Genomic DNA, 62,355 nt, shown 5'->3' with positions numbered 1-62,355 from the left:
ACAGCTAGGATACATACAGTAAGGAAAACTATAAAATAACAATATTTCCATCAACTAAAATGGATTAGTAGTGCTATTGCCTTCCCACTATTTAATTCTAAGGTCTCATGGAAAAAAAAAAAAAGAAAAAAAGAAGAGGAACAGATGTAAGATTCTGATTACAATAAGAACAAAAACAACGAAAGAATTCATCAAGTTTCTTGACCTTGTCTTTCAGCTAAATCTCTAGCCTATAAGTTTAGAGAAAGTAGCTCAATGTCTAAGGCACCAGGGAAAAAAAGGGGGGATAATAGGAGAAAACAAGAGAACACAAATAACATTGGGGGGGGGGGGGAGAAGGAAGCCTCACTAGAACGCTATTTGATGTTTAGGTTGCTTATAAGAATATTAATCTCAAAAAGATAAAGCTGCTGCAGCTTATATCCATTTTCCATAAGGCTGGTAACGAGTAGTCAGAGCAGTAGAAAAAGGGATGAAGGTTTGCTACTTACCTTATAAGATTGGGGGTAGGTGTGTCTTCTTCAGCAGCTGAAGCTAGTAAGCTTCCCTATCTTGTCTGCTATGGGAGCATTCAAGATAATTTACTTGCACTCTGTAAGATATGTGGACTCTTAAAGGGCTTCATTCTCAAGAAAATGATTTAATGCCTTCATCCTACATTAATGTAAGTGGTTTATGTATCATGTATACACAGCCTACCAAACTTGTGTAGCTAGGAAACATGATATGTGCAGGCTTAAATTCCTTTTAGAGTAATCTACAGTTCCACTAGAAACATTTTAGCAATGTACAAATGTAAAACAACTAAGTTCAGGCTGCCTGAGCACTAAAATGAGAACTGAACAGAATGAATCTACAAGAGGATTGAGAAAAAAGGAAGAAAAAAAAAAAAGGGAAAAGGAAACAGGTGTAGTCACTGAAGCTACTTGGATACAGAGTTCAAGTGCTGAGCACTTAAACAGCTGCAAGCTGCTAGAAAAACACTTTAATCAGTGAGGGGGTGATACCAAGGCCATTAGTGCCCTGACTTACTGATATCACATATTGCATTAGGGGTGTGGAAGTTTCATGTACTGGTCATACTTTCTCCAAAATAGAAATGATCAAATGTAAGCTGACAATTATGAAAGACAGACTCTGAAAACAAGACGTGCTCTCTAAGAGTCTCTCCAACCTCATATCTCACTTCTAGTGCTACAACTACTGGAATGCTGTTAAAGAACTGTGAAGAGTTGAGGAAGCCCCTCTGATGCTGTTAGCAAGGAAAAGATTTGCAACCCTGGGCACTGATTAAGAAGTCACTGACTGACTAACTTCACAATATCAGATTTCATCCCAAGAAATTCTGGTAACTGCTCATCATAGTTGATTTTCATCATTATATTGTAATCTCAGGAGGTGTGTGTGGGGGATATGTCCTTGATGCAGGTTTAACAAGTAAGAAATTTGTTTATAAAAGTTAACGTGGCCTAGTCAGCTCATAGCTGACTTTAGATAAGAAACAGAGAGCTAAAACTTGCTCTACTGTGATCCTTTTCCATGTTTCCTTTCTACTTGCTGGGGATTACCAATGAGAAACAGCAGCTTGTTTACAGCCCTGGTCGCTAGGGGTCTTGTGGAGGCATGGCTCAAACAAAGCCACTGGGAGCCTCCCTCTTTTCCAGGCAACGAAGTCATTCTTCAGTAAATGTGGCCAAAGCAGTCAACAGCTGCTCCCTGTGAGGTTGGCACAGAGCACCTTGGCAGCCAGCAGGAGCAAACAGGGAAGAGCACCACAGGCTGATGAATGGCTGGTTAATTGTTTGTGCAGAATCTCTATTTTTATCTGCAAGCAGACTGAAATCTAACTGAAAAGCCCTGACAGTTCTACTGAGGAGCCCGAATGTAGAAGTAGGAAGTGAACCACAAGCACTCAGGCCTGAAGACCTCAAATGAAGCCACTTAACTTGACTGATAGCTTTGAGAGCTGTCAGGTACCCCGGTGAAGCCCTGTTCTTAGAAGTTATTATTTGAAATTTTCTTTCTTTTTCTTTTACTTAACTCTGTTACCAAGAGTGGAGCAACAGTCATAGGCATGATGCATATGGATGAACAGGACAGAAAGACCTAAATCAGTGGTGATAATTTTCTTTTAAGCAGCACCATTAATTCCTGTTAACTTCTGCATGCTTTGGGAAATGTTTGACTTGAGATAATGAAAAATACACATTAACACAAAATGTTTTACAAAACATTGAATAATTTCCAAAAATAGCTACCTAGAAGTTTGGGGGTTGGGGGAATAGAGCTATCAATAATACTGGAGTTTCCAGATAGATTCTTGTCATATGTAGTTTTCATATCAAGACTCCTTTTCCCTCATCTCATATACAGGCTCTCAGATGAAGCAGAAACTCAGGTGAAAGGGAAAACAAGGTAGAAGTTAAGGGACAAAAAGAAAAGGAAACAACAAAAAAGGGAGAGAATAGTAGGAGAAAAAGGCATTGTGTTTGACACCAGTCTCTTGGTGTCTGTCCAGCTGAACAGACAACTTCATACCAAGGGGTGCTCAGTGCCTTGGCTTTTTCCCTGCCCTAGCCCGAAGTCTGGCAGCCCATACATTCCTTTAGCATCTTTGGATCTTTTTTCAAGAAGGATCCAGATGGCCATATTCATTCAAAGAATGTTATCCTGCCTTTTGTACCATTTGATCAAGATAACAAATCAAGTATTCGAGGTGAAGACATCAGGATATGCTGAATCTGGATATGAGCAAGGCTGCTGTGGCTTTGTGCCTAGGCAGTAGCAAGGCTGAGCACGTATTCACCACACATACATACATACAGGACACACAGATGGTCAGCCACACATAGCACTCATGCAGGCTGCTGCAGTACAGACATCCCAACCCTGTTCTTCTCCTCTGCCTGATGACAAATGATGGGGATGTCTGGGGAGGGGGACAAAGGATTTTATGAAGCAAGGAAGGTGACTGCAGAATCTCTTGTTGGTAGATAATGTTGAATGCGAAAAAGACCGTAGACCAGCCTCCATGCAGACCTCCTTATGGAAGCCAAGATTTAAGCCACTGTAAGCTGCCCACTGCTGATTTTAGTCACTAAATTGCTATCAGCAAGCAAACTTGAAATTCTGAAATGGGTACATGTGCTAAATACTACTTTTCTGAAAGATTGGTCAAGCACTGGAATGGGCTGCCCAAGGAGGTGGTGGAGTCACCGACCCTGGAGGTGTTCAAGGAACGGTTGGATTTTGTATTGAGGGACATGGTTTAGTGAGAGCTATTGGTGATAGGTGGATGGTTGGACTGCGGATGATTTTGAAGGTCTTTTCCAACCTTGGGGATTCTGTGATTCTTTGCCCCATGTATTACCTGCTGTTGTGCCTCATAAGAAAAGCAGTCTGCAAAGTTAAAAAAAAAAAAAAAGGCGAGAATTTAATTCTCTGCAAACATAGAAATCTGCTATGAAATAACAAAATATTTTTGTTACCTGGAGAATAACCCCTGAGAAAGAAATTTCAGCTAACTGGTTACGTGCACTGACATAAATGGGTCCATATTCTCCATTACAGTAAGACAATACAAGCCCACAACAATGAAAAAGTGCATGACCTTTGGGGAAAAAAAGTGAACAATGTGTAAATGAGTGACAGCATTGTGCTCTCAGCATATTTCTATGTTCATTTAGTTTGCTAAGAAACACGTTAAATCTAAAGAGCAAGAACATCTACATATAAGGTCTGACACTCCTGGGCATCTCTTGCAATGTAAGATTATAAAAACTAGATACTAGATACTACATTATGCTTTCACATAATTTGCATGGTTTTCAGCCACTGGAGGGAAACCTTGCACTATTCTGAGTGAGAAAAATCCCCAAACAATTCTAAGGTAGCCAATGATTTTTTATAACATAACAATGAAAACTCTTTTACACTTGAAATAAACACATCGTTCCTAAAGTAATTGTAAGAGATTCTCAAGATAGTATCAGTTTCTCACAACAGGCCATGATGTTAAATGTGAAATTTCAACATCACTGAATAATCTATGAACAGTTGCAATTTGCTGTATGTTACAGTCTACTGAACTCTGATGAAGAGACCAAACAGTTTTCAGATAAACTCAAAGCTCCAAACTTGAGTCAGAAAGATAGTAACAGTGATTTGCAGACAGTTTTTTAAATGGAGCATTGCTTTATTTCTGAACTAGGTGATATTATAGTTGTTTTAATTGGCTCGTGACATGATATCTTCTTCAGCTGGAATCATCACTGCACCTTAAACCAAATCCACAGCAGGGACACTTTGCTACTAGAGCTACAGAGGCTGTAACAGATGTGAGAGCAATAAAATGGATGCAGCTTACAGCAGCAAAACAGACTTTCTAGTTACCAATAAACAATGCTTCCTTTGAAAGACTGGCAGTGAGCAGTTTTATTTTGAAAGCAGTCTTATTTTGAAAGCTGGGCCTTAAGCTCTTCATTAGTTAAGGATTTTTTAAAATCCCACTGCAAGTTCCTGTAGTTCAAAATTCTTGTGCATGCACTCCCCTACCCAGACACAATGCATCTCACGCTGGCAGCCACTACCTGGGAAACTGGGAGCATAAAACTCTCTGTAAAGAGAATTCTGTAAATATGAGGTTGGTTCAGTTGATGTGGGTCATATAATACCTGATCCTTTTAGTATTTTTCCAATAAAGTTTGTCCAGTGCTCAGTTCTGAGGAATATTAAGAGCTATGGAAAAAAATAGTTGTGTATGAACATATGCTAACAGCATTATCCAGTGTGTTTGTAGCTGTCAGATCTCATATCCTGCACTGCCATGGGTGGTTTTTTTTTCTCCTGTCAGTCCACTTGAATACTTTGGCTCCTATCCTGAGGCAGCAAGGATATGAACTAGTCCATGTCTAACAAGATTCCTTTATGCTCTAGTTATCTGCTGGAGATATTCAGGACTGTATCAGGCTTTATGGAGTATCCAATAGTTTGTCTGCGTACTGGGTATGTTAGTTGCAGGAAGCTGCAGATGTAAGATTTGAAGGAACATTCATTTCTGATAACTGCATTTCCAAATATTCTTTTGCAGGGTAGAAGTCAGCAGAGAAACTAAAGTGAAGGTTTCCAATTACCTGTTTATTTTTTTTGTTTTGTTTTAACAGCAAATACTTATTTTTCTGAGGTGATCAAAGATAGAGGCAACCATAGGATTCACACAGGATTCTTTAAGGAGCTGTTGGCTTTGGATTTTGCTTCAAGCATCTTTAAAGAAGTATGAGTGCAACTTGAATTTTGTGTGTCAGTACGTATTTGGCTGTTTGTTTGCCCTAGTTTTCCTCTTTTCTCCCTTTTTCTTTAATAGATGAATAAAATTATATAAAACTGCTGTGAACAATTCTACAATGAAGTAGTATTTGGGACTAAATTTTACACAAAACTATATATTTTTACTAAAAGTGAAATACATTTAAAAAAACACTAGACTACCTTAATTCATGGCATTCTTCACCAAATAAACATTACCTTATCTGAGATCATACAGTGTATAGCAGAGCAGAAAACAGACCTGTTTACACTGTCTGACAGTAATTTCATTCTGTCTATTCTGTGTCAAATTCATGCAGATTCTCTTAAATCTCTAAAGTATTTTCACACTTAGTGAGTAGCAAAAGTTGCCCTGAGTGTCAGACTCTGAAATGCAGAAAATGAAATTGTCCTCCAATATTGTCCTATAATGCAATCAATGGAAAGCCAGAGAGAGAGAGATTTCAGAAAAGAAAAATGTAGAACACATGGCACTACACATTGTTATTTTCCTCTCTGTGGGGCTGTACCATGCCATTAAATCAAATTTGTGAACTGAAAATATAAACAACACCAGTCATCAAAAACAAACTAAATCTTCACAAGAATCTGCCCAATTAATGCAGATATGGCTGGTGTTCTCCATATTAAACAGTTTTACAAACAGAACACAGCTAAACAAACTGCCATTTCAGTCTCATCAGTAGAGTCCCAAGTAGATGGTTAAGTCTGTTGACACCTCTGAAGATCATCTAGTACAGCCCTCTCCTCAAAGTAGAGTAAATGTGTGCCATGACCTGTGTTGCGTTATCCACAGAATTATCTAAGTTACACACTGTTTTCATTGTGAAGCACTTAAGTAGATCCCTTGTAACACGTAATACAGTGATATTTCTCAAAGATTTGTTTGCACGTGCAGCTAGGGATTCCTTATTTGAAATAATTCTAGGCAATTCATATTAAACTTGCTCCTCAAAAGCCACTGACAAAACTTTCAGGTTTTAGCATTCATAAAATCTCTTTAATTTGGAAATTTTATATTGTAATCTGTTCTTCTGGCAGTTCTGTCTGGGTTATTCTGCTTTGCAAGTAAAATATGCTGCAAGTTTTACTAGAATAAAAATCTGATCTTCTAGGGGACCAGACTACAGCACTTCACACAAACCTTGAAGTCTGTTGACTACTTAGAATAAGAAACACTAACAGTGCTGTGTTACATGGCAGATAACTCCAAAGGAAAACATTTTGATAGGATAGAGGGAAATAAACCTTTCTCTTTGCCATCAGAATGCTTCTGCTTTTTTGCTGGCTACCACGTAGCTGAGTACCTAACAGCACAAAAACCAGCAGATCAGTTTGTTCTGAAGAGAACTAATAGATGGATTTTACCCTTCAAGGAAAGAGAACCCCATCGTAAGAGCTATACTAGACATAGTTTGGGGCTTGGAAAATACCATTGCTACCCTAGCTTGGTGATTTCTGAAATGTAACATGAACCCTCATTTAAGTGAACAGAAATACACCCAAAAAACAAATTCCAAAACAATTTTTGTTCCTAATACTTGTAGTGATCCAGACCAGACCATCGTACACCTTTAGTATTAGAAAAATGAGCTGCAGAACTGATGAAAAACTTCAGGATTTATTCCAGTTTATTACATCCCTCTCTTCCTTGTACCTTCCTTTGCTGGGATTATTTTTGGACATAGTTTGATATCTAGTAGGGTTTTAAAAATTGCATCCCTCTGGGAGGGTCACTGGGGCCCCTCAGCTAAGTCACTATTAACCTCTCCTGAAAGCCCAGATCACATATGTGAGTGAAACACTGCTAAAAGATATTAATCTAGACTGAGTGGATATTAATTACATTATTTTGTATTAACTGTACTATATATAATGAATGTTTAAGGTTGACAAAACTATACCAACTGAATAAGTGCTTTAAAAGTTTTGATAGAAGGGTTCAACTGGCTTAGCTTGCTTTTACTTATAAATCAAATGATAATGCAATAAGTCACTTCATATTTCTAATAGAAAGGCAAAGAAAATAAATGGAAGACGTTAATTTCATTAAAAATATGAAAGGTTCATCAGGATCAAGCAATCAATCCGAAGAAAACCAACCATGATTGTCAACAGCCAGACTGTACAAATAACGGGTCTGTGAGTTTGACCGGGAAAGGATCGTGACCGGATCATTAAGAACTTTTACTATGGAAATCACTTTTAAATGAATAGGTCCCGTTTTCGTGACTGAATGAAAACCTATGCACTTTTCAACTCAGATTAGATAATGGAGTACATTCAACCAAAAATGGAGAATTCGTTTTAAGGAACTAGCGAGAAAGGGAACTGAACTGTGTTTAAAGCATTTTGAGAACTCCTTGCCTAGTGGTCACACCTTCATCACCAGGTTATGTCATTCACACACAAAAGGTGATGTTATTGAATTCCCCTTTGTCCCGAAGGACCTGCAACTGTACAGCCAAGAAGAGAATTAGAGCTATTTGTGTAGTGCCCTTTAAGGGTGAAGCATCCTCTATATAGATTTTACTTATTTATTCATTTATTGAGAGGAAGCAGAGGGTGAGAAGTGGGACAAGGAAGGGGATCTGTACTTGACATGGGGTATCTTCATGAGGATATGAGCTCCTAACTCATAGGCAGGTAGTGGTGAGGATACCCTGGTTGCTCAGCAGCGATTTGAAAAAAGAGATTATGAGACTCTTTCAGTGGTTTTGTGAAATCATTTCCTCCTTCTTTTTTATTACAGTATTTGAAAACTAACCAGATAGATAAGAGATTTGAGATGTTTCATGAGATACTCTGTTATGACATTTTGAAAACTTTATCCTTTTCACTGAATCAAAAAATATTTTTCAAATTCAGTCTGAATTCTCAAAGCTGTCAACTCTCAAATTTCTGTCTTCATGCTATTTTTGGCAGCAAGTTCAGTAACTCCTCAACTGTTCCCAATTTTAGTCAACAAAATTCCCCTACAGGGGATTAAAAGTAAAGTTTTGTCTAAATAATACAACTACTTATAAATTACTTATATCCATTATGTACTTAATCATTACCGATTCTATTTAAAAAAAAAAAAGTTCATTTCTAGACCATTTTGTTCCATTTTTTTCCATTTTTCTACTGATCAGGAATTCTAACCTCTTTTTGCATGTAACTGTCATTTTCTTTCCTCTGTCTGTCCTTCCTGCAGTGCAAGGCCCAAATGATTTTCATGTCCTTTGTCCAATATGACTTTTGCGGGTCCATTAGCTTATGGTGATCACTCTTCTAAGAAAATGAATTTATAAACAGAGAAGAGGGCACATGAAGTTTAAAGATCATGAAAACTGACACTTTTACGGAAAGCTGATTATCAAATTAGTTCTATTTTAAGATATGTGCCAGAAAATAGGTTTAGATTTAGGCTGTCTATACTGAGACAATACACCTTTATTTCATGGTGGGCTGCCTCCTTCTGATCTCCTTGAATGGAAATGTCAAGAAAAGCTTCCATATAGCAAGCAAAAACAGAAAGGAATCCACTCAAGAGGAGTATGTGAATTCAATACCACAGCCCAGCCCCAGCCTACAGCTTGGGGAGAGAGCATGAATTGCTTTGTTGAAGCTTTTCAGCTGCGTCTTCTGTAGGTATGCGATGGCACAGCTCAGTGTGTATCCTTCTGTCCTTAAACATCATAGAAAACTAAGACTCTTTTTCAAAGATAACTGATGGGATATATGTAAAACAAGATAATGTTTCACCATGTATGCAGTACAGTGTACTGCACTTGTACCCCAAAGCTATTTTAATAAAAAGAAGCACCTGCAGCAAGTTCAGAAAAGTCTTTATGGTAGTAGTGAAAATGCCATCCCACTTCCTACAGCTCCTTGCCCTTTGCATTTTCTAAATTCCCAGCACTGGCCTGAGCTCAACAGTCAGTTCTATTAATGAAAAGAGACACTGAACAAACATCTGGAAGCAGGGGACCATCAGTGAAATCCGCTGACCAGCAGCCTCCCGCTGCCCAACATCTAGCAAATGGAGTCTGCCCTTCCAGTTGTTTCACTCTGGTCTCACTCTTCTATCTGAGAGTATATTTCACAAAACAAATTTATGAAAGTAATATGTATAAATTAAATGCTTTACAATCCAGACTTCCCTTCTGTAGCTGCCTACAAAGTTCAAGTCAAATCTGTAAGGACATGAAGCCAGCACTGCATTGGTTGGAGCTGAAATTCTATTTCTCAGCAGCCTCTTGCGAGCTCTTCCCAAGCCTTTCATCCCCTTTTCTCTAGGAAGACCATTCATGGTGATAGGGATTTTATCTGTCTTAATATTAGCACAATCTGTAACCCAAACACCATTTTAATCTCATGCACACGCCATGTTCTCCTTCCCTTAGTAACATTTCTAGCTGCAGCCCGTGGAGAACCTCTGCAGGAGCACCCCAGGACAGAGTTGCAGCCTGTTGGGAGCAGCCCATGGCAGGGCAGGAGGGCTAGGGGTGCTGCTGCTTGTGGGGACCTGTGTGGAGCAGTGCCTGAAGGGTGAGCCCCATGATACAGAGCCATGTTGGAGCAGTGCTTGGAGAGCTGCAGCCTGTGGGAAGATAGGCAGGATCTCTTCATGAAGGGCAGTGCTCTGTGGGAGGGACACCACGGAGAACAGGGTGTAGAGTGACCATGAAGTGAAGAGAGATGCTAAGTCTTCAGGTATTAGAGATTTGGCACTGAATAAAAGAATTTTCAAGGTAATACATGTAGCTAGAATCTTAGACATGAGGTTTTTATCTTTGTTACATTTTTTATTTGTTGAATTATCACACAGAAAATCACCAGAGCTATATACAACAAATGCACACGTATGCATTTATATAATTTTGAATCATACTCTTGCTCAAGTTATTATTCAGTGATGATAAGTAGACACATCTTTATAACACCAGGCATTGACATTTAAGAATGTCACAGTGCACTGTAAACAAGGATGGGTTACACCAGCACAAGCAATACTCATTCCAAATCATACCGTATCAACATCATTCCTCAAGACTTTGTTTTTCCTTCAAACCTATAGTTATTGTCCCTTTGCAGAAAGATGTGGCTACTGATTCACAATCCTGTCTCCTCAGCCATGAGCATTAAAAGAATCGAAGTCAAACATCCAGCTGCATATTGCATTCCTTTATTCCTGCCACAGAAATGGAATATTACGCATATCAGTAGATCAATTTGCCCTCATTGCAGAAGAACTGCAGAAAACTGGTAGGAGCTTCAGCACACCGCAATCACAAAACAGTGGGGCTCTTTGATATGATCAACTCCTCATCCTGTCTACCTGTCCACCTCACATATTGTTACAAGGTGGTGAAGTTCTCACAATGAACAGAAATTTCACTGAGGGTCTACTGGAATGTCCTTTCCAGTAGGATCTACTGCTTAAAATTATCTGCATTTATTAGAAATATCCCTATATTCAGAGTAAGTAAAATGCTGACTAACTCACTCAAAAATTCTGGCTAAATTAAGTCATACGTATGTACTTGGTGCTAGTAAATCCCTTCCTATGGAAACCGTGAGTGGTAGCAAAATACAAAGAAATAAAAGTTCTGCAACCAATCTAGTTACAACAAAAAGGGTTGGAATGTGACTATAGGCATTTCTGTTCAGTTTGCTGGCTTCTAGAATGTGGAGTGTGAATTTCAGCCAGAATGATGCAAGGAAACAACACACCAAGAAATGTTCACAAGTTGATCAGCTTCAAAACAGCACAGAACTGGAATCCAGTGCCAGATGAAGAGAAGAATGTCCCAAGTAAAGACCTTTTGTCAGTTCAGAAGATACATAATTAGATGTCAGAAAAACCTCTCTGCACATATATAAATTATAGAATCATAGAATATTCCAAATTGGATCCACAAGGATCACTGAGTCCAACTTTTGACTCTGTGCGAGACTGTCCCAGAAAAATGGAACTGTACTTCTGAGGCCATTGTCTGAACACTTCTTGAACTTTGGCAGGCTTGGTACCATGAGCACTGCTCTGAGGAGCCTCAGCCCAGGTATAAGCTTCTGCAATTCGTGATGAGCAGGTGGGGGGTAGAACCAGGCAAAGATTTATGAGATCTGACGTCTAAGCCCAGCTATTCCTGGAATCTGTTTCTTCATTTCTTCATTAGCTTTCTTTGCCCTGCTTTGCTCAAAATGTCATCCATTTATCTAAGTATTATCCATAGAGTGACCTGTCTACCACAAAAATACAGTGGAGATCTACACTTAAATAAGACTTCCAGGTATAAATACTTAGTAACAACAGAATAAATGTAAATAGAATGAGCCTGGACATAGCCTGATTCATTTCCTTTGTGCTCTTGAGATATTTCAGAGATGTAGGACAGACAAGACACAATATTTTTCTTAGAAACAAGGAGAGTAAACTCCTTCTCTGTAAACTTCACTTTTCTGATAATTCGGAGAGTGCACTTTAGAAGAGGATGAATGTTCAAAGAAGTAAGTAAGATTTCAGTTTTCTGTGGGATGGTGCTACTCTTTTATCTTAATTATTTTCCTGAAAGGAATTGTAAGTCCCGGTTGCTCCCCTTGAGGTAGAGAGAAGCCCCAAAAGACTGTCTACTACAGACACAGTGAGACTGTATTGGGTTGCTTGGTGAACAGAGTCCTTCAGAAATAATGTTGCAAAAATTGTATCATATAGTAAAAGAAGATGCATTGTCAGTCAGAATTTCACTTGTTTGTCGTGAATGATAAATGTCAGAATTTGTCTTTGAACTACGTTTATTGTATTTCTTGTACCTCATGCACCAAAGGTCCTTCATGATCTTCACAAAATAACTTCTAAACTTCACTCCAATAAACGCATAGAGTACAGGGTTCAAGCAACAGTGTAAAAATGCTATGGTCTCAGTGATATATTTTGCATAGGCCATTCCCTTTTCAAAGTCACAAGATTTCTCTTTCTTGCCCATATGTGCAACTGCCACAAGAAGAACAGTGTTATAGGGCACCTGGCAAACTAGGAAAACAGCTACAATTAATACAATCACATTGATTGCTTTGTTTCTTTTGGAATTCTGGGCTTGTTGTAAGGATTTGACAATGAATGCATAACAAAAAATCATGAATATGAAAGGTATAAAAAATCCAAATCCCACTTGTAGACACAGCAGCAGTGATTTCAGGACAGTGCTGTCAGACATTTTGTCAAATCTGTGATCGCAAATCACTTTGGTTTCATTAATGGAGATGTTATAACTTGCACTGTATAGAAAAGAGGAACTGGAGATTAAGATAGCTGATGCCCACACAGCCAAACAAATCAATTTACTGTATGCAAGCGTTCTTGCCCTGAGTTTAAATGACTTTGTTGCCTGTACAATTGCGATGTAGCGGTCCACACTGATAAAGGCCAAAAGCAGCATGCCACAGCTGAAGTTGACTGCATAGATACCTCTGGCCATTTTGCAAATGAAATCACCAAAAATCCATTTGTCAGCAGCATAATTCACTGCCCACAGCGGGAGAGTCAGCACAAAAAGTATGTCCGCTATGGCCATGTTGAAGAGGTACACATCCGTCATGGACTTGGTTCGTTCATATAACGCGAAGGTCATCACTACAAAGATGTTACCAACCAGGCCGACGATACAAATCAGCGAGTATGCAACTGGCAGAAACGCTTTTGTGAAGCTCCTGACTTCCAACTTGGAACAAGGTGCTGTAATTAGAGAAGCGTAGTCTGCATCAAAATATTCTGTTGTACCAAGATCTGTCTGTGAAAAAAAAAAAAAAGGAAAAGATCAAGAGTCAACTCATAGGTGTCAATCCTTTCTATATATGGTTTGTTGTTTAAGTACTTACAGTATTCATTTTGTTAGTGAGCTTCTGAGAAGGAAATATATGTGGAGAAGAGTTTCAAAATGCTCTCCCAAGATTTCTGAAAAGGTAATGAAAGTTGGATTGGGAAAACAGCACAAGAAATGTGAAGAAGCAGAAAAACATTTGGAAATGGAACTTGGGTTGTAAGAAGAACTAGATCACATCAGCTATATCAACAAGACACAGTATCTCAACAAAACACATATCTCTGCAGCATGGCGTGCAGTTATGGAAGGTGGGTGGTTTGTATCAGTATCATTAAGAGCACCATCTTATATTCTTAGAGCTTATAAGTGATGGATGAGAGTATGTGTCCTATAGTTCACACTGACTTCACTCCACAGGAAATCTGAATAAATCAAATCTCACGTTCAAAAATGCAGTGTGACAGTTTAAATCAGTGTACTGAGATAGATATAGAAGAGTAAGCAGCATAATCTAGCATCTTACTATACTCCATAACAATATACACTGTTTTAACCTCTTTTTTATGTATGTGTGTGATGAAAAAATGTTATTGACTCTCTTTTACTGAGGAAAAACTCAAGCATGGAGTCTTTACAGTAAGTACAGTAAGTACCTGTTCCCACCTCCCCTCCCCCCCCCAACATCACTTTAAAGAGTGCTTATCATTGTGCAGGATTTCCGTTACGTAAAGTCAAATCCATTGACTGTGATTGCAGTGAGACTCAGACTTCTGCAAATCAGACCACAGGGTCTAAAGTTTTGACTTCAGATGGATAAAATAGGGAACATACCACTGGTAGGAGCATGCCATTGGAAGCCACAAGCACAAAGCTAGATGTAACTGACTTACTTAACCCCACACAGGAGCCTACAGGAAGGAGATCTAGATCTGCAAACACAGTCCGGATATTGCAAGGAACTGGGAGAGGGAAAGGACAGGACAGTCTTCACTCTCCAAAGGCATAGCAAGAATCAGTGTCCTCAAGCAGAGAGTCTGGCTCATATTGGATGTCTTCAGATGGGTAAAAGAGCATTTGAAGCGTGTGGTTTAAGCATCGCAGCTTCTTTGGCTTTCCTGTCTTTTAAACAAATCTTTAACCACTGCTCCAACTTCCTCTGTGAGTTTTCAAAGCTGATTTTTAGAAGCTGCGGGGATATGACAGCCTAAAAGCCCTTGAATAGCTTCTGAAGCAAGCTTTAATAACTTGAAATGTTTTCTCTGAAGTGCAGAGGTGTATAAGGCAAGCCGTCAAGTCATAAAGAACACCTGGGACTGTTTCCTCTGAGCTACTCTTGGTTTGTTTCCTCTGAGCTACCCTTGTCTGCAGCTGCTGCTTCTCCCTCTGCCCCAGCCAGCCGCATACCCATTTGTGGTGTCTCTGTTACCCTTTGCACTGCCTGTACTAAACATCTACCTGTTGTCACGGAGTTAACTAGATCAATCTATGCCCATAACAAGGGGGCAGTAGGCCCCTGGGCCCCCCCCAGCCTCACAAAATGGGAAGGGAAAGGGAAAAGAGATAGGGAGATGGGAGCTGGGCTCAAGGAAGGAAAAAAAACAGTGGCAACTATCTATGGAGGAAAACTTATTTTACTAACTATGATAGTTAGTATGCAAGATAACACAATATAATACAATCTAATTGAAATTGACAATAACAAATCAAATAAGATAGGAGAGAGAGAGGTTTGACTGAGACCGAGTCAAACGTGAAAAGGCAGTAAGAGCCCACCACATCTGGAAGGGCCAGGTCCCATGACTTCTGTGATGTATAGGGATAGGTACCCAGAAATGGAGCATTAACACTTTAACTCCCAGTGCACTACATGATGTTATGATGTGGAATAATGAAAGCCAAAAAACATAAAACCATTACACCTGTCTAGGTTATTATTTTAGAAACTGTTATTTTACTGTTGAATGGATAAGTAAACAAAGAAATAAATAGGAAGACCCACCTTCCTTGGATATAAAAGTAATTCTTGAATACAAAGCATAGATGGAATAAAAAAAGTGTGAAAGCATTTAGAAAGAAGGGGGTACACATGTCTCCTGAAATCTGTAAGCACAGGCTCTCTGTATCCCTAAGAAATTCTTTGGGGCACCACCAGCCACACGTTCCTTCATGGGAGGACCAACAAAAGCCTCCTGAGGCTAGCTGGTACAAGAGGGTAGACAAAGACTCAAACTGAAACCAGAATAGCAGAGATCAGATTTACAATCTGATTTAAATCTCTTGAGCTTATTTCCTTTTTAGAATTTGGAATAGAATTCATCAAAGTTGTTAGGAAGGTGCACTGACTGCAAAGGAAGCTGAATCAGAACTATAGACTTCCTGATTGAAATCTCTGCAATAGTCTTTCAATAGGCAGCTTTACTTTGCACTAATATATTAGGGAATTTTCAACAATAAATTTCTGTACATACAGCAGTGAGCTGGGTGTTCTAATATTGTTTATCTGTTACATAAAGGCACATCTATGCACATGCCACACAAACACACTTCTGAACATTGAATGTCATATAAGCCCTCTATTTTCCACTCTATCTACATCAACTTTTCTTTTAGCTACAAAAGCAATATGTGAGTACTACAGTATTAAGTATAAATAGGTGAATTGGAATTATAAGATAATGGCTGAAGAGTGACCTCAGGAAAAAGATGGATTTTTGTAGGGGAAAGATTTCTAAGCACTTGGAGGACATCAGAAAGTATTAGTCAAGCACTGCCTACCATTACAAGCACCCTCCTGCTAATGCATGTGTTTTTATGTATTCAGCATGCATCCATGCATTATATGTAATATATTTTAGTACTTACCAGATTTGAAAATAGTCTGTAGGTCAGATGATACTGTACGACTTGTTACATTCTTCTATGTTTGGATCAAGCGCACTTACCATCAGCCTCAATAGAAGTATGCTTTGAGTTAAAAAAAAAAAAACAAGAAATAACTGCAAGAGTCAAAGGTACAGAGTTAAATTGAAATTATCACCACTTCCTCCTGACAAGCAATAACTTGCTTCTTTTTACGTAAAGGAAATTATTTAACCTTATTTGTGCTGGAGACATGCAAGGCACAGAGAAGTCATTAAATATTTGAGTGAGACTACCTATATAATAATTCTATTTGCAAAAAACTGAGCCAGTATTAGAATCATTAAAAATAAAGTGATAAGATGATCCCATTCAGGTAAAAATTATTCTGTGACTCTTTGATCTGTTTACATCTGTTTTTAAAGTTAATTGAAATCAGAAATGAAAATACTTCATTTTATGATTCATTATTTTTTTTAAATATATGCATCTATTTCCAGGCTTAGTTGTTGATTGCAATTTAGATTAATAGGTAATTTGTAGAGAAAACTGAAAAAGTATATTCTTTCTTCTTATTTTAGAAATTGTTTTTGTGAGTGTTCATTTGAGCCTTGTTACCTCATTAGAGGCACCAGATAGCATTGATACAGGCAGTCTTTTAAGCTACACTTAATATATCCTAAAGAAAATAGGATGATAGATGTTTTGCTCCTATTTTCATTCAGAACAGAGCATACCACAGTGCAAGTAGATCCCAAGCAGCTTAAGTATGGTACTGCATTCCATGAACCATAACCAGGAAATGAAACAAAGATGTGGCTGGATGAATTTAGAAATAAGTTACCATCATTCATAATCAATTAAGCAGGCATACAGCATTTTCTTATATGTATGGGTTTTTTTGGATCCAAGCCCTTAGGTTCAGCTACAATTAAATCCCAACATATTTGCCTGAATCACTAGCATAACACATTGATACTTAAAAACCCTGAAATGAGGATATCATTTTTCCTATGTATTAATTTATATGCTGACACACCCATGGATGTTTAAATTATTACTGCTGAAAAAATATCTTTGCTGCTTCATGAATATAGAGCAAAAAAGTGTGACATCAATCTGGACTGTGACTCTACTAACTTAAATGGACTCAATAAAAAATAATTTGGACTTCTTATTGCTGTTTGGAACAAAGCACTGCCTGTCATCCCAGATCTGGGGAAGATTAAGACTGAATCTGTAAAATAATTGAGATAATGAAATATGGTTTAGAAAAGTTCAATATGTGGAAGAGAGATGTGAGAGCAGAGAAGATGATTTAAAGACAGAAAGTGAAGAGAAACAGTAGCAGACCATTAAGATCATTTCCATTACAAATTTCCACTGATAAATCAAGATAACACCTGCAGTTATAGGACTGAGTTGCAGCAGTGGTCAAAAGACTTGTTGATCTGTGGTGACTGGATGGGCATGGAGTTTTGGAGTCAGGCTACCACACGTGATTTTGTTGCTCACTGAGTACCCGGGACATCCTTTGGAGATCTGTCATTCTCCTCTAGTTGCCTATGATGTTCTATTTCTTTTCAAATGCATTGATACTAAATTATAATCTCTTAGGCAGCCAGGAGGCTTTCCTACCCGATCTCATTCTCCACAAAAGTCAGCATAAAGTAGCGGCATTTTATTAAGAATGATTAGAAAAGCAAGAAGCAATAAAGCAGAAGTTATGGTAACGCTTCTGTAAAAATCTGTTGGGCTCCCACCACACAACTACAATACAGTTCTTCTCTTTTCTGCTCAGGAGGCAAATGGTGAGGCAAAGCTGTTGATAGACAGTTATCAGGTGTATAGGACAACTAGCTGAAGAAAGATGGAGAAGGTGGTCTGGAAAAGAAACTTCCTAGACATGACAGAGTTCTATAAAACCATGAGTTCTGGGAGGCTTTAAACGCAAAATGATTTACTGAGTCAGAGAAAAAAAAAAACATAGGGAGCTTCCTGTGAAGCTAGCAGGTAATATCAGATAAAATACAATATCATCACACACCAGGGGATTTTTTGCTTCTGGATGTTACAGAGGAAAAACACACACAAGAGTTCAAAGAGGGATTAGGCAAATACAGATCTAGGAGGCCTGCAGAGGTAATTATTCCTAATAGCTTGCAGGAAGCCTCCAGCTCAGTGGCATGGTTAGAAACAGACTCCTGAAAGCTGAAAAGATACCCCAGGACAGGAGCCATGAGGCAGACATTCTCTGCATCTGGCCATCTTCAGAAGTAAGACCCTGAGAGGATCTGTGGTCCGTAGGACCATTCCTGTATTCTTAGCTGCCACCATGCCCAGCCATGTGTCCCATCTTGCTCTGGAACCACCCAGGTTCAGCATCTCAGAGTAGCTGCAGAAGGATATCTATGTTTTCATTGCCCTACAGCGTTCAGCAAGTAGAGCTGAGCTGTGGGTCAGTGCTAAGGGCAGAGCAGAGGCAGAATTGTGAGCAGAGAGAATGTATGAGCAATGATGCAGTGGAAAGTGCACAGCAATTGCACTGGCAAGCTGCCAAACCCTGTGACTCTTTCGAGACATCCTTAATCACAGTAACAAACTACTCCTCACCACTTATTTCACTTATTTATTTCATAGCAATTTTCATCACTAAAGCCTTGGGAATTTTCAGGCCGTTTAATTCACCTTGTCCTTTTTACCATGGGATTTTACTTTAAAAAAAAAGCCCACATTTTTTATTGTTCCACTAACCTGCTGTTATTTGCATTTCAAAATGTCATAACGGAAATCATCTAATTAACATGATTCACGTTTCATGTGAATGTTCCTAAGGTATTTTCTGAACTTTCTTGGAAATAAAAATGTGAGTTTCATTTCTAATTCTTCTTTCCATCAAGTGCTGTGAGAAACAGTACATTTACTTTTGGTAAGCTGAAGTGCTTATACTTCTTGCAGTAACACAACTATGTGTGACAGCATAGATCTTGCATACAGATAAATAATTTTCTGCCTAAATACCATTTCAACTAAACCATTGATGTGGATGTTCACTGTGTTTGACAGTTTGAAACACATCCCCCAGCCCTGTTTAAAACAGCACATTCAGAGCAGGAGCACATTTTGTGTTGGTGAAGGGATTTGCAGGCGGCCCATTCCTCTGTGGGACTTTAAGTGCTTCTTTCTCCTATCTCTGGGACTGACGAGATGGATCTGAGTCTCACACACAAACTTTTTTGTACAAAGACAAATCTAGCCTAAGGCAGTCATGTAAGAAGTGAATAAAAAGTAATGGAAGCAGAAATTTTATCTATATTACAAAATTGGATACGCCTACGTGTCACCAACCAAGTCCATCATGATTGTATTCCATATTCAAAGAAGCACATCTACTAGTAATAGCTTCCAGAAGCTCTTTCAGACAACAGCCTGTGTTTGGAATGCTAACAGTTTAGCTTGGGAAGCAATTGAATACTATCATGTGTATTTCACAGAATGAGACAAGGCATAATGAGATGGCTTGTTTCATTAAAAGATAAAGCAGAATTTCAGATTACCCACTACAAAAATTATTTCTCAATTTTTTCCTTATTCAAGAGCTTTTTAATTTCAGTGTATCTCATGCTTTTTGCTTGCAATAAATCCAATATTTAATAAGAGTAACAGTCTTCCAGAAAGTGAAGAATTAAGTCCTTTTAGGTGAATGCCCAAATTACTACAAGATAGCTAGCACAACTTACCTCCTTAGCGCATTTTCTTCTGACCCAATTACAAAGCTCAGACTGCCTTTCTTGCAGATGCTTTGCGCTTCGCCTTCACACTGCGGCAAATGGAAAGAGTTTTTTCTTTTTAAGACATCTATTTGAAAATCTGCCTGGTATGCAAATGAGGCCCCCACATCTAGCTAGTTTTTGCTTGTATGTTAGAACTCTGAAAGGAAATTTACTCTCGTTTAGCTAATACGGTTATTGTGGTTTCTCAAATCTCACCACATGTTAGTTTTCTGCCACCACTAATTAAGGAAAGAAAATATTGAAACATAAGGAAAACACTGTATGAGTTATTCCAGAATCCAAGTGTTTCTTCTGGAATGACTCAGGATGTTTTTCTAATTCTAAAATACTCACACCTATCGCACCCCATTCCTTCCTGCTTTCATATCTATTCAGTTAAACTTAGACCAATTTAGTCTGATACAAAAACCTAGCCACCAGCTGAGGTTCTGGTCACTCCAACATTCTGTCAGACCACAAAATGTAAACTGTTTTTTTACATTCAGGTTGCTTATATAACCTGTTCATTAAAAAAAAAAAAAAGTTATAATCACATATTGTCAATATGTTTTCTCATTATTTTCTTTAAAATTATTCCACCTGCTTGACTCTGGCATTCTGCTCCCTCTGGCATTTTCCTGTATTTGGTACTTCTATATTTAGTTTTTGTTTTGTTTTGTTTTCTCTATTCCTCCCTCTTTTGTTTTCTGGCTTTCCTATTTTTCTCGTATTTCCATCTCTAGTTTCCATCCTCATCATTTCTCTTCAGCATTATATCTTGTAGTAATACTCATCTGCTTCCCCCTTAACCTTTTTCCCCCTTAATCTTTTTTCTTGATATTTTTGGTTTCAGTCCCATCTGATTCCACCTACTCATGTCTTCTTGTATACTATGGATTGCCAAGGTCCAACCTAGTATCCCAGTACAAGCATCCATCAAGGTTTTAGTTGGGCATCTGTCAAACCAGTCAGAGAAGACAAATCTTTGCTAAGGCCTTCTACAAGGTTTAGTCAAATGAGTGAATATGAGATTAAATAGGTACTGATGGTTACAGAGCACTTGGAAAGTTAAGGGGCTGCATAGTGTTTAGGTCTCATTCCTAGCCCAATGTGTATAACTGTATTTGTAAAACCTCACAGTCTGTTTTCTTCTATCAATGTATGTGCTATTTAATTTGAAAATGGAGTCTAAAAAATAAATAAATAAAAAGATGGGAAACAGTTTGTGGTTCATGTGAAAATGGTAAAGAATCAGGGGTGATTTCTTATGTTGAGTCTGGAATTTTCTGAAGGAGGAGCACAGTCATACTCAGAGCACTTCTCTGCTTCACAGCAGCTTTGCTTCTTACAACAGCCTACCTCCTAACTGAGCTAGGCATGGAGGAAGCATGAAGAGCTGTGTGTCCTTTTGTTGATAATTACTGGATTCAGAAAAGCTTGTTAAAACAATTTATTTTCTAAAGATCATGTTGATGGAAATCAAAGTTTTAAGCAAACAGATTTTTAAAATTGTGGGATTTTTAATGGAAGTTTGGATACATAATATACTAGTTTAAGAAAAAAAAAAACACAAAAAAAAAAACACAAAAAAACCCACAAAACAAACAAACAAAAAAAATCAAGTGGGTGAATTAATCTATTGCTGCTCATTCTTTTATTCTCTTTGGTAGGCTGAGGTTACATGTCAGATTACATTTCCTCTTAGAGTAGAGAAAGCAGGCGATGAGTGATGTCATTCTATAACCTAAGGACTTTTGAAAGTCTAGACTGGAAAACAAATGGGAATCATAAGGTTTTATAGAGGTAAGGAAGCTATTCAGTAGTGAAAGGAGAGGGGCAACTGACTGAAGATGCCAGAAGCTCATAATCTGAATTACCTACCTTTTCTGCTCATGAGAAAGTATTGCATTGACTGGAAAATAAATGCTCGTTCCTGGAATCCCAAAGAAGAGAGTAGCCCCAGTCCCAACCCCTTACTCTCCACCACTTCTGCAATGTTTTGCATACAGCTGTGCATCACCCAGTCATTTTGTAAATGTCTTTTCTGAGGTCACGGAGAGGGCAGCTGTCTACATAAAAGTCTCTCCTCTGGAAATGTACATGTCAGATGTAGTTATTACAACATTCTTTGACCCCACCTGAGTTAATGAATCCATGAAACCTAGCCCAGGTTACTAGACTTACAGTATATGTCATTATTACACTGATCTTATGACAGCAGCAATACTGAAAGGCTTAAAAGCAGATTCTCCTTAAAATAGATCTGAATTGTTTTAAGCGAAATGTGTTGCTACAATGAAGACAAAACATTGTTAATTATTTCCAAGTAACTCCTGCCCTTTGAAGCAAATGGTGCCCTGCAAATTCATGACTAATTTACACTAAGCCGTGGAGAACATGTGAGTTTCCGTATCTGAAATGCTGCAAGCACCATGCAAAGAGAGAAGTAGACTTAAATGTGCAGTAGTTGACATAATTTCTATGTTTTTGATGCTGTAGCCAGATGATACCCTTTGTGGTAATATTTTTTTGCTTGCTCGCTCACTCACGCACTCTCTGTTTCAGGTCTCACTGAAATGACTACCAGTGTAATTTCTCAAAGCATGTCATCAGACTGTACTCCTAAGCACTGACATTTCATCCTTAGTATGTTGAATTCATTGACCTGATTTCTTTTTAGAGCTGTATGTTCTTTGTATGACTACAATTACAAGTGCCCCACAGCATGGAATGCCCCAGTCACCTCTGTTTCCACAGCAGTAACCTTCACGGCCTTAGTAAGCACTAAAAGCTAGAGTTTAAAAGGTGCTTATATACCTAATTATGCAATTAGTTTCTTAATGTGGAAATTTTGAAATGTCTGTGATCCGGGCACCGGTGTAAAAAACCACAAGTGATAAAATGGAAGAATGAAATTTGTAATTGTGCCTGCACAATATGCAATGCCTGGGTGGGCTGGATGCAGCTCAAAGATTTCTTTCAGTCTGTGTGGGCCAAGATGCAGCAGATGCTTTTCAGCCCTGGGACTGTGATTTTCCCTATCATAAAGACAGACTGGAGGGCTTGACTGGCCACTTCAATCAGAGAAGTCTCTGTCAGTCAGCTGACAAGACAGAAAGTGATCTGTTTGTTGGGAAAAGTGCATGATTGTGTTAGTCTGATAATCATCATCCCACCCATACGCATCACCCAGGTGGATGAACACTGTTACTTAACTTGGACTGAGAAAAGAAGCATATGTAAGAAAGGGGTGTAAGGCAAAGCAAAAAATGACAGCGCAAAAAAAGAATTCAAGGAGGCATTGCGTAGTGGGGAGAAAGGGGAATAAAGACATAAACACCAGCTGAGGGCAAATTATTCCCCCTTGTTATTTGTGCATCGTAATGCAAGATGTAACCACTAATCCCAGCAACCATCTAAGACAGCTCAGGCAAAAACTCCCGTAAGAGATTGCTCTGCAAGGAGGCAAATCTCCTCCCAGATCGTCCACACAGCAGGCACTGCAGTTCCTAAACTGTTGCTACTGAGATGCCACTTGTGGCACTTCTGTGGGTGGGAGGTTGTGCCCAGAACATGGATCCTCAATCATGATCTGTGAAATAATCCAGCACAGTCTAAATCACTCTCCTTATAGTAGGCTTTAAGGGTATTGGATATTCAGCTCTTAGCGCAATGAACAGGAGATGTGTATGTCTGCTTTAGAGACATGAACATACTTGTGAGTTTCCATGTGGATTAGGAGCAGAGGACAGTTCACCTTTCATTCTCTTCCAAGAGTGGGCACCTCTTGCATGCATACACTTACTGGTGGTTGGTGCTTTGATAAAACTGATGTTTCCAGTGTGATTACAGAACTGGCAAAGAAAAAAGAAAAGGAATCCAAACAAGTAGTAGGAGATACATCACTGATTGTTTTCTCAAAGGAGCAGTGAACTGTCAAATGCTCTTAGTTAATTCTGTGCTGCTCAGAAAACACAAGTCTTTCCACTTCATTCCTTTTGTTTCTGTAAGTCTAATCTAGCCCACACTCAGTCAGACACCTGATAATGCTGTGGGCAGATATGTAGGAAAACCGTCTAGCACAGCTAAAGCCACTGAAATGCTATCATAGAGCAACAGGCTGGGTAGTGAAGAATGGTCAATGATTTCTCCAGATATGCTTGTATAACTTCTGCCAGGTGTAGCAGAAAGGGCCAGATTTGGTTGTGTTGACATTCTGGCACTGATTCAGAAAATTATCCCATAAAGTTGGTTATGGCTCTTGCCCTTGATAAGGAAACTTCTCAGTCTGCAGTAAGTTCAAGAATTTTTAACTGGTCTCTGGGAATGTCTACTTTATCCAGCATACAGCCAGATGCCAGATAGCTCAGGCATCAGATGCAGGATGGCCCTAACCATCAACTTGTCTTGTTCTGAAATAAATTGCTTATGATGCACAGACACCTTACTCAATATCTTTATAGCACTGTGTGCACAACACAGACATGTTTTTATGTCGAAGGGAAAAGACAAGGATGTCTGCAAGAACAAGATAGGCGGCAACTGATAGCTCCTCTGCAGAATGTTTTGGTTCCCTCTATCACTGAGCATTGGGAAAGTGTGCCGATATTAACCACTTCCTGCTTCACTGCAGCTTCCTCCCAGTACATTAACCAGTGCTGGAAGACAGTAAAATTTTTACTGCTTCATCATTCACCTCCAGAGGGCTGGAGCTTTAGTGCCTGTCCCAGGAACTACCACCTAGGATGCCCGCACATTGATCTACAGCTGCTCCCTCTGGCTGGTCTCTGTGGTCTCTTGCATTTTCTGAGCAGCACAGAATTAACTAAGAGTATTTGACAGTTCACTGCTCCTTTGAGAAAACAGTCAGTGATGTACCTCCTACTACTTGTTTGGATTCCTTTTCTTTTTTCTTTGCCAGTTCTGTAATCACACTGGAAACATCAGTTTTATCAAAGCACCAACCACCAGTAAGTGCATGCATGCATGAGGACCTGGAGATTCATTGTCTTGGCTGTCTGCTTCCTCCTAGAAAGAGGGACAAGAAGGAACTGATTTTAACATGCCTCAGCATAGTCCCAACCCTCCTCCCTCCCCCTTCAGAGAAGTGCATCTGACCGATGTTTTTTTTTCCTTTCTCACAAAGCCTTATTTTCTACTGTTTTCAACTGAACTCACCAGTCTTCACTTGGAGTCAGGATCATGCCTCAGCTGGAAATACCTGAGCCAGTAGACTTGTTCTTTTGTTACTTCGCAGGCACAATATACTTACGTTATATCACTGTGTTCCTTGCCTGGAATTGCATTTTCTACGACCACTTCTTCTGCAAACAAGGGGAAAGGCCTCACCCAGTGTCAGTGGTTTATGGGCTGGTTCAGCCCAGTTCCGTGACCAGCGGGGCGGAGGGATCAGGAAAGGGAAATAGGGGACCCCAAAATAATTGAAAACAGTGGCAACGATCTGAGGAGAAACAAACTCATTTATTAAATACAGTATCGGAATGCAAGATAACACACTATAATACAATATAATCAGAACTGAAGCTAATAAATCAAATATAGTGAGAGAGAGAATGTCAGAAAGGTGGATAGGGCTCACCATAAAGCTGAGGTGAGATGCACAGTCCAGTTGAGCAGCAGGGAGACGGGAGGAGAGTGGAAGATGAAGAGCAGATGAAAAAGAGCACAGCAGGTGACATTGCCAGGAGTTCTATCTCCTATATATAGGTAAGTGTTCTCCACACTAACCCACAGTGATGCACAAAGCATGGAGGGGACCCCTTGCCCTCACACTGTCCTGGTTCTGGAGACACAATGGCCTCTTCCTGGCAGGACACAACATGGAGTGTGTGCCCATCACACCTGCTCTGCTGTGGTTGGCATGGAGAGCCGAGGAGATCATGCTTTGGGAGTCTTCTCCTCATTCAATGGAGAGAGGCTTCCATCATGTTGACAGGAAGACTGGCACTCACTGTCAAGCCAGATCACTAAGTGTGTCTTTGTGACCTAGCTCCACAACAGGATGAACTCCTAGTGTCTGAGTTTATGGAGTTCTACAGCCAGCCTGGAGGTGTCCAGGCGGTTAGCTTGCACTCTTGCCAGAGAATCCTTGCTCTTATTGCTTCAGTGTGGTTAAAACAGGCAAAAGAACTCCCTTGAACACAAGATTTTTGCTGCAGTTTCCCCAGTAATTTTATGTGATAAACATCGTATCTCAGCAGTGGCCTGGTACCTGCTACCAGCTGAGCTCAGCCAGAAGGTTCCTGAAGTGTAACTAATACACTTCAGTAATACAGGAATGCTTTAAAAAAGCTTAATCTAAAAAAATAAGATGAAAGAGCATGGTGCCCTAGTTAGTGGTGTTAATGAAGAGTAACTGTGAAAGAAGCAACACTGTAATTAGTAGATTCTCATCCTGTGTCACCCAGATGCTACTGTCTGATAACGGTGGACTACACCTCAGAATTCAAAAGTTCCCCTGACTTTACAGAAGTGGAACCACTTACAGAAGTGGTTAGTTACTAAAAAAACAAATTCTGGTTATGTTATGTTACTACAATAGTAATTTTTCTCCTTGCTGTTACCTCATCGGCTGTAATGTTTCATTACTCAGGTAAACACTTCACAGGGCAAGACATTACTAAAGGAAAGGCTGAACTTCAGAGTCTACCCCTCATTTCCATGTGACAGTGTGTCTGCTGAAAGTGAATGCCCAGAGCTGGAGAGAAGCCTGCAGGCATGTAAAGTAGATTCAGCCTCATTAAGCACATTAGGAGCTGAGTTGATGCAAAAGATCAAAGGATTTCAGAGCAATCCTACATGTAGAAACTGACATCTGGTAAATTGTGCTTAAATTCCACGAGATCTGATGCCTTGCTGGCTTTCTGATAGTTCTTCATCCATTTTTATTGGACTACAGAGAATGTTGATTAAGCAGAGATGATTATGGGAAAAATGGAAAGTAAGTGGGAGGCTTGCAGCAAGAAGTGCATAGAAAAACTTGTATTTCTGCTGTTTTCCCTGTGGGTATTCTTATAACTGAAGTAACTTTTGTATTCACTAATTTTCATTTTCCATCATAGCTGAGTGCAAAAAAGACTGCAAAAGGCAAGGCAAAATGTAAGATTGAAAGACTGGTACAAGCAAGAGGAGATGTGTGGTTAAAAGTTATTTTGAGCTCCTGCTGTAGAAGATGCCACCTCAGTGAGGGCAGCACAAGATTTTATTCTTAACAACTCCCCTCTTCACGTGTTAGAGAAGCTGCCATCTGAATAGAAAGCTTTGTGAGAGTACAATTTGCTCTAAGTCACGTACTAAGGGTGCCTTGTTTCAGAGAGGGCTTCAGATAACTATTGATTGAAAGTTTTTTTTTTTTTTGAAGTTTTATTTTTGTGCTTCTAGTCATTGGAAAAGACAATTATCAGATTTGCTCCTTTTGACAATCATAAAAGCAGAGATTGCTCACTGCCTCCAACTTTATCTTGTCATATCTGAGGTGATAACATCCTACAGTAAATGTCTTTTATCTTCTCTCTTTCTTTTGTCTTGGATGCAAGATCCTGAACTGTTTTCAATCTGTGTTAGAGGATCTAGCATCCAAGATCCTCACTTTTTTCTTGTTTTGCTCTCCCTCAGAATAATCATGTCATGACTTTGAAGCTCTTGTAGGCAGGATCTCCTTGCCACTACACTTGTCAGCTTGCTTTCTCAGAGTAGATTTCTTCAGTCGCCATCCCACTCAAACGCTTTGAACTTCAGACTAGAGTCTGAAGGACTAGGATTTCTAAGCATATCTTCGGGATATCCAGTTCTGCCTACCAGTCCCTCCTGAAAGCTCAGTGTCTCAGTCTGCCTGACTTGCATCTCCTCCCTCCCCACAACACCTTTAATGTAACATCACAAGTGCAGGCTTCCTTGCTCCCTATTTAACTCTTCAGGACCTACACTGCAACTGTGAGCCAGCAGATGTCAGCTGGCTTTTCTGCTCAGAGCTGGGACTCCAAAATCGGACCTTTACAAACAGATGAACAGGACCAACCTGGGATGGCAACAGAGGGGCAGGGATCCAATAGGAAACACATGAATAAATGCAAGAAAGCAGGCAAATAAAATTAGGAAGGAAATCAAGGAGGAAATGAACCATTGCAAGGGGAAGGGCCTTGAAGCAATCAGTCAAGGGACTTTTTAAGCCACTTTCTTGTGGCTACCTATCGTGTGGTTATCATGGTTGAGTTCCCAGGCTGACTGGCCTCAGGACTAATGAATGCAGGGGGCCATTCTGAGAATAGTGCTGTTCACCTTCTCATGAATGTCAAAATAAAGGGGAAGAAGAAAAATATCCTAACATCTTTCTAACATCACCATATGCCTCTGAGAGCAAGAAATGCTCTGTGCCACACAGCCCAAAGTGAGTCTCACCACTGTTCCACTGGGATCTCATCAGTGGTCACACACTGCTTCATGACAGACCCTTCAGCCTCCAGATATACAGCAGAGGATCCACCACTTTCTGTTATTCCTCTGCTCTGTTTCTAGCTGAGATTACAAAAGGATACAAATTTGTTCTTGGATATTTTCATCTGAGTGTGAAACTTTCCACTGCACAAGATTCTCAGATATATCAGCATCCCTGCTGTTATTCACTTAGGGAAGTTTAACATGCCATTAAATCCCCTTCCCCCATGCAGCCTGGTGTCCAGTTGAAGGACCAGCTAGGAACAGTTCCCCTGACACTTCACACTGATTGTTAGTATCACAAGTGACAAAACTTCTGGTTTACCTGAAGCCCTGGCAAATTCACCACTGTGTGAGATGCCTCTGCATTTCTACAGTTTTGAGCAGGAAATATTGTGTTAAAAAACAATCTTAGTTCGCTGAGGATCACTCCACATAACCTCAAGAAACAGGCTGGTAGCAAGTAATAGACCTCTGTGGTTTTAGACTAACCCTCTGGTTAAGAATGAAATCTGGTGAAGGAAAGGGACAATTGTTACTCAATAAAGCCCTCCACCTCTTGTTGTGTGGTCAGCTCACTTTCTCAACTCTATACTGGTAGAACTGAAGAGAGAGAAAGGAAGCTCAGCTGATTAGGTGTGCTTGACCTGAATGATCTTTTTTATGTTCCTGCCTGTTTATACTGTTTATTTCACTTCCCTCCCACAACACTTTGTGGGAACACTAGAAGAAAACCAAGTAATAAGAATTCCAAAGGAGAATCAACTCCACTGTGCAAAGAGAACCAGTTTACCTGAGTAAAATCACAGTAGTGGCAACAACATGTATAGATGCTATTACTGCAAAGGACCACACAATTGGATAGTGTTCAGTTTGCTTCCGAGGACTAGCAGATCCTTGGTGACCAGTAACAGCTCTGTTATACCACAGTGTAAGTCAGGATACATCCTTTGTAAAATTATTATTATTCAAAGATAACAAGAGCAAACCACACCGGGAGATGAACAAACAAAAAAGACAGTTCTGCAAGATTTCCTGTTCCGTGATGCATGGGTAATTGGCCTATATCTGTGACCCCATTTTTCTTTCAAGTCTGTAGCTGTACTGCAGAGATGTAGCCCTTCAATTCCAAGCCCACACTGTGAAAGAGCTGCAGTGGTCACTGCTTGGTACTGCAAGTTTTGAAGGAGATGCACAGCACTCTGTCATGCTTTCTAACTTTAACTCGGCCCTAAATCGGAATGGAAGCATCAGTGTTATTTGTAAGCAAAGGGAGAAAAGGCAGACGTAGAGACAAGCAGCTCTGTTCTCAGAAGTGCTCCAAATCTCAGCAGCTCTGTAGAGTTAGAGCCAAAGCAGGTGGAGCCGTTGCTGCTGGCTGCGGTGGTGAAGGTGCAGGAGCACAGGAAGAAGCCCTCTGCAGTTCTGCTCCCCCCATGAACGAAAAGAGGGGAGTCAGTGACATTTGTGTGGCCCCCAGACACAGTGCATTTCACAGGCAGCACAACTGTGTGCATGGCTGGCACTGCAAATAAGCTGTGCTCATTTTGTAAGCCATCAACCCAGTAAGATGTAGGTTCCACAAAGAAAAAAAAACCACAGTTAGCAGAGCTATGAGATCATACAGTCTATATGAGCAGCTACAGGTGGGCATACAGATTTTCATCCTTTCCCCAGATAGTTTTTCATCATAACCATTATGATGTCACACCAGCTCAAAAACCTCCTAAACTTTTCTTTGCAGAAGGGATTCTGCCTTCTTCAAAACGCTTCTTACAGCCAGTCTGTCAGTCTCTAATGTGCTGCTGAGTTGTTTTTTTTTTCAGATTTACTGATTTTTTAATTCAGGTTAATTCCTTTGTCTGCTACTCACTCAGAATTGCCCAACTCAATATCTGCTTAATTATCAAGACCTGGCCACATCCCTGTGAAAGGAAACACAACTTTGGCAATGCACAGAAAGTTTCGTGCACCGAGCCACGTCTCTTGTGTACTGGCTGGTGGCACACATAATCTTAGAATCATATCACAGAATGGCTTGGGTTGGAAGGGACCTCAAGGATCATGAATCTCCAACCAGCCTGCTGCATGCAGGGCCACCAACCTCCACATTCAGTACTAGACCAGGCTGCCCAGGTCCCCATCCAACTTGGCCTTGAACACCTCCAGGGACAGGGCATCAAACTCAGGCAGCCTCAAACGCTGCTCTCTGCTACCACCCGCTGCTTTCTCAGCTACACTGTTGCTTGGACTGGTCTCTCTCTGCAATTTTATTTCCTTTTGTATGAAACAGATTAGCTTGTGTGCTTTCAAAATTGTACTTAGCATTCATTTCTGCCTGTATTTTACTCTGAGCTCCTGTGTCTTTCCTTCTGCAGGTTAGCTTAATGCTTTTTGGTATTTAATGGAGAATGAGCGTGCATGCAAGTAAACAATGCAGAACAGCTATTGTGTGTTGTCATCATGCTATTTATTCTACAGTAGCTTCTCCAGTTGGATGAGATCTATGGCCTCAATGCAGCTATTTTTATTTTTTACTGGCACAATTAGCACACACTTACTAAAACCACAGACTAGAGAAAGTATTTATGAATTTCAATTTCTCTTTCATGGAAGAGGTCCATGAGAGTTAATTTTACTTCTGGCCCAGAAGTTCAGAGTGGAAAAAAAAAGCAAACAAACAAACAAACAAAAAAAAACCCCACTCAAAATCCAGACTTTCTCATAAGTTTGTCTACCACTATCTAACTTCAGACTTAACTAATTGAGAATCACAGAATCACAGAATGGCCAGGGTTGGAAGGGAGCTCAAGGATCACCAAGCTCCAACCCCCCTGCCACATGCAGGGCCACTAATCTCCCTGTTTAATACTAGACCAGGCTGCCCAGGGCCCCATCCAACCTGGCCTTGAACACCTCCAGGGGTGGGGCATCCACAACGTCTCTGGGCAGCCTGTTCCAGCACCTCACCACTCTCTCTGTGAAGATCTTCCCCCTGACATCCAACCTAAATCTTCCCTCCATCAACTTCAAACTGTTTCAAATTCCAATTCTAATACATTTCCACAATTTAGCATTGTGACTGTCTGTAATTGAGGAACACTATCTTTCTAATGCTACACGTATGATAACTGGATAGGAGATGGGGAGATGTCTTGCTTTTTAATGGCAACATCAGCTTCGTATATCTACAATTTACTTCTTAAGGAATTTTTCAAAGTTTCCTATCTCTCCCGCTAGTTTGCATTCAGCTATTAAGCATAAACTCAAAGCATACCCTTTGAGCCACTCAGCACCAGAAAGATGCCTTTTCTCACCAGTTTTGCCCAGCCTGGAATCACAGCCATCCAATACCCTGCCACCTTGTTGTGGAGATGAGCCTTTGATCACATAACCTAACACCAAACACCAGAACTATCTGCCTAAAACAGAACAGGAATGTCAGTTTAAAGCCATTCTTCCACAACCGCCTAAGCCACCAGGGAAACTGGAAGCACAGCTTCATCACATGCCATGTCTTTCCCAGTTGTGTGCCTTCCAGCATGCCTTGAAGGTCATTTGTTGGCCAAGACAGAAACACTGTAAGCAAAAGGTGGAAATTGTTCTATTTCAGAGCAAAGCAACAGCAAAAGCTAAGAAAAAAGCTGAAGCACCTGTTCTTGCTGTGAAGAGTCATGTGATAGATACCGCTACAGGGGAACTGTGCAAATGACCTGATTTTAGTACTTTGTATGTGTTGTGGTTTCCCCAGAGCCTTAGAACAATTGAAAAAAGCCAACAACACAACACAAAGTTGCTAAGAAACTGAAAAACAATTTTTAGAAGCTTTATGACTTGTTTTTACAAACACATAGATCCAAGAATAGGAGCAAGCTGCAGCTGCTTACACAGAGTGCAATCAAGTTCACATTTTCTGAGACTCTCACAAGCACAGATCTTACAGGGAATGGCTGAAGGAACTGGGAGTGTTCAGTCTGGAGAAGGGGAAGGTTCAGGGGAGACTTTATTGCTCTCTGCAACTCCCAGAAAGGAGGTCGTGGCAAAGTGGGAAACATTTCTTCTTCCAGAAAGTGGTAATGCATTGGAACAGGCTGCCCATCCACCGACGTGGTGGAGTTACTGTCTCTGCAGGCACTTAGGAAAAGGTAGATATGGCACTGAAGTACATCATATAGTGGCATTTTGGTTGTCCTGAACAATTGTACAGGCCTTTCCCGACTTTAATGAATCAATGATTAAATGCTAAATGATAAAGTTAAAAACTTCATGCTGGAGTTGCATCAAGTTACTTTGTGCCTAATGATGGCCTTCCTCCACAGGAGAGTTAGCGTGTGCATGCGCTCTGTTGCAAAAGAGTTTCAAAGTGAAAACTAGGTAATTTACATGCATGGAGGCAGCCAGGTTTATTCTGCCTTTCCCCATAGTAATGATAGAAAGGTCAGTTTTAGTAGAATAATGGAATAATTTAGGCTGAAACAGCTCTCTGGAGGTCCAGACTCCTGCTCAAAGCAGAACAAACGTTGAAGATCGATTAGGCCACTCAAGGCTGTTTTTAAAATCTCTAAGGACAGAAAATACGGAGATGCCACAGGCACCCCCTTCCCTCCTGGATCATTTTCCTGATGATTTTTTGTTTCACTGCATAAATGTCACTGAAATTTCTCCAATATAATTTGACTATTGTCTGTTGTCCTTATATTGAACACCTCTAAAAAGAGTTCAGATCTGTTCTACAGACAGTTCCTCTAACTGGGAAGACACAGCTTTTGCTTTCTCTGCTACAGGCAGATCTTCGGATCTCCACAGATCACGTGCTCCAGTTCCACAACATCTGACTTTTTTCCCCAAATGGCAACCCTATCCTCCAGCAAAATGGCTGCTGCCCACTATTTGGTATCATCTGCGAGCACGATGAGGATGCAGTGCACCCTATCATCCTGTTTGTTGATCAGTATTCAGCCCTGAGGAACACCACTTCTGTCACCAGCTGGATTTCAATCCACTATCACAACCCTTTGAAACATATTCAAGTAGAATCCTTGCACCCTCTGTAGTCCATCTCTCCACAATTCAGCTTCATAGATGCTATGAAAAACTTCAGCTGACATCAGAGAAAATGACATCCACTACTGTTCCCAAAGCAATTGCCTAATGACAGGTGATCACACTGATCAGGTGCAGTTTGTCCTTTATAAACCCGTGCTGGCTGTTCTAGGTCACCTTATTTTTATGTGCTTAGAAATGGCTACGAGGACTTTGATTAAATTTAACAGGGACTAAAGTGAGGCTGACTGGTCTGTAAACTTGCTCTTTCTCATCTTTTTAAGAGCTAGACATAACATCTTCCTTTTCTTGATCATCAGGAATGTCCCTTAACTACCACAGACTTTCAAAGATACCTGAGAACAGACCTCCTTAGGAGACAGAGTGAAGAAGAAACAATATCCCTGTCTTTTTTTTCCTTACTCTTCATCACTGTCACTCCATTCAGTAGCAGGCCCACATTTTCTTTGTCTTCCTTCTGCTGATATCTCACAGAAATCCTTCTTGCTACCTTCAGAACCTTTCAGCTCTCAAACAGTTCTGACCCTTATACACTGTTCCCACATGCCTGTGCACATTCTGGAAGTCATCCTGCTTTACATCTGAGTAGTTCTTTCGTACTCTGAGGCAGTATACTTACAGTAACCCCCTGCAATGCACCCAATCCCAGAAAATCCTGTCCAGACTAAAGCAAGGATCTTCCTTTACACCCTCCATTTATCTCTGGGCTCGTTTGTGACTTGCCATTTTGCTCTTCTTGCAAATTTGAGGTGGTTGAAAATCCCCATGAAAACCACAGCACGCAATCAGGACACTTCTTGGAATCAATTAAGGAAGGCTTCATTTTTTTCTTGATCAGGTGGGCTGTTGCAGGTAGCTACCACAATATTCCCTTTCTTGGCTTCCCCTTAGAATCATAGAATTGCTCAGGTTGGAAAAGACCTTAAAAGAGCCTTCAAAAAGTCCAACCACAACCTAACCATACTTCCCTAACTAACAACCCTCTGCTAAATCATGTCCCTGTGCACCACATCCAAATGGTTTTTAAACACTTTTGAGGATGGTGACTCAATCACCTCCCTTCATCCCTTACGATAAGCTCTTGACAGGTCTGCCACAGTTTGTGTTACATTTATTCCCTGCACATTTACATGGACCCCTTCATTTCTCTTTCCTACCTGTCTATCAAGCCTGTGTCCAGCCATCGCAGCATTCCAATAGTGCAAGCTATTCTACCACACCCATGTCATACTGTGATGTCATAGCTTTGTGACTGCACAGGCTGGTCCTGTTTATTACAGACTGGTCTTATTTTTGCATTTCTGTTCATGGACTAGAATCTCAGATGAGGCTGAGTCAGTCCAGTTTCTCATGGTGGGGGATTTCCACACTCCCACATGCCTTTGGTTTTTGCTAGGCTTTGGTCTCCACGCCCAACAAACCTAGTTTAACATCTTATCCATACGTTAGAAATTTTGTCAGCAAAGATACTAATCATCATCGAGTGCATCTTATTTTTCCTCATTCCAATTGCTCATTCCTCAGAGATCCTGTGGCCATTAAGAAGAAACAACAAAAACAAAAAAAAAACCCTCACAAAACCAACAAAGTCCTGCTCATGACCCCAGCCATGCAGTCAAGCGTTGATCTGCCAAATACATCTACAATTACCTGAGCCTTCCACTTTGCCCAGGAGAAACAAGAATGGCACTGGAGCTCCCCCCTCCTTCAGCTGAGGCCCCAGAGTCCAGCAGTCACCCTAGATCCCCTCCAAGGTCTCCAGGCTCATGCATGAAAAACAAGGTAGCCTGAGAGCTCAGCCTCTTAACAATGTGCTAAAGATGGGTTCAGGCAAGGAAAGATTCCAAAACATGTTTGACTGACAGGGTGATGCCCCGTAGAAGTTCCTGACTTGTTACCTGCCACTTTCCCTTGGTATCACTGGCTCCAATGGCACAGTTAGATGCCAGTAAGACTATTCTGTTGGCAGGGCCCTACACTTACCCAAATAAACATCTGCAGTTTGAGAAAAACCTTTTTTCATTCCCACAGAAATCACCTTTGCCCTGCTCAAACACTAACTCTGATCCTCCCCTTCCATACACGCATTCTGTCTTGTCACCGTCATTACTTTGATGATGATACTGATACTTTCCCACATTGCCTATGGCTTTTCTGTCCATCCTCTTCCACCAACTCCTTTACTGCTGTTTACTCATGGCAGTCAGTGTTAAGCACAGAGATGAAGGCAAGCCTACACTGCTCCTCGTTGCTCAGCAAAAGCTTCCAAGCCTCAGTACATGGCTGTATTTCTCCCACCTCATGCATGCTGGGAGCAGCAGGGATGCTGATCCTAACACGCTGAAAGCTGATGCACACCTGCTTTGGCCCTATTAGATTTCCTGCCCATTGTTCAACTCTCCCTTCTAGTTTGCTGCTGTGCTTCATTTAGCTCAAAGCATGAGGCCTGCAGCTTTTCTCCTGCTCTTTGCTTATAAGGCTTTGAGAAGTTTTTTGAGAAGCTTCTTTATCCCCTAGATCAAATAATACACTAAAACAGCAACACTAAAAGCAAACGTTCAACTCACTACACAAAGCAAGCGCTCCCCAAAGTAAGCTTTTATGTTCAGCTTCGTTGTGCTCTAATCATTCCTCAGATTGTTCTATGCAAAAGAGCAAAGCTCCATCTTCTTCCCATAATTAATTACCACATTTTTCCCTGAAAGGTAAATATTCAAGTGTATGGACATGTTCAAAGTGACATTTTTTACATATAAAGACAGCTTATGTATTTTGCCTACTATTCTGTATTTCAAAATCACACCTCCAGACCCCAAAACAGGAATTGTAAGCATGAGCTCATGAGGCATTTTTTTCATTTTTAATGGAATTTTATACCGCTTGTGATACACAAGGGAACTGACACCTTCAGTGTGCACTGCAGTTCTCTCAGAGGTTCAACCTAGGTTAATGGCATCATGTAGCCAAGTGAAATCAGGACAGTCATTTTGCAACTTCTGTTATGCAATACCTGACTACATCGAGGTCTGTAGAGCATTTTGCTTCAGGATGAATGAAATCACAAGTCTACCAAAACTGTACCCCTTATGACTTAACTCCTTTTTGACCTTAGCTTACAATGAAAACAATTAAAGAAAAAAAACAAAGAGACTTATCAAAAATCTGGCACTTCTGAAATGAACAGTAAGCTCTACTGTCATCCTGTTGAGATTCAATTCCTGCAGTCTAGACAATACTAAAAACAGAAGTTTAAAGTTAGCTCTTGACTATAATCAAACTCAACTATCCAAGAATGCATTATTTCCTGGAAAGGAAGCTTGGTTTTGTATAAAGTGTTTCTTCATTGAAAATTACTATGTTAAAATGCAAAAAGCCCAAAATCTTATTTACCATCAGCACTCAATTCACATGTCATCCACAGAAGTGCTCTAAGTCTTCTGAAGAGCTAGATGATAGAAAAATGTTTCGGATGTTGAGTAACGTTTGGACGTTGTGTTGAGGGACATGGTATGGTGAGAGCTACTGGTGGTAGGTGGATGGTTGGACTGGATGATCTTGTAGGTCACTTCCAACCTTGGTGATTCTGTGGCCCAAATAACAATGTTGTCAAAATAGCCTATAGCTGAGAATGGCTTTTTACTGCAATTGGGGAAACAGTCACTTATGATGAAATATTTAATCAGATGTGCTGTGGTTTCTCATTCGTTTTAAAAAATAAATAAATAAATAAAATAGAGTAAAACAGAAACAAAAAAGTGAAGTGGAACGCAGCAACTTCACAACAAAGAACTGAGAAAGGTATAGGCTGTTGTTTTTTTAATCATGTCATCATCACCACAGTCATGATGATGGGACTGTCAGCTATAGCTTAGATCCTAATTATTTCTCTCACAGAATTCCCACAATTTGTTGCACAAATTAAAGTGTCCGAGGGCTTCACAATGTATGTTTCTGAATAAACCCATTGGTGCAAAGCTGCACAGACCAACTTTCAGTGCCTTTCTCAGACAGCAACGCAAGCATTTAAGAGCTAAATTCATCAGTCATCTTTAAGTAACTCAATTGAACTACAGAAGACAAAATTCTACCAATACAGGTAGTATTCTTTTTTCCCCTCTCTGCTGAATCATAAGATACCTGACAACTCAAACTGATACCCAAAAACTCAGACTTTATGAATCAATATGAGAAACTGCAGGATTCACTGGGCTTAAAAGAAACTTAAGTGCAAACACACACACACACACAGAGTCTCTCTCAACTACAGACTAGACTGACTCTAGAGAGGAAAACAAATGAAAAAAACATTCTTCAATAAAGTCCCCTAGACCCACAGGGCTTCCCAAACTTTCTAAACATTAAGATTTTTTTTAACTCAATAAGTCTCAAAAATACAATTTAGCCAGCATAATAGCTTTATTTTGCAAGTTATTATATACAATTCAGCAAAACCTCACAGGAGACTTACCACTTTTTGGCATTTCCTTAAATGAGAATCAAAGTGCAAGGTCTCCAATCAGTCCCCAAGGAAAGAGAAAACACTTTGCTGTTAACAGAAGTCATGTTAACATTTAAAGTATCTAATTAGTTAAAGGCCACGTCTCCATATGCAATTAGAAATAATTTAATATTTTTAGCTTCTTTTGGTATGACAAATTGCAAGAGATCCTACAGCTAACAGGGAACAAAACTACATTTTCCCAAGACACAGAAAAATGCAAATGGCACTGTCTACATTATTCCACACACCTTAAAAATGAACGCCAGCAATTCACTGTTCCCATGTGTTCAAGTTGAATTTTACATCCTTCAGACATGTCATTGCTCACCTTAAAAAGATTTCAATTAGAAAAAATACCTTTTAACATGTAGTATCTTGAGACAATGTTCCTCCATAGTTCAAGTAATTTTTACACACACTATGTTATTTCTTAAAATATCGTTGTTACCTGAAGCCCATGGCACATTGATTTTCGGGGTAAAAAAAATTCTCCTGTTAAGCTGCTACAACATGGCACAAAGTCAGAAGTTAAAGGTGACCAAATGTTTTGGTGCTTTTTGCTGGCTTATTTTGGGGCGCACATAAATAAAAGGCACAACTTTTCTCCTCTGTTCTCATTATTTATGTACTACAAAAGCCTAACTTTCCAGCACTGCTCCATGCCTGCTGGCCCAGTGCAAGAAAGATCCAAATCAGCATCCAATGCTAGTAGCAGCTCTATTTACTTAACCAATGGCTTTAGTTTAGCATGCTACTTCTGAGGCGGCCACTGATGAGAGGCCAACAGTTTTCCTAGAAAAAGAAAATTACAAAGTGTTAAAAAAAAAAAAAAAGTTATTTATATTCATGTATATTTTCCAAATGTGTTCACAATGTTCAGAAAGTGCACATTTCAAAGTCTTGTTTCAGTACTATTAATGTCCATGACCTATATATTACAGCAGCGCTTTGCAAAATGGCATCATTAAGGAACTGTCACTGTTTCCATTACTGACTCTGTTTTGCAAGAATATAATGAATACACTGAAATTTGCTCTTAGCCAGAACTTAGCACTGATAATGTCTTCAGTACGGTGTTCTAAATATCTGAATTTATTTCTCTGTGGCAATCAGAATTGGAAAAACAGCCAGTGGTTTCACTTTTTGGCGCCCATTTTTGCACAGCAAGGATTTTCAGGAATAGAAATGAATTTACAGCAAAGGAAGAGCCCTCAACAATAACAGCTCCACAAACCATTCCCACACTGTTAAAAACTTAAAAAAAAAAAATATATATATATATATATATATTTAATGATTTGTGGATCCTTACATAATCAATTTTCATGATTTAACAACCAATAACACTAATGAAATTATCATACATAAAAACAGCTTAGGTCTTAACATCAATGGTCTGACAAACATATTTAAACAAGAATACTCAGTTAAGATTAGTACTAAATTTAGCTCCTAAACTTAGCTAAATTTAGATATGCTCAACTTGATAAGTCTTTAAAAAGTCCAACTTTCAAAAAAGTCTGAAAAACAGTAGTTTCAAGTAAGTCTGGAGCGCCTAGGTACAGTGGCTAGATTTACTATCAATGTGTATGACATACTGACTGGACAAAACTCTTAAAAGAGGCAGAAGTTGAAGCACTACCTCCGAAGGTTTTTGCTTTGGTTATCTTTAAAAACGTTTCAAACTGTTACAATAACAGTGCAAGTTTGTTATAAAGCCACGTGACTCCATGTAGATGTTTTGTTGTAGACTGCTTTTTATTATGCCCATTGCCAGCAATGGACATCCTGCTTGGAAAATCCAACTCCTGCTGTGAAAGGTTTGGCTGAACCAAACGGAAAAAGTAATTCCAATATCAGACTCAAATGGGAACACAACATTTCATTTACAACTTGTAAAGAAGCCCTCTCCACCTACAGTCTTTATTAAACAAGGCACAAATAGGGAGTGGATGTTCCAGCAAAAAGTGATTGTCTGAATTCAACAGTCCACAGTCGTTTTCTAGTCCAGCACAATGAAACGTTTTTGCTGTCCAATTCTATGCCACGTCTTCTAGATAATCTGCAACATCACTGAACTGAGAAATGGTATGGTCTTGTGTGATGTCTTCAAGCTAGGAAGCAAATGAAATCAAAAGCTCAGGAAGTAAGAAAAAAAAAAGCATTATTTCACAAAATCCTTCACATCAGGTCCTTTCATTGGGACTTCAACTCATTCAGGAGGTGTATAGACAGATCTTGGAATAAAGCATAAGGACTCCTTATGCTGGATACTAAACCAGCAGTAAAGCTGCTTTATGTGCCTAGAAACAGAATTGTGCTACCAAACCGCTTATTTTTGTGTTGTTAAATCAGCATGGTACCTAACTTGGCGGGAATGCTAAGTGTAAAAATACAGAACATAACAAATAACAAGACTAAGAAATATCTTAGAAACCCAGGAGAGCAGCACACTCCTTCATAGGAGGTTAAAAACATAAAGAACAAATTGAAAAGAATCATACTTTATCACTGGCATTCAAGTCTTCTGTTTCCACAGAAATTTCATCTATTTCTTCACCAATACTGATATCACTTTTCTCTGAGCGATGGCTGGCACTGAGAAGAAAGAATTAGAACTTTTCTTTTCAAATGTCCAAGCATTACATTTATATTCATAGCAAGTTAAATATGAAGTTAAAAACCCATAATAAATAAAGACCTTCTACCTAGAAGGAGACATGATAAATACTTGCTTATGCCTCAGTCCTACAGTTTACAATAATAATATCTTGATTAAAAGGATGAAGCTCTTAAATATTTATTACTGACTACTCAAGATGCTTTTTTTTTTTTTTTTTTAAATGGAATAACTGCTAAGTAGTGTTAATTAAGCAGTAAAACATCTCTAAGTGCATGGTTTAGGAAAAGAAACACCAGTTAATAAGCAACTTAAAGTTAGACAGTATCTTAAAGTTAACATCAGGCTTTTAAGTAACTCATTAAAACCTACGCCAAAGCAATGCACTTTGCTTTTTTTTTTTTTTCCCCTCCTTAAAAAGATTTCTAAATATACTTGTATAATTAGAAGTTGTATGCTACACAAATTGAAGTTTGGAGGAGTTCAGAGATACTGGCAGGGTCCAGCACTAGCAACAAGCCAGGACGTGAGTTAATCTATGTCAATGGATACGTTTAGAATGTATGAAATACTGAGCTCCTGCAATATCATCTCTGTCTTACCTGTTGAAGTCATCAGCATACTCATCATCATCTCCATTTCCTAAACAATTTTTAGAAGGTATTAATAAAAAGAACATTATTTTTCAGGAAATGCAAATGAAGAATCAAAACTTATCCGGTTATTTTTTTAAAAAAGAAGCATTCAAAACTTTTTCTTTCTTAGGAACCTAGACAACAAAACACATCATCTGATATTAGAAAAGTATGGAATAAATCAAATTTTTGTTGCATGCAGAAAATACTGGTCTGCATACAAAACTCAGAAGTTTTCACTTCTCTGTATTTCTTCTGATCTGATCTTGCTCCCAACTCCAGTAGGTCTCTCAATGTTTTCCAACAAAATAACAGGAGATGAAGATCCTCTTTCGTTATGTTTATTTCATTTTCTCAGATTCCTCTAGGATGCTGGGCCAGAGCTTTGAGTTGAAAATGTCAAAGCTTAATTGTGCTTAGTTGTTACTTACCTAATTCTAAAGATCCCAGTTTCGCATTCACCAAGCGCAGGTCTTTTAAAACAGAATTTCTATTTAAATCTGTAGGAAAACCAAAGCAAACCATAACAGAAATTTAGCTCATAACTACAAGTTCCCATTTGTACAATCTATTATAACCATTATTTTATAGTAATTTTATATAATTTTACAATATATCATAGTTGTATTACATTCAACTTTCAAGTCTGAACCGTGCTAACATTTAAAGACACAAACAACAACAACAGCCAATCTCCCAGCATTCAAGACTTTTTTGCAAATCTCCCTAAATATCTTTACAGAATTCATGCAAAAAATGTGGTAAAAAGTTAAAAATGGACAGTAGGATTTTAAACTCTTGTAAACTGCTTTACACAGAAAATGGAAGCAGGTATTTTATGCTCCAAAATACAAGATGTGTCAACGTGTCAGAACTTGGCAAAAAAACAGTATGCTATCACTCAGAAATGAGCATTAAAAACAAAGCACATTCCAAACAGATGGGGGCCACCTACAGGCAACTTATATCCAAATATACAGACTACTCATCATGTTATGGGAAATATCTCCTATGTTCATCAAAACACAAAAAGATGTGAAAACTTACCATCGGACTCCTTTAGCAAAGGTGCACCAGTCAGAGAACTTAACCCACTTTTCAGAGGTGGTGCATCAGAAAGGGATGCTAGATCTCCTGCTTTATTGGAATCAGTTTTCCTAGAACAAACCAAAGAAGTATTCCACAGAGCTGGAAAATGCATGCAAGTGACTTTCTTTTCTGTTATTTATTCAGTTGTCATAAAATTAGAACAGCCATATGGACAGCAAAAAGAATAAAGGAAAAAGACCAACCATTTTGCAGTCTAGGAACAGTCATTAGCTAGCACAAGTGTCAAGCACGACATTCACCAAGGTCACTTTCTCGTCTGCAAAGGTTTATGCCCAACTTCTTTCTCCAACAGAACTCCCATACCTTCTTTAGCATCATCATTTTTAACAAAGAGTTTTTTATTATATACACGTGTAAACAAAGTCAAAAGAAGAAAGATTCAGCTATACACAAACACAAGTCAGGATTTAAGCCAGCTTAGCTTAAGGTCCAGTTAAACTGTTTGTTCTCAAGGGCACTCAGCCCAACAGAAGGGAAACTTCTCAGTTATAGCAAAATACATCTCACCACCACCAGTTAAAGTTCTCTTGGCTGCTACTCATTCTGCTCATATAATTGAAATATCAAGTTCAAATTGGAAAAAAAAAAAAAAAAAAAAAAAAAGAAAAAAAATAAAAATTGCAAAACAAGAATTAAAAAACCATTATTAAAAAAGAGACCATGATTTTCACATTTGATATTGCCAGACTTGTTTATTATTCTGATTGTATTCCTATAAACACTGAACAATATCATCTGAACCGTTCACTGTATCATTATATCTAGGCCATCAAAATGCCATGTAATTTTAACACCTAAATTTTGAACACTGAGTCAGAGATACTGGGCCAGCTCTTAATCAACCCTTACTAACTGCTTGCTACCTTCCTTCTACAAAGAATCCTTCTTCCAGGGGCAAAAGAACTTATGCTTTTTGTGTACCAATTAATGCTGGTGTCCCTCCTAACCACTCTTTCAGATTCAGGTGCACCAGCACAACACAGATTTATTTCATCTGAAAAATCTGTTTATTTTTCTCTTGCTGTAGAGGAGATGCCAGAACACTAAAAGCAACAGGCTGAAAAAAAAAATCAGCTCTGTTACAGTTAGTCATTAACTCATACACTACTATTTGCATATTTAACAAGCTTTATTATGGAACATTACTATAATAGCTAAATCACAGTAATGTTATGAGGTACAACAGTCAGGGGGCTGTGACTTTACTACTTTTCCTAAAGGGAGTTTATCCCCTAAGAAAATCCCCATTAGATTTTCAACATTCATCATTTAAACCTATTTCATGGAATCACAACCATGTGTTATGATGGTTGGTTAACAGCTACTTGACACTTTTGAATAAGGAAGAGTGAACGCACCGATAATTCCAATAAGGAAAAGGAAAAGTGAACTCACACAGTGGGGCAATTTGTAACACATTGTATTTTCCACAGAAAAATGACTGCCATTCAAGAAAAAAATAAAATCTGTTCTTTATATATATATATCCCATGAAAAACAAATAATAAACAATCTTTTTCTTAGAGTCCAGTAACTTATTATAAAGAAACAGCAAAAGAATACCATGAAATAATGTTCCAGCTTTTCTCAGTAGATAGTCAAACAAAGCTCCAAAATAACCCACAACTCTGAGAAGAACACACAAAGATAAGTTGCAGAGCTCTGTAACAAAACTACTGTACAATTCAATCACTGAAAAATACCATTTGAAGCAAGAACCAGTGACCAGATCTGGCCACAGAAAAAACAACTTGTTAAAAACAGAACAGCACACAATAAGAATTGCGGTGTGAAGAGGAAACCCTCAGTGGTGAGGAAGTGTTATTTATGCTTACAGTTAACATATTTGCCAGATATTTTGTATTCATACAAAGTTATACAAATATCTAAAGCACCACCTTTCTCATTTTTCACTTCTTTTACTGTTGGTCACAACTGCAGCTCCAGTGCAACAAGAAACACTGGTGCCTGTAACTCACGCGTGTTCGTTCCACCAAAGAAATAAGCTGGGGACATTGTATGGCAAAACTGATGCACCTCAGAGCGATACAGGTTTTTCTCTCTGGTACATTCAAGAGATCAGAGCCGAGCATTTCAGAAACAAAACAGTTCATGAGCATTTACAAAGGGGGAGCAATCGAATGCCAGCTAGCTCCTGAAGGTGTGCAAGCTTACTGAGCACTAAAGAAACCTATGTCTCTCCACACCACTTACCAGCCATAAGTTCTTTCTGGTTTGGGTATAGGATCATCAAAAAAAGAATCTCCCTCTATATCATCTTCATCCACACCTGGATCACTTTTTTCTTTGGTATTTAAGTCTTTGTTTTGCAACTGAGGATCTAGTTTTGTTTCATTAGGCAGAAAATGAATGCTTCTTTTGCTGGCTTCTCCTGACGAGACACTCGTATCACTTTGAGTAGCTTCAGTAACCTTAAAGATAAAAAAAAAACAGATCTCACTGAAAGAAATGATAATTTCTCTTCAAGAAAACCCATATGAACTGTTTTGATTTCTTAAAACACTGCAAGCAGTAGTATACATGTATCATAACATTAACCAAACACTACTCTTCAAAAAGTTCTTTAGATGTTATTGGCACTCCTCTATACTCATCAGAAATCATACAACAGAAAAAAGTTGTTTTTAAATCACTTTAGAAAATTTCTTTGTTGTTACTGTCTGTTAAAAAAAGTTTGTTCTATCCCTAGCATGATTTTATATCTAGATGAACTCTACTAAAAGAGCAATCCTTTTTGAAAGATCATCAAATGAAGAAATCTACATACATGCTACTTCTTAAGTTCTAGCTTTGAATACATTTTTAGAGCATGTGACATGATTTTTTTAATTAGTGTTACTTTGCAACTCCTCTATAAACAATTTCTTTTGAGTTAAAAATCATCAGTTCCAAAATAAATCAATTTAAATTCAAGTAAATGACACCATCTTAAAAAAAAAAAAAAAAAAAAAAAACCAAAAAAAACCAAAACAACCACTTTTAACCTAACTTCAAAATATTTACAGTTTCATGCAAAAGAAGGCTTGCCTTATATTGTAATTTCACTAAGAGACTACAGATGTGAATTGCATAGCTGAAATGGCTTGGAACATAACAAGCCACAGAGGTTCATATCCTGACTCTCAGTTTTCAGCGATAGACCTGCTTACTTGAGCATGCTCTAAACCAAGCTGAAAACCACACCAAATGGCAATCCATGAAGTAACAGTCAAGTGTAGCATGACTGCAGATAATTAGTATTGGAAGAGAAAAAGCATGAAGACTAAAAGGATACAAACAAGGTATCTAAGAATAGGTAACTTTCAGCCTTCCAGTCATGCTCATGGCTCAGTTCTATAAATACTCATGCTTTTAAGGACTGCTCTATATATAGTACAGTCAGCTAATACTGCTACCTTTGCAAATCCTTGTGGCCCAGTGAACAACATTTAAATTTATGTAGATATCATCTCAGTGCAACAAAACGAAAATGAAAGCAATGAGATCTATTTACTTTACAAGCTCTACACACCAACAACAGCAACAATGAAAGCAAAACCAATGATGTTGTTTGTTCCAAATAAGCAGCATACAGGCTGCACTGACCAAAGGTGGTTTTGTGGGATGTTTTGGTTTTAATTTTGTTTAAAAATCAGCTATTATCTTTCACTTAAAAGGCTTAAGAATTTATACTTTCCACTTGTCACCTTCCATCTACCCCTAACTAATGTGCGTCAGGCTGCCCAGCTGCAACCACTACCAAATAGGTACAAGTTAACAACTGCATTGCAAAAATCTCCATCAAGGACAAACAAATGAGTAAAACTCATTCTACACTTCAGGTCAGGTCAACCTTGAGATATCTGCGTGCACACATGCACACAAATTGAAGGTGAAGTATGGATTACTTATGACTTATAATCTCACCCTCAGTAGTACTTCTCGGCTAATTTAACATAAACCTAAGACAGAAGTATTTCAGTAATACTGTTGCTTCATATCTAATGCTGATATTTAAATCAACATTTGGATTTATTTCCCCTAAGCTTGGGCCAAGCAAGAATTATCTTCTCCTATAACAAAAATGAATTGGTTAAAATTGCACTGAAAGGTCAATTACAGACATAGTAGCTGTTTAAGAAACAATCAACAAACAGCAATTAAAGTGACTTTGTCTTGAAATGAAGCTTGCTTTTCTAATGGTCTCATTTTCAGGTTTTGCATGGCACACAACTGAAGAAACGGAATAAAATGAAGCAGATCCAAACTGTTTTTTCTTTTTATCTTAATCACTCCCCTCTCCAAATAGATCAAATAACAACATCACCCATGCAGTGTTATATTTCTCAGCTTTCAGTGACATGTTAGAAAGCTTCTAAGCTGCTTCCAGTTAGCTTGGAGAAAAAAAAAAAAAAAAGAGCTTCAAACTTATGCTCAAATTACATCAATTAACAAACTTGTGTACTTAAGTCATTTTTTTTGTTGGATAATTGGTATGAACAAGTGCCCTATCAGTGCCATACATTTTTCCATAAGTTCATGACCTATGGAACTGTTCCAGTTAAATGTAATGAAAAATAAAGGTCTGCAAAATGTTAGTTTTGTGTTACCACAAAAAGACTGAAGAGAAAGCAACAGGCCCCAAGGGAAAGACAGTTGTATCCTTATAAGTTCCAAACAGCAGTCAGCCAACTGACCAAAAAGACGACAAGTAGCCCCATAGTATCTCACAGACATTCATGTGCTGTTACATACCCAGATAGGTACAGGACTTAGTACAGAACAGCCAAATGTTCTCAGAACGTGGAAAGGACAATGAAGTGCTTATGAACAGAGCCTACTCTGTAAGAACCCCAGTGAACTCTTTTTGCTGCCTAGAAATCATCTGTTAGTATCTAGGGTAGGGCCACAAAAACAATCCAAAGGTTGAAACACCTCCCCAGCACACTGAGAGAACTAGGGATGTTCAGCCTGGAGAAGAGAAGGCTTTGGAGAGACCTGACAGCAGTCTGTCAGTACCTAAAAGTGGGAGAGGGGCTCAAAGAAAGAAAGGTACATACTCTTTAGCATGGTCTGTTGTGATAGGACAAGGGGAAACAGTTTCAAACTAAAAGAGAGGAGATTTAGATTGGATATAAGGAAGAAGTTATTTTACCATAAAGGTGGTGAGGGATGGAACAGAGGGATTGTCCAGAGAGGTGATGGAAACCCTGTTCCTGGAGATACTCACGGTAAGGCTCCATCAGGCCCTGGGCAACCTGATCTAGCTGTGGTGTCCCTGTTCATTGCAGGGGAGTTGGACTAGAGATGACCTTTAAGGGTCCCTTCCAACTCAAAAGGTTCTATACTCTTTCTTCCTGTAAAGGAAGGCATAAAACACAAGCTAGCATATTCTCTGAGCGGATGTTTTACCTGCTCAGACTTTTAATCCAAACACTTCTTCCACTTACAAAATCCTTTATAACTTGGAATCTGAGCATAAAGTAGTAATAATAAAGAGAAATGAAAGAAAACTGCTGATTATTTAAGTAAATGCCATTGTACCACTGGAGTCCACTGTTTTGCTTCTCCTGTATACTTTTTCATGACACTCAAACCATCTTACCTTACTCGGTATGGGGTGTGTACTTGATCTTCCATCAGATGATTTTGACGTGGAGCACAGGCCATCACTTAGAACTGGAGCAACCTAAAACATGCCACATAAATACTTATTAAAAATACACTGAATTATGTCATAGTACCATCCATCAGAAACAAGACTACTGTTCCTTCTCACACTGTATGCAAGCTGTGACACTATGCTGCTGTGTTAGGAAGACTATGACAACCACTTGTGAATTGGCTCGTGGACCCACTATATCTGGGGTGCAAAGGATTTTCTTTCAAATCACAATCACAACAGACACTAATAAAATGCTACTGGTTGGATTCCATTAATTTAATTAATAAGTATTTGTATAATCAATGGGTATTAAGATGTATAATCAATGGATATTAAGATGTTATAATCACAAAAAGAACAAGAGAGTTAGGCAAAGTAGACTACGATAACAAGAGAGAATAAATGGAAGGCTTACCCGTATGCTAGGCTCACCTACAAGAAACACCAGAAGAGGGGATCTCCAGAAGAGATCCTTCCCCACTGATAGCCAGCTCTTAAATAGCTCTAGGAGGTGCCTCAGGTGGAGCCTGGCTCCACCCCTTCCAGCAGCACAGGTGAATTGCCTTCAGCTGTGCTCCCATGGCTGACTCATGGCTCGCCTCAGGTGATCAATCAGAGGTTCAGGCTGTGACTCAGCAGTTCCCATACACTATTATATACTCCATTAAAACTGCATTCTCATTGCCTTAAGATATTTCAATACTTTCATGTGTTTAACTTTTTAAAATATTTGTTTTAAGAACAGCTACAAAGCTATAAAAAAGCCAATTCTAATTCTACTAAGACCAGAAAAATCTAGAAGTACAAAGATACAATAGGTAACCATTAAAGGTGTTAACTAATCACACTAGAAATTAGAAAAAAATGGTAGAATGTTCTGTATCATTTTTCTGGGGTCACCCTATGCTAGTATGTGGTGGCAGGAAAGAAGTTAAAGGGTAGCATGAAAAGTAACTTTCAGCATTGTTTTCTGATAAATTACGTTGAAAGCTTTTCCCAATATACTAACTTGAAAGGCTTGAAACAATGTAAGTATTTTTCAGTTCATTTCTCATCAATGAAATAAAAATAAAGGATTATAAAGAAAGAAAATACATTAACTGCACTTACTTCTTCATTGCCTGATATCTTTTTCTGCTGACACATTCTAACAACCTCCAGCAATAGGGGACCACCTGCAGTACCTTCTTCTGTAATTCCCAAATCTCGAGCTAAGTTTTCTCGATCATCCAGACCATTTAGCTGTGAGGAAAAAAAAATATATATATCAAAAAAGAAATCACAACACAGAAACTGACAGGAAACAGTATGTATTTTGTAAAAAATCCTAAAGCTTGTTGGTCGTATTTAATAGAGCAATAATCTGACTAACCAGTGATTATTGAAGACTTCCTGTTGCATATAGAATAAAGTCACAACAGTTATGAAATCATTCACTTCTGATCTGCACATGAATTTAATCACTGATCACCCAAAATTGTTTTAAACACAAGAACACTACCAAGCACACCATGGAGGATAAAAAGATAGCACTCAGACTGGGACGAGTATAGAAAAATAAAGCAAAATCTTCCCCATGATTCACAGCAGTCTCGGTCAACTTTTGAAACTTTGGCCAAGTTCCACACATGCACTGCAAGAGATGCCTTCTAGAAAGAAGAGGCTTTTACTGCAAAAAGGTAGCGCTCCAAAGAGCACTGGATGCCTTTGTGCTGCAAATAAAAGACTCCTCCCAAAAACAGTTAGCAACATAGGAGAACACATGACTGTTTCTGTTCAGTAGTATAAATCCGAATCTTAGCACAGATGTCTTCTAATGCAATAAATGTAGACAAGGAGATTTGATAAAGAAAAACAGCGTATGTGATTTAGCATGATTAAGTACCTAAAAAGAAACACTGAGTTCTGAGAAACAGCGAAATATCATTTGTACAGCCTCAGTTTTGGGTTGTTCTAATCTATGCTCATATGTTCATATGACCATCTCTGTAGTCATTTTTTGCCAAAACAATAAAATCAATAACTAAGTGAAGAAAAAGAAAATTACTCTTCAAATAAGAATTTTTTTTTTATTAAACAAATTAAAAAGAGACTTTAAGAATAAAAATGAATATGAAATGAAAAGAGAAATTAATCATTAAGTGGAACCATTTCAATCCCAAAATCTATTATGAAAATGTTTACATCACAAAGAAAAAAAGAAATTGGTTTGACAGAAAAGCTACCTCAGTATCAAAAACCTAAAAGCAAACACTTTGATGACAAAGTCCTTTGTCCCTCTGAAATTTCTCTCAGACTAGATATTTATTTGATTTTAATTTTCACATACAAATATTAAGTTCACAATATGTCATGGTAAGATTATAGAAAAGTTCTCTCGTATGCTTTGCCATAGTTTTCCAATAATTATTAATTGGTTAATTTAAATTTAGCACATCAAACGTTGACTTTTGAAAGGTAATAATCATTCATATAAGCACATTTAAACTTGTCTTTATGGCACAGCATACCTTTTACATGCTAAACATTTAATAAAAATTATAAGAATAAACACAAGCAACTGGCATGCATTCCAAAGGATCAGCATCACACAGAAGCAAAAAAAAAGTATCTTACTGTGCTTGATTCAGGCTGAAAAACAGCCAGCGTAAAATCAAGATTGAAAAATCGTAGAAATTCTGCAACAAGACCTGCCACCACACGACCTACAACAGAAATGAACAATTAAAAACATGTAAAAATTAAGTAGAAATTAAAAACATGTAAAAATTAAGTAGAAATATACCAGACAAACAATACTTCAAAGGTATAATACAGACATGGCTTCAAGATGAACAACTACACTGAATCAGCACTTCTACAAACGTCTTTAGACATTCAAACTACCATCTCACACGCAACTCCACATCATACCCAATTCATGATTTGTGTATCAGTTCCTTCATTTCTAACTCAGCCATTTTAACTGAATTATGTAAAGCCAGAAATAGTGCAGGGGAAAAAAGGAATTGTGTCCAAAATTCAAGTATAGGGATTGGGGTTTCTCTTTGTTTTCGCTTTGCCTTCATCTGTTCTGATCTTTTAAAAACATGACTTTGGCATTTTTCTTATGTGTGTTCAGTACCGTACCTCTGCAATCTGTTTTCACTGCCTAGAATGGCTTTGCTCATCACAAAATATTTACTCAAACACACCAGTCACCTCAGTTACAAATTAAACTTCAGCAAAGTTAACTTTAAAAATTCTAGATTGTAATGTGTTCTGAAGCCAGTCATAATAACTACATTTACTTGAGAATAAAAGCATACTTTATATCAAGATATATAAAAAGGGGCCCGTCTCACCTTTCAATTCAATCCTTTATTCACTGTTGTTTTTAATTTTGAGAGACGTGCTAACCAGAACTTACCATCTTTTGTACTCAAAAAATTTTTCAGGTTTTCATTTACCAGAGGTGCTTTGTTCTGTCAAAAAGCAAAACACAAATGTTAATTAACAACATTCTTGTGTTATTAAGAAGTTAAAAATATTGATAATAATAATAATAATAAAAAAAACACAACAAATTGGGGTATGCTCTTACATATAGCTCACGGTACATGTAATTCACTTCTCTGAATTCTACTTTTGTTTTGATCCTATCATCTGCAAAAGCTGTAAAGCCACTGTCTCAGTATTTCTTTATAGAAGCTAAAGAGCAGGAAGAACTACCACGATGTTATAAATAGCATACTGATTTTTATTTATTTGATAATTAAAAAGGTACGTTAATCAATTAACTTCCCAAGTTGCTCCTTCAACAATAATGTCAAATTTAAAGAAATTTGGTCACACCTAAAAAGTACTTATTCACAAATCATCTAGACAAAGGATGCTGGTTAGCAGTTCAGAAATCAGTGCAATTTTTTATTACTATTAATTCAAGGACCTTTTAACACATTATGAAAACGTTCTTTCCCACTGTTAGATTTGACTTCAACTGTGATTTTTAAGCAGAGAGAAATCAATTTGCTGTGTTTAGATTAGGCAAAATTGTTCAGGAATTTTTCAAATGAAATTCTAAATGTCATTCTTAATAAATGAAAACACCCTGGGTAGGAACCTAACTGAATGTAAGGAAAGATTCTGTTAGAGGCAGCACATACAAACAGCGATAGTTAACATACACATGAAAGCACCTCACCAATATTTAAAACAACCAAACCAAAACAACTTTCCTAATGTTTAGGAATTCAGAATGGAGATAAGCATTAATATACTTTCAGTGTCTGGAGCGTAAAATTAAAATGTCACGATAATTTTAAAGGTTCTGAAAAGGAGTGAACTGAGATGAATTGCAGCAAGTCTCTCTCTTCAGCCCTACTGCTCTTCAAACACTCTGGGAGGGCTTTTTTTAAGGGTACTCCACACTATGCTGAAACTTGCCACAAGAAATGGCACTGCGTCACTCTTCCATTATTTCTTCCTCAGCAACCTTACGTTACGTTTCTGACATATGGAGGCTCATGCCATAGAATAACTACTCATGCTTTCCATCCTTACCAGTGTCACAACAACATCTATTGCAGTTGTGTGGTTTTCCAGAAAGAGCACAACCAACTACCAGCAGAGGAAAGGGCAATTTTCAAAAAGGAGAGCCTGGATAAACAGCTCTCAAAGTGCTCTCCTGTGTAGGTTTAGAGAACGAACACATACAGGAATCAAGGCAATGCTGGCAGTCAAAGGGGCCACAAAACTTCTCAAAACAGACCACTGTAACACCTTACTAATAATAACATCTTCTGGCAGAAAAGATGATTAGTTACTCTAGTCAAGTGCAGCAGAGCAACATAAAAGCAGCAGTGCTAAACAGTTTCCTTTGAGGCTACACTCTTACAGTAAAAGCTACATAACACTTTGAATTTCTAAATACTGGAAAAATTACCTTTTTTTTTTTTTTTTAAGCTCTTATGCAGTGATACATAATTTTCTCTTGTTATACTTCACAAATATAAAGTATTAAAGTAATTATTTTTAATTATACATGAAGAATTGTCAGGAAGTCAAAACTGAAACATCTAAAATTCTCTTACCTCTACTTTCTCTTGTTCTTCTAATGCCAAAAAAACAGCTGCTCGCAACTCTGCCTGCCAAGTTAAAACAAAAAACAATTAAAAAATGGCATTTCTACAAGCACTGTTTTACCTGTGCAAATAGAATGCTAAGAGCCAGAAAGTATCTTAACATCTATTTGTTTCTCCTCGAGCAACTTGGTATCAACTGTAAACTACAGCAACACAATTAAGACATTTAGGATTACACGCAATGTGATTTGAGTGTGAGAAAGCTTTTGGAGAAGCAATGGGGCAGGTGGGATTTGATACACAACTTCCCAAATTCTTCATTCTCAAGAAGATTCTAAAACACATCACCTCCTGATTGTTTCCCTTGAGAGTGAGAATTCCAACTTTTTTTGGAAGCTTTGAAACACCTACCCTTAATTTACAATTCTTCCAGGAAACGCAGACACATAACTTACAATTATACTTTCTTCAAAGTCTGTGCTAAATTATACAAATTCCTATGACTTCTTGTCAGATCACACAAAGCAACACAAATTCTCAAGGAAAAGAAAGCCTGACTCCAGTCATTTGAGCATACTAAATGAATAACACGCATTACATTTGAGGAAGTAGTCTGATTAAGAATTAGTAACAGTGGAAAACATTTTGAAGTGGCCAGTAGGTAAACTGTGCCAAGCAACTGTGCGACCATAAAAGAAACTGCCACTCTGCATGCCATCTTCCTCAGGAGCAAAGGAGGAAAAGGTTTTCAAAGACCAATTTGTCTTTGAAAATACCTAAAATACCTAAATTTAAATGCCTAAAATTAAAAACAATTTGAAGAGTGTCTGGATTTTCTTATGTAATTAGCAAAGCAAAAGAAGTTGGATACCTTTCTAAAAGAAAAAAAAAAAAGTCATGCAAAAAATCTAAGAGTTCTCTTAAGAAATGGGATAGGATGCCTACCAGTTGTTTGCAGTGCTCACTTAGACAGCTGTCCTGTTTTCTCAGGGTGTTTTCCATTGTTGCCTAAGAAACATTTTATTCACAGTAGCAGTAAAGCAGAACAAAGCTTAGTATTTGAACTTCCTCACCCTGATCCTTTCAAAGCCTTCGATAAAACGGCGTTATGCTGTAAGCTGTACCAGGATTATGGTCCGTAAGTCAGATCTTGACAGCTACAGTGACTGCAAATCTATCATCCTGCAATCCACTAAAGCCATAGGCTTCTTTTCCATCCTGCATGCACCAAGTTTCAGTAGACATCACTACAAGCTTTTAGCAAACAAGAGCTCATATCAATGACAAAGGAATTAAATGGCACTGAACTTTAAGCTAAAGTAAGGCTGATACCATATATAACAACTGCTGCCTGTAAGCAGTTGGGAAATATATGGGTCAGTGTTTCAAAATCAGAATTAATTTCCACTTTTCCTACCATGAACAACTCAGCAGACAGCACCTCTTACTGATTGCTGTTGCAGTGTAAAAGCAGTGGCCCAGGAAAACATCCTTCCTGCACTGGACTTTCTCCTCTTCTGAGTCTAGCTAAGTTAATCCTGTCCCAAACAGTGAATCTTACACATGTACCTCAAGGATCGTGCAGGAAAACATCTCTCAGGGTCTGTAGTTCCCAGACAGAAAACAGTTCTTACTACCTCAAGACCTCCCCAAATAAACAAATACATTTTTAGATGGCTTGTCTAAAATTTTCATCTGATTTGGGAGTACTCTTTGAAAAACAGTAAGACAGCAAACACCTACCTCAACAATTAATCTGAACCAGTGCACTTGTAAAAGCCACCCACAACAGCTTATGCAGCAAACACTGGATGAAATGGCTGCAATAGATTGTCCAGGACTGAGGAATGCCACAGGTCTCCCTTGCATCTCAGATTGCCAACATCCATTTGAAGCTTTTAAATATCTCCAACATGTAGGTACATAGCATGCATCTAGAGGATTTTACTATATGAAATAGAAGCATATAAGCATAGAGAGACCGAGGTAACCTGCTTGTAAGCAAGCAAACACAACATCAAGCTGTCTAACCACTAGTGATTACCCCAGGCTTAAAAGTTATAAGCATTAGGCTAAAAGCCTGCATTAGCCTGTATCCAAAGCTGGTATCAAACTGGAGATTGCAGCTTCTTTACCTCTGTCCTGTCACTCCCCACCAGCAAAGTTACCATCCCTAAGTAGAACCAGTAATTTTCATGCTCATTTCTCATTCATTTAAGCAGAAAACACTTCACCATAGCAGCTCTTATTGGCTAAGTCATTAAATTTGCTGGCAATGTAATTAAAAAGATGCAGAATGTTGGAAAAAGAAAGATGGAGAACCCACACTATAGAGGAAACAATAAACATTTAACTTAAAAATAAGAAAATAAGAAAAAGTGTTTCCCCTTGATTTGAAAAAATGAGTAGATTTTCTAATATTAATTGCTTGAAAAGGACAGAACAGAGGATGATTACACTGTAGTGACCAGCAAATTGATCGTGATAGTTAACAACCCAAAAATATTTTAAAGCACCATGCCCTAAAATAAATGGAAGATGGGAAAACAAATGTGATAATTTTACTGACCTACACATGAGCAGTTGACACATCATTTTTTTTTTTTAATAGTATTTTTACTTTATCTCACAACACATTATCAGCCAGCACCACAGCCATGCAGGGTTTGAACCAAATTAGCAAGAACAGCATCAGCTGGCCAACACATAACTACTCATGTGACTTTTGCAATGCTTTTATTCCTCAGATGTGTAGAAACAGCAAGTTCCAAGGATGCTGTAAAATTTCAGGCAGCATAATTTTTTTTTTCCCCCAGAAGGAAAGATACAAATCAAACAAAATAACAAAGCAATGCTATGAAAGCACAGTGGTGGTTCTTCCTCACATGACAACCAATGAAAGGTGTCCCTACTCACGGCTGACGCATTAGACCCCTTAGGTCCCTTCCAACCCAAACCATTTTATGATTTTATTGCAGCTTCTATATGAGAATGATCACGTCCTCTTCAAGACAGACGATCATCTGTATTTATACAGCATGCCTCACATGTATAGCATCAGTTATTATTTTTACTGAAGCACAAATATTCCAAATTTTGTTTACAGAACTCACCAGGAAGCAGTTTTACCCATCAGTTTCATTCCAATCCTTAATTACTCCCATACATGTAACAAGCACACACAGATACTGCAGCTTAGGGAAAGGACAGGGAATTTTCAACTGTAAATAGCAAATATATTTGCCTATTTCCTAGTTTCCATGGTATGATTTCATTAAATACTCCAATGCCCAAAATCTATGACAAACAGACAAGTCTGGAACAGATTTTTGAGCTGTCATACAAGTAATTGTTTTCCTCATCCAGCCAAATCATTTACATCTTTATTAGCATACCCCAAAGTTAATTGAAAATAAGATATTTGTCAACTATAATCCACTATGAAATTATATAGTATGAAAAAATAAAGGTAAAGTTTCTTGCTAAAAATTATTCAGTCACTGCTTGCTCTCAAATATATTATCTGGCAGCTTGATACATTTTAGCCACTGAAATAATTCAGTTAGTACTCCAATCTTTCCAGAGCTGTCTTTACCTCTAGTATATTCCTCATACTAATTCAGCTATATTTAGGTAACATAATTTATTGTTCAGTGTATCCACTTCAGCAAATCTCAAACATAACTACCTATAGTAAGCCTTCTAACCTCATCTATCTTGAAAAGCAGCCACTACTCATTTTCAAATATAAAATAAACAACCATTTGACAGCAATACAGAGTGCAACTCTGCTTAATTTAGTTTAACAAAAAGATAATGGTTTTGGTATTTACACTTTTATTGTTATTATTTAATGCATGGTATAACCTAAACTAAGAGCTAACCTCTTAAGGACATTCATTCATCATGAGTTCTTCTGGAAGGCTGTTTGTCACGTACAACAACTTCTACAAGTCATTAACGTTATCAATCAACTCACAGCTAACGACCCAGCACACCAGTTAAGGTTTACAACCAAGAAAAGCAAAATAATCACACACTAAACTCAACAGCACTAATTATAAGCATACGAATTATTAATTGGTGACTCCCAATATCAAAAAGTTCCCATTTCTGGGAACTGGGTTTGCTATTTTAAGGATAACATATATCATGTCAGATACTACTACTTCCAGCATTACATAATAATGAAGACTACAATTACAAAACTGACATAAAACTCGGAACTGTTAACAGTAGTTCAAAAGCTTCCATGCTACACAAGGCAGGAATTAGGTCACAGCAATCAGGTGAGCTTTAGTGTTCTAATGTGCTTGTGCTTTTATTCCTCTTGAAGTTACTATGACTACACTATCACTATACTTCTACTGATTGATACTACGTAAGAAGTTCACAGGTGGACCAGAAGGCCTACTCTAATACCTAGTCAAAAGAAAGTCACCCTACTCAAAACACAATTGCATGATCTTGAACCCTTCATCTCCCTATGGAATTTAAATAAGGATAATGCATTTAAAATGCAAGTGCAATACATTTATAATAATGCTGTTTTGTTGAAAAGGATCACAGGTAGCCAATACTTACTGGGCTTCTAAGTACACATAGAAGGATGTTCTCGTTTCCATCTACTATTTCAGCTGTTCATATATTCCCGGAATACCAATAATGACTGCCCACTTGTTGAAATGCTCAAAGTAGAATTCTGTGGATAAATGCCACCACCCTTAATTTGAAATCCAAGCTTCTTTTCTCCTCGACCTTACAAGGAGATTCAACAGTCCTCATGCTTTGATATCCGCATGGCTCTTTGCTGTATGTGACAGTTATTGCTCGAAGCTTTGAGTGCGAATCCACAGAACATGCTTTCATATCCTTGCTGACACAAGTCCAGGCTAAAGGCCTGGAAACCAATAACATCCCATTGCAACACTCCACGTTTTTTAACACAGCATTAGTAGGCAGATAGCACATCCAGACCCTTTTTACGTTCAGCCAACCCCAAAACACAGCTCCACCACCCCGCGCACCTATGTTTAAACATCGAGCCTCCAGGACTCCGGTTTGGGGTCTTTTTTCGTGGAAGCAGAAGGAAATTCTGCGAACTCTGTCCAGCATGGCTCGGAGGCTTGGGCAGCAGCAGGAAAGCGGGTACTCCGGTGGCCACATAACACCCGCTGCACGACAGACAGGGCACAGCCGGGCCGCGCTCCGCCTCCCCGCGGAGCAGCCCGCCGACCGGGCCCACAGCGAGCGCGCAGTGGCTCAATTGCGAGAGGCGGGAGCTGGGCACGGCTCCTCGGACAGCCCCAATCCGAGCAGACTGGGGGCAGCGCCGGGAAGACGGGCGCCGCCGCGAAGCTGTGACAGCCGGCGCGGGCCTGTGCCGGCTGGGGAGGACGCGGCCCGCCGAGCACCCCCGCGCCAAAGCGGCAGCCGCGGACCGGCAGCGCACCCCACGCACCGCCGCAAGAACGCTGCACACCGAGGAGAGGCCTTCCGCTCGCACCTTGATTTTATTGAGCACCCCGCTGCTCTCCAGCGTCTGCACCAGCAGGTCCCGCAGCTCCGTGTCCTCCTCCGCCGCCGCCGCCATCTTGTTTCTCCCTGACAACCGCCCAAACCGCGCTAGCGGCGGGACGGGCCCAGCAGATTCGCCGCCGACGCCGCGGGAGGCGCTCACCCAACGGCGGGTACGAGGACACGGAACGCTGCGGGACGGCTGTCACCTCCGACAGCGGTCTCGGAGAGATGTAGTGGAGCCCAGACCGCTCGGTTCCTTTGTGGCCGCGGCGCCTTGGAAACTGCGGCGGCGAACGCGCAGTGCGTCCTCCGCCGGGAGCGGGGCGCGGGAAGTTCAAAGCGGCTGTGACCGTTCAGCTCCGCAAGAAGGGCCGCGTCCGTACGCAGCCCATCAGCACCCGCAAGAAGCGAGGAGGGCGGGCTGCGAGGGAGCGCGAGCCCCCGCTCCCGCTGCAGCTGCTGCCCGGCCGTGCCCTCGGCTTTCTCGCTCCCGGAGGGAGCAGATTCCCCGCACACGCATTCTCCATAGCTGACCCCGCTTTGGCAGGGGTGAAAGCGCAGCTGCTGAGGGGAGGACTTCGCAAACCTGCAAGAAACTCGGCTCGAGAGCTGTCGACAGCACTCACTGAATAATAACTTGATAATCTAATTAGGGGCGTAGGGCAGCTGGGGAAGATTCCAGCACCACCTTATTATCCTTGCAAGATGTGATTGTAACACAACATAGGAGGCATCTTGACTGAAAAATTTATTTGGTGCTGGAACAGGCTGCCTAGAGAGGTTGTGGAATCCCCACCCCTAGAGGTGTTCAAGGCCAGATTAGATGGGGCCATAGACAGCCTGGTCTAGTATTAAATGGGGAGACTGGTGGCCCTGCATGTGGCAGGGGGGTTGGAGATTCATGATCCTTGAGGTCCCTTCCAACCCTGGCCATCCTGTGATTCTGTGATAGTACGCAGCCGCGAGAGTTGATTTTGAAATTTACCTATTTATTCCAGGAATAACTTCTTAATATTTTCCTCTTTAAAAGATCTCAAAAACTTAATTAAGAACTTTGGAAGCTACAACTACCCAGAGGACGTAAAAAAGCCCCGCGGATGAAGTAAGGCATTGTGGGAAGCCGATCCAATTCCAGAGGACATGCAGCAGGTGGCAGTAATTCTGCGGCGGTCCCCTAGAAAATACTGAGCTCTACCCCGGGTGATAGAAGCGCTGCCGGGAGTCCTGCAGTTTGGAAGCACTTAACATTTTTCACCTCAGCACAAAGTTGAATTCAAGTGAATTCTCAGCACTGCATTTTCATTTTTATTCTTAAGCAGAGAGTAGTAGTTTAGTTCCAACTTCTCAAAGCCCCATCAGAAGCAAGACATAAGTGCAGAAACATAGTGCCTGCTATTACACCTCCCACTTCATTCCTCTGTTAGAACTCCAAACCTAACTGAACGATCTAAAAGGTGCTCAGAACCATTCTGTTTGAAAAAAAAAAAAAATTAATCTGACTGTACCATATGCTTTGTGATAGCACAAAATAAATTAAGAAACATTACTTTCAGAGCACTCCTCATGCCTCCTATTTCATTATGTTAGCCCATGACACCGGAGGCAGGTGAGTAGAGGCTGAACATTCCCACCAGCATTCCATTACATGTTGTACCATGCAACACATGGCAGCAGAAGAGCAGTCTGACAAAATGGTGTCTGACATGGATGCACATATGAAGCAAAGGTGTGGAACTGATTTCTTCCTTGCAGAAAAAAAATCACACCCATTGACATCCACTCCTGATGTGTATGGAGACCAAACATTGGATGTGAGCACAGTGAGGTGACGAATGGAGCATTTCAGCAGTGTCAACCACAATATGAAACACAAGCCACATTCCAGATTGCTGGCCACAGCTGTCACACCACAAAATGAAGAGCATCTTGACCAGTTAGTCTACACAAATTGTCTCATTGTGGTGAGTATATTAAAAAAACAAACAAACAAACAGCGTTTTGTAGCTGAGTATTTGCATAATCAAATAGTGTTATTGTGCTCTTCTTATCTGTTATAGTTTCCACATAAATAAGTGAGGCATTACTTTTGGAGTGACCCGTGTACTCTTTCTTTTAATTACTGAGTTTTTTTCTGGTTGTAGGTGTTACTGAGTGGTGCTGCAAAATACAGGATTTAAAAATATTGTTTTAATGTAAAACAGGAAAGATTTCAGAACTTCTTAAAATCACAACACTTTTTTTTGTACAGTTCTCATTTCCTAACACCATTTACCAAAAAAAAAAACCAAAAACCCACAAAAAGAAATAAATAATGAAGTTTACAAAGCATTAACCTTACCTAAGAATGCTTCCATCTTTAAATATCTTAGAAAAACCTGCTTACAGTAACTGTACTATACTGAATTACTCATAGTAATATATTGGCAAAAACACATCATTTATTCTCTGCTAAGTATCATGAGTAACTTCTGACAGTCTTGAATTTATCTATTTATTTCTAAGACAAATGTTGCACACAATTTAGCAATGCAGAATCAACAAATATGGGAAACTAAGGTTTTTGAATGGTTCTACTTCAGTAAAAAAATTACATTTGACTTTAATAGCAAAACAGACCATAAGCTTTGATGTCAGACTTGAAACAAGATTATGAATGACTAGTCTTAATGATCAAGTGCAATTTTTAAAAAGCATTTATTGGAGTTTAATTACAGTTAGATGTTAATTTCAGTAACCCACATGAACTTTGTCATGTTGCTATGGCCAAAAAAGCCATGCTACCCTGAGCCTCCACCAAAAGGCATAACGAAAGTTTCCTTGGTTCAGTGGAACTATGAAGGCATCTCAATACAGGGAGTACTGCACAGTCAAAGGGATCAGTACCCTAAAAATCTAGGCTGGCAAATGAGCTTCTGCCTAGCAATGTGGAAGAAAGGATGGAGACAAAACAAATAGGTAGAATAGCTAATAGAGACAAAAGTAACTAAAGGTGAAATTCTTCTGTCAGCCATACAAGCCCTGAAAAAGGGCCAGAACATGGAAGCACTGCTACAATAATATATTTGAACTCTGTCACAGCACTAAAAAATTGTCAGTTGTCCAGAGGAAACATGTTTTCTGTCAACTGTATAGTTGGTAAATATTACTTACCTTTCCAAGCTGACCAGCACAACCTGGAGTTAAAAGTCTGTTCACTTACTCACACTGGCTTTAGGAAAGTGTTTTTTGCGACCTCACAGATTTTCTCCCTCTCATACTACTACCTTTGTCTTTGTGGTGTCACATTAAACCTTGCTGTTCTCACTGCTTTTGACTTACTGTCCTGGCCTAAATGATCACAAGCTTAACAGTTTATAAAATTACAGAATGGTTTGGGTCAGAAGGAACAATTAAGATCATCTAGTTCCAATGCTGTAGGCAGGGACACATGCCTATAGACCAGGTTGCTCAAAGCCCTACCCAGCCTGGCCTTGAATGCTTCCAGGGAGGGGGCATCCACAACCTCTCTGGGCAACCTGTTCCAATGTTTCACCACTCTCACAGTGAAGAATTTCTTCCTAATATCTAGTCTAAACCTACCCTCTTCCAGTTTAAAGCCATTTCCCCTTGTATTTCAAACCAAATGAATGGAAGGAATTAGTAACAAAGAGGATAAGTACACCGTTAGTATAAAGACTTCAAAAATAAATGGCTGAACAATTGGGTGAGTAATCATCATCTCACACAAAACTATACACCAGGGATTGCCAGAGCTAAGCCATGAGTGACTCTGGTCCCATCCCTGTGAGACAAATGCAACTTAGGCACCAGCCTTCAGTTTCACTGTCCTGACAAAATCCTCTTGAAAAAAATACTTGATAGAAATTGCAAAGCAAAGCAAACTGTCTTAGAAGACAGTTAATCAGCAGAAGAACATTTGTTTGTAAAATTCATTTCAGTATTTTAGCAACACTGCCTT

General features: G+C 39.1%; 2 protein-coding genes across 3 annotated transcripts; both read right to left on the bottom strand.

Moving 5' to 3' along the window:
- Positions 1-10,111: 10,111 nt before the first annotated feature.
- On the bottom strand, positions 10,112-19,825 carry CCR6 (C-C motif chemokine receptor 6). 2 transcript variants are annotated; one of them, XM_052689304.1, is made up of 4 exons: positions 19,733-19,825; positions 15,996-16,097; positions 13,189-13,264; positions 10,112-13,100 (listed from the first exon to the last, which is right to left on the bottom strand). In XM_052689304.1, the coding sequence occupies exons 3-4, from the start codon at positions 13,195-13,197 to the stop codon at positions 12,018-12,020; spliced, it is 1,092 nt and encodes a 363-aa protein (XP_052545264.1). In that variant the 5' UTR covers positions 13,198-13,264; positions 15,996-16,097; positions 19,733-19,825; the 3' UTR covers positions 10,112-12,017. The 2 variants fall into 2 exon arrangements, with proteins under 2 accessions (XP_052545264.1, XP_052545274.1); XM_052689314.1 differs by lacking the exon at positions 13,189-13,264.
- A 17,855-nt stretch (positions 19,826-37,680) lies between these two features.
- Positions 37,681-58,664, bottom strand: CEP43 (centrosomal protein 43). Its single transcript, XM_052683934.1, has 12 exons — positions 58,384-58,664; positions 52,887-52,940; positions 51,224-51,278; positions 50,431-50,519; positions 48,925-49,056; positions 47,755-47,838; positions 44,364-44,581; positions 42,087-42,196; positions 41,471-41,539; positions 41,007-41,046; positions 40,289-40,382; positions 37,681-39,898 (listed from the first exon to the last, which is right to left on the bottom strand). Exons 1-12 carry the CDS (start codon positions 58,468-58,470, stop codon positions 39,824-39,826), a joined length of 1,107 nt encoding a protein of 368 aa, XP_052539894.1. The 5' UTR covers positions 58,471-58,664; the 3' UTR covers positions 37,681-39,823.
- Between the last annotated feature and the right edge of the window lie 3,691 nt (positions 58,665-62,355).

This window comes from Tympanuchus pallidicinctus, unplaced genomic scaffold (assembly GCF_026119805.1).
Source record: "Tympanuchus pallidicinctus isolate F22 unplaced genomic scaffold, pur_lepc_1.0 scaffold1, whole genome shotgun sequence".
Taxonomy (NCBI): Eukaryota; Metazoa; Chordata; class Aves; order Galliformes; family Phasianidae; genus Tympanuchus; species Tympanuchus pallidicinctus.
Note: the sequence above shows the minus strand (reverse complement) of the source record. Positions and strands in the feature narration are given on the sequence as shown.

Bases quoted from the DNA above. Each gene is read 5' to 3' on its own strand.
- CEP43 (XM_052683934.1), bottom strand. From the start codon at position 58,470: ATGGCGGCGGCGGCGGAGGAGGACACGGAGCTGCGGGACCTGCTGGTG. The intron at 50,520-51,223 runs GTAAGTTCTGGT...TTTCTGTTGTAG, and splicing joins TTTTTTGAGTACAAAAGATG to GTCGTGTGGTGGCAGGTCTT. The intron at 42,197-44,363 runs GTAAGTGGTGTG...GGTTTGTTCTAG, and splicing joins CCAGAAAGAACTTATGGCTG to GAAAACTGATTCCAATAAAG.